General features: G+C 35.1%; 7 protein-coding genes across 12 annotated transcripts; 3 read left to right on the top strand and 4 right to left on the bottom strand.

Moving 5' to 3' along the window:
* The first annotated feature begins 465 nt into the window (after nt 1-465).
* LOC144432055 (uncharacterized) lies at nt 466-1011 on the top strand. The gene has a single exon (XM_078120077.1). The coding sequence runs from the start codon at nt 466-468 to the stop codon at nt 1009-1011; it is 546 nt and encodes a 181-aa protein (XP_077976203.1).
* A 931-nt stretch (nt 1012-1942) lies between these two features.
* On the top strand, nt 1943-2746 carry LOC144432054 (uncharacterized). Its single transcript, XM_078120076.1, has one exon. It carries the CDS (start codon nt 1943-1945, stop codon nt 2744-2746), a length of 804 nt encoding a protein of 267 aa, XP_077976202.1.
* Nucleotides 2747-5817: 3071 nt separating this feature from the next.
* On the bottom strand, nt 5818-11917 carry LOC120341261 (secreted frizzled-related protein 2-like). The gene is made up of 5 exons (XM_039409741.2): nt 9170-11917; nt 8845-8990; nt 8358-8546; nt 6950-7027; nt 5818-6812 (listed from the first exon to the last, which is right to left on the bottom strand). Exons 1-5 carry the CDS (start codon nt 9499-9501, stop codon nt 6460-6462), a joined length of 1098 nt encoding a protein of 365 aa, XP_039265675.1. The 5' UTR covers nt 9502-11917; the 3' UTR covers nt 5818-6459.
* Nucleotides 11918-23580: 11663 nt separating this feature from the next.
* Nucleotides 23581-25166, top strand: LOC120340899 (acyl-coenzyme A thioesterase 9, mitochondrial-like). The gene has a single exon (XM_039409293.2). It carries the CDS (start codon nt 23707-23709, stop codon nt 24976-24978), a length of 1272 nt encoding a protein of 423 aa, XP_039265227.2. The 5' UTR covers nt 23581-23706; the 3' UTR covers nt 24979-25166.
* A 52-nt stretch (nt 25167-25218) lies between these two features.
* LOC120340900 (tetraspanin-18-like) lies at nt 25219-27015 on the bottom strand. The gene has a single exon (XM_078119681.1). The coding sequence runs from the start codon at nt 26959-26961 to the stop codon at nt 26062-26064; it is 900 nt and encodes a 299-aa protein (XP_077975807.1). The 5' UTR covers nt 26962-27015; the 3' UTR covers nt 25219-26061.
* Nucleotides 27016-31121: 4106 nt separating this feature from the next.
* On the bottom strand, nt 31122-36605 carry LOC120330648 (uncharacterized). Of its 6 annotated transcripts, none has more exons than XM_078119685.1 (7): nt 36376-36511; nt 34145-34210; nt 33451-34067; nt 33243-33363; nt 33063-33174; nt 32933-32985; nt 31122-32225 (listed from the first exon to the last, which is right to left on the bottom strand). In XM_078119685.1, the coding sequence occupies exons 4-7, from the start codon at nt 33336-33338 to the stop codon at nt 32100-32102; spliced, it is 387 nt and encodes a 128-aa protein (XP_077975811.1). In that variant the 5' UTR covers nt 33339-33363; nt 33451-34067; nt 34145-34210; nt 36376-36511; the 3' UTR covers nt 31122-32099. The 6 variants fall into 6 exon arrangements, 5 of the variants coding, with proteins under 5 accessions (XP_077975811.1, XP_077975812.1, XP_077975809.1 ...); XM_078119686.1 differs by having other exon boundaries at nt 34005-34067; XR_013480272.1 differs by lacking the exon at nt 32933-32985 and adding an exon at nt 34716-34859 and having other exon boundaries at nt 32087-32225; nt 34005-34067; nt 36376-36605.
* Nucleotides 36606-40459: 3854 nt separating this feature from the next.
* Nucleotides 40460-50000, bottom strand: LOC120341393 (phosphopentomutase-like). Its single transcript, XM_078120091.1, has 16 exons — nt 49937-50000; nt 49525-49615; nt 49272-49371; nt 48672-48739; nt 48453-48544; nt 48184-48268; nt 47483-47612; nt 46703-46853; nt 46352-46541; nt 45916-46048; nt 45453-45601; nt 44338-44431; nt 43644-43773; nt 42568-42787; nt 41955-42094; nt 40460-41515 (listed from the first exon to the last, which is right to left on the bottom strand). Exons 2-16 carry the CDS (start codon nt 49582-49584, stop codon nt 41413-41415), a joined length of 1845 nt encoding a protein of 614 aa, XP_077976217.1. The 5' UTR covers nt 49585-49615; nt 49937-50000; the 3' UTR covers nt 40460-41412.
* Nucleotides 50001-72089: the final 22089 nt, after the last annotated feature.

Raw genomic sequence — 72089 nt, 5'->3', positions numbered from 1 at the left:
TTGTCACAGGATCCATCAGAATATTTTATGGTCAGGCACATATTTGGTAGCGTCTCATCTCCATTTTGTGCTAATTGGAGTCTGAAAAAGACAGCTCAAGATCATTAAGATGAATTTGACGAAAAAGTTGTCAAAGGAGTGGAGCGAAATTTTTATGTTGGTGATTACCTGAATCTACTGTAGACCAGGGAATTCATATTGTTCGAGAAACGAACAAATTGCTGGAGAAAAAAGGATTTCATTTAGCAAAGTGGAAAAGTTCCAATCCTGAAGTTCTGTCTGAGATTCCTGCTAAAGACAGAGCAGACTGCGTTAAGTGTAAATTTAGAACCTGAAAAGATCGATCGAGTACTCGGAATAAAGTGGAATATCCAATAAGATTGTTTTGGATTTAATGTTAATGTGAAATCAATACCCGCAACAAAACGGGGGGTTTTGTCTGTACTCAGTTCGATATTTGACCCGATGGGAATAGTGGCACCTGTAATACTTAAAGCAAGGATTCTGATGCAGCAGCTATGTCGAAATAATTATGGATGGGACGATGAAATATCGGATGGTGAAAAATTATTGTGGAACAGATGGCTCGAAGATATTCTTGAACTTGAGAATATATTCATGCAAAGATGTTTTGCGCCTTCTGGTTTTGGCAATATTGTGACTCGTCAAATACACCATTTTGCAGATGGCTCTGCAGTTGCTTATGGAACTGTATCATATTTGCGACTGATAAATGAAACTAGGAAGATTCATGTTGCCTTTCTCTTAGGAAAAGCTCGACTTGCACCCATCAAAACTGTTTCAATACCACGACTGGAGTTGACAGCTGCAGCTCTTGCAGTTAAATTAGATTTATTCCTGAGACGTGAATTGGACTTTGAAGAGATAGAGTCACTGTTTTGGACAGACTCAACTTCCGTGCTTTTAGGTATTATTAATACATCACGAAGATTTCCAACATTTGTGGCAAATCGACTTGCAAAGATTGAAGAAGGATCGAATGCTTTGTAGTGGAGATATGTACCTACAGATTTGAATCCGGCAGATGATACATCCAGAGGGTTGTCGGTACAGTCATTGATGGATGAACGATGGCTAAAAGGACCATCATTTCTCCAAGAGCAAGAGGAACATTGGCCTGAACCGCCAGTGCAGTTACCTGAGCTTCCTGATGAATTTGTAAGATGCAAGCCACGAGTTGTTGCGAATTATGTTACTGATTTTGCTTTGAAGCCATGGATAAATTCATTTCATATTTCTCAACATGGTATAAGTTGAAAAAGGCAAGTGCATGAATGATTCGATTCAAAGACTACTTTCATGAGAAGAAGAAGAATTTTAAGTGCAATGAGCAACTTGGAGTTGAAGAATTGCAAGTTGCTGGTGATGATATTTTGAAAAATATACAAAGGCAAGAATTTGGCGAAGTCCTTGATGCCTTACTGAAAGGCAATCATAGAAGTACATCTGGAAAACAAGTACTGAAGAGATTGAAGATTTTAAATTTCCTGCATAAACTCAATCCGATTGTGAAAGATGGCTTCATCAGAGTTGGTGGGAAATTGAGAAATGCACCGGTTGATTTTGATGTTAAACATCCGATTATACTCCCTCACAAACATCATGTAACTTAGATGATTATAAGAGAACATCATGTATCTACCTACACATCATTTTGGTATGGGAAGTACATGGACTTCTCTGCGACAACGATTTTGGATTTTTGAAGGAGGCGCTATGGTGAAATCTGTTATCAGAAAATGCATGGTTTGTCGAAGAAGAAGTTCACCTGTGAGTAAACAGATTATGGCAGATCTTCCAAAAGAAAGAGTCACACCAGGTGCAAGCCCATTTGCATATGTTGGAGTGGACTACTTTGGACATTTTCCTGTGAAAACCAGGACGAAGCACTGTTAAGAGGTGGGGCTGTATATTTACATGCATGACAACTCGTGCCGTACACTTGGAAGTTGCATACTCGATGGATGCAGATTCATTCATAAATGCGTTAAGATTTATTGCACGTAGAAGTAGACCATTCAAGTTCATCTGTGACAACGGTAGTAACTTCGTTGCCGAAAATAAAATCCTACGTAAAGAAATAAAAGTTTGGAATTCAAGCAAAGGTGGACAATTTTTGCGTCAGGAGAATATTAAATTCCAATTCAATCCACCTACTGCTTCTAATTTTGGAGGATGTTACGAAAGATTAATTCGATCAGTTCGAAAGATTTTGATTACTCTCTCACACGATCAGTTGGTGTCAGATGAAGCTTTGGCTACTATTTTTTGTGAAGTGAAATCACAGTTGAATTCTAGACCCATCAATCCAATACGTTTTGATCCGAAGGATGATGAGCCACTCACTCCAAATCTATTGCTATTACTGAATCCTGCAAGTAATTTACCTCCCGGCATATTCGACAAAAAGGATTGTTACACTCGACGAAGATGGCAACAAATTCAGTATTTAGCTGATCAGTTTTGGATCAGATGGACCAAAGAATACTTACCCACACTTCAGACACGACATAAATGGACCTCTAAAGAACGTAATATGGAAGTTGGCGATATTGTGCTACTTGTGGACAATACTATACCCAGAGGGAAGTGGCAGACTGGACGTGTTATGGAAACTACACCTGATAAACTTGGAGCTGTGCGTCAAGTTACTGTGAAGACATGCAAGGGTTTACTGAGAAGGCCAATTGCTAAGTTGTGCTTGATTCATGGAGTTAATGAGTAAAATGTTTTCAAGTGTGTGATATTCTCGATGTAAGAAATTTGTGTGTAAGATGTTTTCACTGGGTTCCAACATCTGGCTGGGGGAATGTTACATCGAGAATTGCATTCACTTGATTTTTCTATTGACTCAAACATTGCGTCCGTTTAACTTAACTTGTGTAGTGATTTATTTGTTATTGTTGACGCCGTAATTTCACTTGATTGACAGTGTGCTTCCACACACTTTGTTACGAAACAATTGAGAGAGTCTTCGGGGGCAATTGCTTGCCCAGACATGTCTCGCTTAGACAAGGATAGTTTCGGTAATTTGCTTTAGATAGCGCTTTACTTTTGCAGAGAATGGCGCACGTTTCGGTGTAATTTGTAAATGAGTTAAAATTGTTCAGCGACCTTGACTTTCTGTTTTGACAGTAGGACGATTAAATATTGTAGAATATGGCGGTTCCACATAGGCCTAGTTTAGGGATGTTTATATGAACATTAGATTGCCTTTGTGGTTGTTTTTACAGGTATAGTTTATTTAATTGATTTGTTCGGATTTCATTGACGAATGATTTCATGTTCAACTTATGATAATTTAAGCCTGGAATAGCAGACAAATTCGGTATGTTATAATTTGTAACTCTTTCTGATTTGAAGGCTGCAAGTTATTTAATAGTAATTTGGTTAGACTTGTTAATTAACTATGTTTGATAAATGTGTTCATAAAGTTGAGAAGGCCGAATTGTGTACGATTATTTATTTATTGCAAGTATTTTGTATTGATTTGTTTTTACGTTTGTATTAAAATAACCGTGTCAACTGTATACTTCGAGTTGTGTGATTTTCTGGATTGAAGATACAAACTTGGGGCTTGAAAGACCGCGTTATCGAACTGTTAATAAATATCTAGTGTGCAGTCGGTGTCGTCCAGGTCACAAAGAACGGCTGTTACACTACTGCCTATCTCGCTCAGCCTTACTATCTTCGACCCACTGACCGTCAGCCTTTCTGCCCTCAAAACAATTCTCCCACAGCCTTCCTATCCTCACCCACTGCGCAATCGTCCACAGCCCTCCTATTCTTGACCAGTCGCCTTACCTCCCTCAGCCTTCCTATCCTCGATCCACTGCCCCTTCTCCCTCAGCCTTCCTACCCTCGACCCACAGCCTTATCTCCCTCATCCTCCCTATCTCGTCCCACTGAGTTGGATCATTTGTAATTGCAATTGATGTAATTAATTACAGGTTTTCATGTAATTGAGGAATTTTCAGTCTGTGCAAATGTAATTGTAATTTGCTAAAATTTGGCTCAAATACACTTTCAATTACACGAGGGGTCACCAAACTACAGCGTTCTTTCATCTGGCCCGCAATAACACGAGGTGAAATTTTTTTCCAAGAGGCTTTTTCCGAGAATCGCCTTCCTTTTTCATTTCGTAACATTAGCCAGTCAGCAAGATGCGAAAAAGTGACGTAACCTTATGCTTTTTCACATCTGTTAAGACAGTCAGACAAATTTTCAGTCGTGGTTGTAAACTTTACCTCATTTTGCGTTTTTGAATGCTATATTCTTTAGTTTTTAGTTATGTTTCGGAAATTTAGGTATGGATCAAATAAGTCAATCATCATTTACCTCCTTATGAATTGTAGTTTTAAAAGTTACAATGAAAAATTAGTCTGGAAATAGCTGTGAAAAATAGGCTAAATCCATGGGAACACTGGCTGTCTGGTTTGATTCTGTAAATTCTTGCCACGCGAAACTCGGGAATTTTTTTGAGGGTAGCAGTAGCGTCAAAGGGCTGTTTCGCTCTGCTCTGTTGTGAATGTAATTTGTTATTTTTTGCACGGAGTAATTGTAATGTAATTGAAATATGTAAGGAAGTAATTGTAATTGAACTGAATTACTGTAATTGATCCAACTCTGCTGCCTATCTCCCTACCCTCGATCCACTCCCAACTGCCGATCTCCCTCAGTCTTCCTACTTTTGACCCACTGCCCTACCTCGCTCATCCCCCGCATCCCTTATCTACTCGACCTATTGTCCAATCTCCCGCAGCCATCTTACACTCGAATCACGGCCCTAACTTCCTATTCTTGACCCACCCACTGTTTTCACCCTCCTTATATATACCGCCTTGCTAATCTCGGATCTTTTTCCAGGTTTTGTGCGGTTCAATTGTGCCAATTAAATTATTGAAGCATACCACGGGGAGGCATGTCAATAAGGTTGTTTGTATTTAACGTAGGCTTATTGTCTGGATTTGCCATTACTGGTAGCCAAAAATGTGCTACTTTTAACTTGATATATTGCTAGAAATTCATCTACTATCTGTGCATTTTTGAAAGTTACACAAGATATAGTCGAGTGGTAGATAAAGGTTGAATTTGGTGGTCGGGGCGTGGGTAAAGTCGAAAATAACGAAGCTGTATATAGCGAGTGTGGAAGCGGTGGGGTCAAGTACGGTGGTCTGAGGACGCGTGAGGGAGACAGCGCAGTGTATCGAGGAGGGGAAGAATAGGGCAGTGGGTCGAAGGTAAGAAAGCTGATTGAGATAGGCAGTGGGTCAATGTTGAACTTATTTCCAAATCAAACAGCACACTTTAATTAACAGATATCCTCTGTAACATGGGACACACGGCCTAGAAAATGTGGAGATGTCACAAAGAGTTGTTGAATATAGATGAAGAAATCACCGAAAGTAACGTGACTAATTGCTTCTAGGTAATTAGTTACTTACGTATGATGCGTTGGTATTCTTTTGCAATTTGCAGATTAGTAGTAACACACCGGTCGCAAATTTTATATTTGACGGGTGCCAATTGTGCCCACCGATCATCGAGTTGCATGCTAGCTAAGCTGTCGTTGCTAATTATATATATCGAATTGGCCTTGGCCGCGTCAGAAACTTTCAAACCAACTGTTGTCGTGGTTGCGTATGAAACCTTCCCCACGTAATAATTTAAACAGTGACATAGCGTCCATTTGTTACATACCAACAACTTTTGATTATTTGTCTTAGTTCATTGGATTGGTCATGAACATCGAATGTGATTGCTGTTTACTGTTTTATTTTCGGTATGCTCTTCCGCTTGATGAGAAGGAATTTATTAAATTTACATAAAGTTTAATGATAAAATACGAAAGAAAATAAAAAAGTGCAAAAACATTACAATAAATATAAAGAATACAAAAGTTTGTTTGTTCGCAGTAATCATAAATATCACACGATAAACTTGGTGAAAATGGAAATTTAAAATATAAATTGAAATAATATTTATTTCCTTCAAAATATAAAAATAGGGAGGACAATATTTTGTTGCGTTTGAGGGAATCACAATTAGCAATAGAAATTGGTTGAGAGGGTGATATTGTTTCACAATTGAAAGAAAAGATTTATCCTAAACCATTGTTTATAGTCCAGCTTCTTTAACATATTAGCCGGATGAAAGATTGTGAAAATGCTTGATATTATGCATACTTAGAGCGAATATGAAAGATTGTACATACACAAATTCTTTGTATATCCTGCTCAAGTTTAATTACAACTACACCGCCGCATGTCTGGGTATTTCCAAGTACATCATCTATAATTGTGGGACGAAAAGTCGAGGATAAATCTTCCAGAATCCAGTCTTGCTAATATTGTCATCGCTTCCTGCTCTCATCTTTTCTTCCATTCCTTTGGAAGAAGTGCCTTTGTATAGAACGTGGTGATGCTCTTATATTTTAGTTCAATGTCCTCCACTCCTCTTATTCTTGGCGTAATTCATGCCACAATTTTTTCGTTTCAGTAGCTTGCTAATTCTTTTATTTGATCTTCGCCACTTAGTGATGCTATGGAGCTTCAATTTACTGCCTTGCTGCCATCCTGCGATAAGGTAGTCGCTGTGTACACCATCCAAGACATCACAAGTGCAGTTCAAACCATCTTTCATCCAAATCGTACTCTTTTTAGCCATTTTCCGACCTGCTGATTTTGAGTCTACTTGATCAAGCCACTTGAAGACCGAACGAGATTTCTTTTCCAGTAAAATTTTTGTACTGCCTTTGTGATATGAGACAAGCTTTACCCGTGCTTTCATGACTACGAATATAAAACAAAAAAATTATAAATAAAATACCAAGACAGTCGTTTATCGCGCTGAAAAACTGAAGCAGCGTTATGTACCAAACGAACGATGAATAATTGAATGAAAATATTAATAAGGTATCTCTACTCACCAAAATCAAAAGAACATAGCTTTTTCTTGAAACTTGAAGTTATTTTCTTTTGACGGCAAGGCGCACATGTCTTAGTAGCTGTAAATAAGAACAAAATATAGAATAAATATTGTGCAGTGTACATTCTCAGCACAAAAATCAGAAAATTCATAGGTTGGAATCTCTGTATAAGAACACTGTCTATTTGGTAATTTCATTGGTTTACAGACAGTAGGAGATTTAAAATCGCAAATGAATAGAACTGCGAACCGTATGTTGTCATACTGGACATTTCTAAACGAGACAAAAAAAACTTGTCACTTGTGTCAAAATAACGACAGCTATCGTTCCGCTAGTATAGGACGTCCTGTAATAATAACAACCCAATTTATTTATTTGAAACCTCTTCCGTATCGGCGGTCCATTCTAATTCGAACATAAAATATCACATAGGAAATGAAATGTCGTGTCGGAATTTAAAGATCGTTTAGCGTACGCCCTGCTTCATTTCGTTTCAAAGCGATATCGGAGTAAAACCGAATGGCGACGAATGACAAGCGCTAGACAATGTTTTATGATACGATGACGGCGTGTGTTCTTTGAAACTCAATTAAGTGGAAACAACGAAATAACTTGCGCCTCCCGTTTGCCGTGCGTGCTTCCGAAACCATCAATAGCCGTGCTGTAATATGCGAAAAGGTGTGATAGACACTTTTTGGAGATTTTCCACCTTGCCTATCAGAACAGTACAAAATCAATAAATGACTCTGCCAAAATAACCCGGAAATGTTTTGTTACGCTCAACACAATGCATAAGTGAATTGTGCCATCAAAAATCGCTGAAGCGCAGCCAAATTTGCACTTGGTTTCGCTTATTTACTTCTCGCGGACAGATGGTTTAGTTTTCACAGGTGTGATGCAAGTCATCCACTCAAAAAGAATACTAAATCTATGACAGAAGTTTACAAGCTTTTATTGGTGGTGATTGCTGAGTTGTTGGCCTACAATTTTCTTTTATTCAAAAACAAAGCTTTTCGGGCATTAAGAAGTTTATTTTTTTGCGACTTGAAGAGTGACATTGAGTACAGCATATTATGTAAAACAACTTTTTCTCCGGGAAAGCCTATAGGCCCTATAAGGTAGGCCTATATAAGTATATCTTTCCTTTATTTCCGCGAAACATCAATCACACTTACTTATCAACAATTCCTCATGAATGGTCAGAAAAAAGTTGAATGCTTTTCGCATCTCAAAAATCTCGTATTCTTCATTTTTATTGAACAGTATCATCCTGAACGTGTTTTTATAATCCAATCGTATTAGTGGATTTTCACCAAATCCAATTTGCGTGGGTGGTTCGCACAACGTGACATTTTGTTTACAAAAAAAGTAATCCCTACCAAATAAACAAAAACAATAAACTACATACCAGAAGGGGTCATATTGGGCGTTGATATCTTCGGCGTCTCTGAAGGAATGCATAGGGTATCGTCAGCAGGGAATTGAGAACAATCTAGCATGTGTGGCCAAGGGTAAGCGAACCGCGCCATTGCAGGAGAACAACCGTCACGTACTGCTTCGCAAAGTGATCGGCATGGTGGGATGGGTTTGCTGAAATCTGTAAGAAAAATATTATATTAAGAGTTACATGCATTCACCATGACCCAACAAAAACAGGAGTGACGTAAATATAAGTTGTGTGGTCTTTATGCGCAATGAAATTTGAAAAATAATGACAGCAATCTGAACTTATAAATTTAAAGTCGACGTGCAAAATAAACACGTTTACATTTTATAATATGTTAAAGCTATGAATATATATAAAACGAGAATACCCTGAGAATAAACTTAACAGTTCTATTTTGGTGCATGACAGAAGGAGATTCACGAAATTTTCCAGACGAATTGACACTTACCTTCAACGCAAACCGGTGCGAATACAGAGCATAGAAACTTTCGCGCTTCGGGATGACATCTGGTGGCCAGTAAAGGAGTCCATTCATTGGATTGTTTTTGAAGTTCGTCCATGGAATCATGTCCACGGAGGTTTGGCAAGTGCATTCTAGAAGTGAGAAGAAAAATATAGTTCATAATACAGAAAACCGTGCGCGCATAACAAATAAAAAATTAGCCTCAAGACCGTCTCAAGTTAAATTGTTACCAACCAACCATCTGGCACTTTTTAGCTCATGATCTCCATATGACCAGAAAACTATTGTAAAAGTAATGTTATTTACTCACTTTTTATACCCAATGTCATAACAAAGGGCAAACTGCGGTGGAATTTCTTTACACTGAGTCTGTCTGTATTCCGTTACGGGTGGGTGAAATATATCGGTGAAAGCTTCCACGACTGGCGAAGCCACAGAAACCGGCGGGGGCAATCTCGAAACCCCCTTCTTTTTGTTTCTGTTTTTCCTGCGCTGACGTTTTTCGACTACTACATTGGAAGAGTCTAATATCCTTCGAGTAGGCCGCTTCTTATGGGACTTCGCTGCTGTTTCTTGAGCGGCATCAACACATAAAATCAAAGTAATCAACAAAACTGTTGCCAGTATTATAAAAAATTTCATATTCGTTTTTCCTTATAAGCCAATCAATATACCTGACAAATGAAAACATGTCGATCAGTAAGTACTAAAGCTAGGATAACCGTACGGGGCTTGCCATCGTTAAAATGTCTACGATATTTATCGAACGACGGTTGTGTCTACCCATCAGGAGCACCGCCGTATATTGAGATCCCACGATTTTGGCATAGTTTTGATATATTAGAATACATATGCGTAACATGAATGACAATAGGGTTTCTGAAGTACGATCCACTTCGCAAAACCAAGCCGGTCCAACAGTTACGAGAGAATGAGGTCTTGTTCGTCTCTCAAAAGCTTTTATATTGAGTGCAAAAGTGATTTCAGCTACGCAGAGACGAAAAAGCGCGCGTGTCGGTTTGTGCCGTTTGAACGCCACCGCAATTTCACCACCGTTTGGGTCTCATCCTGGAGTAGGCTGCAATATTTTGTCGCGTTTGAGATGAAGGTTTCTATTTGTTTTGCTTTCAAATAGTCTGAATACATCTCAGAAATCAGTAATGTTTATTTACCACTGGTACTTCTTCTAACTGAAATCTAAAGTAGGCTAACTTTTGCAGGTACAATAAATGAAATCGGTGTTATTTGTCTAATTTATACCGATTCCTTGGTTGTGGCTTTTAAAGCACTTCAGAGTTAAAAGAGTCAAGTAGAGGTTGTATAGGACCATGCGATTTCCCAGCAAAGCGTATTCTTTTATGACGGCTATGTATGTGCCACTACGAATGAAGCTGCCAGCTAAGCAAAACCTTCACAAAACAACTATTATACCTCTGCCATCAACGAAATGCTTTTATATCGCCATCTTCACCCTTTATTTTTCAAAGGTATGGTAATCCTTTAAAAGCTAGGATTAGACGAAGTAATATAATCGACATATTACATACGTAAACTATATTCTCATGTTTGCTTTTGAACGGGAGGGGGTATTTACTGATAACTGCTGAATTGTTTTGGTTAAACGGCTTCATCCTACTGATCATCTTATGAATACCTTATGGTCAAAAACAAACAACAGCACGCGAGTAATTTCCGTGCATTGTATTTCTAAACGCGTGCCTTATCGGAAGTTTCCGTATTTATCTACATTGTTAATTATTTCGTCTATTTTTATCGTATGTTTACACGACTTAGTTTGCTATTTAAATTTTGTATCTTGATTGAATAACATTTATAATTGATAGGATGGAAATTCAAGTTGATTTTTCTAAATTGTTTATATTTTTTTTTAAAGAAGACTAAATATATCTATATATATTTTATAAGATGGAGACACCCTGAGTGTTAATTTTATAACTGTAAAATTATGCATTAACTATTGAAAAAATACGAAATGACTACATTAGTCCTGACGTACATCACGGCAATTCTGAGAACTTTATCAAACCAAAATCCCGAAATACTAAATTATTGTACTAGCTAGCACAATAACTTTGCCCAAACTGCTAGCCCTTTACCCTTTTTGTTTCCGTATGATTTTCATAACAAGAGAGCATTGCTCAAATATATGGAGCCAAAGGCCCAAACAAAGTAGTACTAAATCACTGAGATGTTGCCACAGAACCATGACACGCAATTTTTAATTTTGATAACGTCAATACACATAACTTTGAAGTGAAAATCGAATCCTATAGAGCTCACATATGCTGTTATAGTTTTGAAATAAATAAAAGTGATATCCTTCAATCGACAACAACAAGCTTCAACCACTGAACATTTCAAAGCAATTGGTCCAGCAATTGAAGAGAAAAGCAACATAAAAACAAAACGACCCAAAGGTTCACTCCATGTCCAATAAACTTTTTAAACATTGTTTGGTACTTACTTTCTGGTAGTGTATCATAAGTCACGTACATCTGTCACCAATCAAAGTTATTTTGGACGAATAACTATAACAACAATATTAAGAGTACCGGTATATTTTTAGAAAATATATGTTCACCTACAAAGGTTATGAAGATGTAAGCAGTGTGCTAGCCCGATTAGACATCTTGATTTATTGGTTGGCAAGGCTGACTTGAAAACATAAACAAACGTGACTAATGATAATGTTTGGCGGGAAAGTAACTTCTCCTCTTCGGAACCAGATGCGGGGCCAAGTGGTCGAAGGCACTTCCACGCCAAGTCATGCTCGTAAATTCTTTTAAGCAATTATGACGAATGAAAAAGTAAATTACGTTTAGGGTAAGGTAAAATTAATATTTCAATGACGAAAAGTATTTGAGAACGCAGAGGACAAAAAAAATTTTGGGGAAAAGTCAATAAACAATTTTTTCTTATTTTTTTTGACAAATACATATACCGTACATATACATAAATGATATCATTGTCATATATATGTAATCAAACGTACATCTTGACTGCAAAGTCGAAAAGTTTGTTCTTGATTTTTAACCAAATTTATAAAGTAGTAGTAGTATTTTATTTCGTCAACAATGTCAAAATCAAAATACAACATACAACATTCCAAAATTAATTTCCAAGGCATTGTGAGTCTCACTCATAACAATCCTGGAAATATGTCATCATTTACTTTCGCACGAGAATCAGTTACTAGTTTGCCTTCTGCACTTATTGCAACAATCTTTTGATCAGTGGTTTTAAAATTGATGTGGTAAACTATAAATTGTTGAATTTAAAGAATGCTAATTATTTTCACCATGACAGCTTTACAAGACACTTTTTGATATTTTTGCTCTTTGCTACACATGGCTTCGAAATATTTTAGCTCAATTCATTTTTGGTATTCTTGCGTTTTCTATCTTTTTATGTGATATATACCCATATAAAGCTATTGTATAGGTAGTCCGACAGCCCTTATATTATAATTGTCCAAAACTACTCAGTGAATCTCTTTACGAGAAAGGTGGTGTTCTGTCATATAAAGGCTGAAATTTGGTATTCTTCGCAACGGAAAAGGTATACTTAAACGATTTTTAAACATTTTTTGAAGGACTGATTGTTCAATCATAATTTCTTAAAATATTTAATGCGGTAAACTGGTAAGAGTTTTTATTTCACAAAATGATAAGCATTCAAAAAGGATCCGAAATCTGAAGTGAACTCACAGATGCAAACTAACATAAACCGCGGCAGCTAATAAAACAACACGCTTATTAAACTCGCCTCAAATTTTGTCAAAAACTTGCATTTTCCTTACTTCTTAAGTTCCTACTTTACAAAATAATATCCTGTGCTAGCACATTTATATGCGGCTTTTGCAATTCTTGCCAATAAGGTCAAAATGCTACCGTCCAATTTTGCGTTAATTGGGGGAGTCACGCCCCATCAAAAACACCGTTTACTAAATCCAATTTTTGTCACGGTTGCTTAAAATGCTAAATGAGCGCACCGACTTATTTGCGGCTCTTTCACGTATATATCAGTAGCCGGGCCGCAATCACAAAACCAAAAATCGTTGTTGTATAGTGATCTTCATAGATGAGGTCAAGCACCAAAACAAAACAACTCAAGATTAAAAACGGACCTACTTTTTGCAATACGCACAGAATTGCAGGCCTCCACAAATCTCCCCGCGATTGATCTTACGATTGTTAGCTTTTAAGCGGTGAAACCTGTGTTTGCGAAGGCTTATCCTTTCCCAATAATAGAACCCAGGACTGTACTTAGGCAAATTCCATGTAAGCGGATTCTCGTAGCAAAAACAGTGCTTATTATATACAAATGATGATCCTTGACGGGAGCCATAAATCGGAATGAAATTGTATAATTTATTGTATTTATTCTGCTTTCTTTCCCACAGAAGTTGTTTAAGATAAGTTGACGGAATAGGGTGTGGGAATAGTTCTCATGTTCATACCTAGTATGGGTCATTACGTTAATGGAACATAGAGGATATGCAACACGAAACACACATACACGGGCAATCCACTTGAGTAACACCGAGAAAACTGTTCTTATAAAACATGAAGTTGTTTACCTTCAGATTAAGAGGGTCAGGAATGTAACAAGTGCGAATGACGCAATATACCCAGCAGTATTTGAGTACTTTTTCTAGAAAAATAATATTTTGTGTTCTTTCAAGTCAATCACGTTTGTCAAATGTCTCAAACCGTACGTCAACCATGGATATTTTACATAAGTTTAAAATTTACAAATCCTGCTTTATTAGTCACAAGCAAGATCTAATGAGGGTAAGGCTAAATGAGAAATATTACATAATATTGAAACACTAGGTATAATATTGAAACACTTACGTATTCAGTTAACAATTTTAACTTTAAATATATTCTTATCTCTTGCGAGAAAAAAACATTTGAACCTCTAATTCAATCTACTACTCTTCTCTGTTTAGATTTGAAAAAAGTTCGAATTACGGTGATTGTTCAATTTGTTCACAAAAAGTGTGACACTCTTAGTATAGAATAAATCAAATTCTCGAGACTAAAACCTCAGCAAAAAACATCACAACCATGCCACCAGGTGCACTTTGCCTTCTGTATTTTATGGGAATAAGCTAAAATTGAGGCGAGGTTAAAATGCTTGCTCCACAAATCAAATAATCTATCCTCGGTCTGTTTAATATTCTATATTTTTTACGAAATTTATTGGTAACAAGGCACGAAATGGAAGCCACCCTCGATGTTGCTACTTAATTGATGAAATTATTTGAATAATAAAGGTAATTAAACAGCTGTGCAATATTGCAAAACATGACGATATATATTGACTTTTGATTATTTGAATCTAGCTGATCGACGTCATATAGACCTTCTTCCCCCATACGACGCGTTTTAAACAATCTTCTTGAAAATTGGTCTCATGACAGATTGTAGCACAGTAAGCCCGTAAGGTATGATTCGTGTCCAGGTATACGCCAGTTTTTTGCTTTTCCAAAATATGTCAAATATGAATCCTGAATTTTGGGTGTCGCTGCCAGCTTTGGATTTAAGACTTCCCTTCCCCATCAATTATGTCACATGTGGCAGATAAATTTGGTCCAACATCAATTTTTCAATCTAATAATTTTTAGCAATGCAAACATAAATTGTTGATTCTGAAAAAACGATTGTTTACATAAACTTTATTCAACAAGATGACGCCCAATTAAAATAAATGTCACGAGTTAACAATAAAAAATAGATATAGATGTACAAAGTTTGCAACATTATGACGATACAAACACAAAAATATTGTATTGATGACATTTTATTTTTGTTACGTTAACCACAAAATAGATCCATTTCACGCCTTTCACCCCTGAAGTACAAATATAAATGACGTGACGTATTTTTGTCCGTTTTCATTGTGGCGCACAATTGACGGCGACGTTTTTTTAGATAAACCGCCATTTGACACAAAGGGAGGGCGTGTTTTGCACATAATCAGAATCCAAAATAGCAATCTGAAAATGTTTCGTAAACATGACAAACGGTTTGACTCTGTGAAAAAATGCCTATTTATCGTGACTACAGCAAATTAGGATTAATAAACTCAGAAATATTAACTCCTGTACAGAGAACATGAACTTGATTTGTTTTCAATCCAGCATCAATCGGTACTGACACCTGCCTTTTAGCAATAGATATATAAATGGCGTTTTGCATGTAAGTGGTGATTTGCGACTTTTTTATATGTAATATTTCCACCTTAATTGCAGGCTCTCGTGCAAACGTTTGTAGCATTATCATGGTATACCGTATAATATGCTCCTTGAAACAGATTCCAAACAGTTATAATTATTTTTCGGAGAAAAAATCAATAGATATTTAAACCAGTTAGATTATATCAAATTTCTGAATTCACTTTTGACTTGTACTTATTTTCAATCGGTAGCAGCATGACTCGAATCTACGTGTACGACAGAAATATTTAATATACTGTGATGTAAGCAAAATCGTAGTCAGATTCTAAAATAATAAATATTTCTCGCACTGACTGTGTCAAAATATTTTCTTACTGTATTTTACTTTTCAATGAGATACAAGAAAATTGATTAAAAAATATCGTACCTGTTTATGAACAAACACCGCAATTTTTTATATGAAAAAGTTATGATAGATTTTACTATTATATAATAAAATTGCACCCTGATATATTTTTGTGGATGTGACCTTTTAAATATATTGTTACTACGTTAATCGGAACAGAATACTCTTATACAATAGTAAGGTAAACCGAGAAGTATTTCTCAAGACTCGATGTCGAATGCCAATTTTTACAGAAAATTGATTTGTTTTCGGGTTCCTCACGGTTCACATAGTTACAATCTGTTGAAAGTATAAACTTAGGAGAGTGACATTTACGTACAAGTTGCAAGTTATTGATAGCTTAGAATCTATTTTTGCTTAAATTATTTACAAACGCTGAAGTGTTGGTTTGAACAACTATAATTTTATGTTTACGTCCAAAAGCGAAAACGTTTCGACGGAAGTGGACCTTGGTCCGAAATTGACGTGATCCGTTATGTGTACAATAGCGGCTCGAATTGCTCACGGATCGAAAAAATTGTAAGAAGATGGCTTATTTATCGAATTATTTGCCACAAAATTACTATAACAAATCCAATGGTTGTTTTCTTCAAAGATTGAAAACTGTGCACCGACTTGGTGTATCCTTGACTGACGTTTCGGACGAATTGTTTCGATCTTCGAATGATGCCAATTTCATCCTTTACTTTAAAAAAAGCTTAGCAGACTTACCCACATCATGCTAACATGCAAATTTATTAGCACAATAACGTCACCTGCATATGAATGTAAACGAAGTTTTAAAATTTTTGATTAAAAACAGTCGATAGCACTAATCTCAGTCCTAAAATTATATTCAAAGTCGGGAGAAACGACTCACAGTATGAGTTTTAATTCAGTATCAATTGTGTTACGTGAATGAAAGAAAAGTTATGAAAAAACATGTCTTTGCGAAGTGGCGGGATTTGGACGTGGAATTTGCTATTTTAATCAGAACCGCTTGGGAGTCAAATCGCTAATATGCAGGGCTACTATGTTTTATTTATTTGCACAAGAGACGATGGCCGTTCATTGAATTCCGGCAAACTGATTGCCCCGATTAGATATGTGGGCGTAACTTTCAAGAACACCTTTGCAAGTGGAACTGGTTCTGCACCTAAGTCACAATTAGATGTTTTAATGTTGTTTCGAACGACGAGAAATCGTTGCGGCATATCGTAAGTGGTGATTGAGATTTAGCGCCGTCTCTATTCTTGGTTTTGAGATGGGATCCCTGCTCACATGTTCTCATTTCTTCAAATTAAACAAATTGCTTTTACATGCTTTACGTTTTTGTTAGCAAAACCAGGCAACGAAAATCGAATCCTACGCCCGTTTTCTTTGGTTAAGTAGGTATAGTTAAACATGTAAAAACTTTGAAATTCTTCTGCTCAGTCGTGACTTCGACAAGACCCCTTCCAGCTTTGAACATTGTTAACGTGATTATTATACTGTAATTAACCCAATCGAGAGAATCTGGCGACGAATGTAAAACATTTGATGCCTTCGTTCCGCCATGCAATGATAGGGTCTCTCGTTTACGGCAGAGCCCCGTCTCACGCCATGTTTCTTTCGTTTCAATTAACAATTTGATATGTCTATAGTCACGCAACCCCTTACTTTGTTAGCTGAAAGCACTAATTATACATCACTTATATATATTGTTCTCGAGTAATTTTTTTCCTTTTTTCTCGAAATAGTATAGATCAATCTACGAAGCTTTTTTTTTTATCTCACAATATCCGATGCCCTCAAACATGTTAAATAATGAAGCTCTCTTGAAAAAAATTAATATGTACCCTTACAACAATGAAAATAATAATACAGCATTGGTTGTTATAAACTTATGTCCCTTGCCGAGGTGACTCCAAGTTTATGGCGTGACATGTATAACAATTGTTAGTGATGGAGCTAGGTGATGTAACAGCCATTGGGTGATGCGTGAAGATTGTTTAACGGTATTGTAAAAATGAAGGGCCCCACCTCCATTCATCGTCATCATAATTAAATGAATGGGACAAATGCGCGAATGCCGATTCAATCAAATCACTCGGAAACATGCGCCCCAGTCTTGGAGAAGTGTTTTGCACGCACATCCGAGTGACGGATTGTTATTCGCTGATTATATTTTTATAAGTTATGAAAATCGATCTTGTTACACGCGAATGTTACTTTCACACGCAATCACCTTCGTGTTTATGCCACTGATGCTTTATATTATATCACGCCAGCCAATATATGAACCGTCACGAAAACAAGTCTGATGTTTCCTATTTGAATACAGTACATGGCTCCTGACTCATTTTATTTTTTCTCTATCACATTGGTGAAAAGGCTATCAAAGTGAAGAATTTTTATACAATTTATTGTCGCTTGTGATTTTTTGATAAACCTGTTGATTAATCCCATCCGTTTTAAAATAAATTGCCTTTGCGTGGTTTGTGAGTTACGAAGTCACACAGAACAAAAGAATATTAAATGTTTGAGTCACTTGTCCATGTGTTATTATATTGCCAGCATTCGTAGATGTTTTTGGAGTCCGTCTCCTAGAATATACTATATCGTACATTTGACTACATGTTTGGCCGAGTTCAAATGTGACTGGCCCAAGTTTACGAACTTATTCTCGACGCTTCCTTTCTTTTTATTGGTTCATGCCAGCGTTTCAAAACCAGGGAGGATTTTCTCCCCTGGGAAGAATTTTGATGTTTTAGTTGGAAGAGGGAAGAGGTCGCTAATATATATATATATATTTGTGTCGAGCCCTTCAGGACTGATATTTAACCAAAGCTTTTCTGTTTTTATTCATTTATGGAAAAGTTCTCCAGACGCCGTGTGCGCGCGTCACGTGGCATGATACAAGTTTCACGCAATTTTTATAAGTTAGTATTTATTTTATGCTTTCATATAGACGTACTTTTTTCTTTGACTGACCAAACCTTCCATGAACAAGAATGCAGTAATAATTTAAAGAGAGAAGTAATATCATGTAATTTGTATGTTTGCTTTATTCCCGTCAACGTTTTTAACCTAAGTGAAGCTTTTATCGAAACACAATTTCATTTGACTCGAATGTGTGTTTCCGGGTAATTATTGATAAAATCGTTGAGTAAAATCAGGTGTTCATTTCTCTTATTGAATTTATGATATCGGATGTTCCGAAGTGGTTGCTCTCTACCTTATATATATATATATAAGATTTGCGGACCTGTTTGAAAAGTTACATTCCGAGGTATTCGAGTTATTTAATGACGGACAAACAAGTATGAAGAAAACGCGCAAGAACACTTGTATTATAATTACGTCACACTCACATATAGTCATCGTATTTGAACTCACTATTGTGTTTTTTTGTGCATTTCAGTAGCTATCCCAACATGCCAAGCCGAAAAATGGACCCTAATATAATTTGCCCGTAAATATTTCAGGCATGTCTAACTCCACAGACATTGCGGTATATTTTAATGAAAGTTATCTCGTAAAACAACGGTTCATTGTTTTCAGCTCAATTGAATGGCGCTACTTGGGTCATCAATGGGTTGAACATCACAAAATTGAATAGGTATTCCACGCCATCTAAGCATCGCTTTGAACTGAACCCAAACACAACATATCTTGGCTGCGAAACTGTAATTGTAAAGTTCGCAGCTGGGTATAGGTTAGGCAATAATGAGGTTACATCCACTTTCTAGTGGATCGAAATTGCACTGTCTAAAATAACATCAAGATCAAAAGTTATCGCAAACAATTTTCAAGTAGAAGATACATAAGTAGTCTATGCTGATTTATTTTTAATTTTTTTTAGAAATACTAATGAAGGCAACCAAATCACTACTTTTATTAACGGATAAGGCATTTACATATAAAGAGTTGTTGACGAACTTTATTATTAAGAAAATACATTTTGTTTGCACGTTTGTTTGCAAGTTCATAGTGAATTCTACTACTGTTTTAATCCAATTACGAAAGCCCAAATATTACATTCTTTTTCATCACTGTGTATTTTTAGACTTTCAATATTTTTTTCAATTTCAAATTTTGTAATTGCTAAAGAAATTACTAATTGCTATTCCCGGAGTGAATTTTTTTCTTGATGTTTTTTTTTAAAGAATTAATTCCACGTCCACATTATTATATAGATAAGAGTATATAATAATCTTTAGTAAAAACTATCCTTTCAGTCGTGTGATTTATTCTGATACGTCTTTTAAAATATTTTGTTTAAACGTATTCAAGATTTAAAAAAAAGAACAACAAATAACGTTCCTGCTAGGAGAGATTTTCCTTCAGATATGAATGCTTTGGCTGAAATAAAGTAAGCAACCTGTTCTTATTTTAAATAAATCAGTTTTCATAAATAGCAGGATTAAATTGTTTACTTCACGTAACTTTGTCTGTGTAAACACTTATAGAACACAGGCGATATACGCTAGTGTGTGGTCAGCGCGTTTGCTTTGTCACGGTCCACCAAACGTATGAAGTAAGTCAGTTCATCACCTTTTGAATAGGGGTTCACGCAAGACAAGCGCTGATCTTACACAGAGAGATCCGACGCATTCTCAATTATTTTGAACAAGAATAATAATTTGTGATGTGAAAATTCTGTTGGGTATATTCAGTATTAAATTGAATGCAAAATATTTGGTTTTGGACTTCCTCCAGCCAAAGTTTTTATACAACGGACAGCGTGAAATGAATCGTGATTACGCCTTCGGGACAGTGCGTGAGTATTATCGTCCACGCTTTAGGATCAGGGAAGTCGAGTTAGGAAAAGCGTATTAGGAAAATTGATGTCACATAACTAGGGCTGGGAATTTCAGGGAAAACACTTTAACAGCGTGACGTTTGACGTAATAATTTATAATTTTAGCTTGTTACGTCTCAATGATTACAAAGCAATTTAGGGTGATCTTATCCCGCTATCGCTCAAAATTATTCGCTCTGCTAGAAGAAATATGCAGCGTGATTCGTACATGTGAAAGTATTGTAATAAAACCTGAATCCGTTATTGTATGTCATTTATGTGACAAACTTTCAGTGTTCGACTTGCAAATTCTACGCTGGGATATATATCATAAAGAAAAACAGTATCAACTGCGCACTTGTTGGATGACATTGAATATACGATTTTGCAATAAAATTGTGAACAAAATATTTTTACCGAAAACTGAATTTATCATTGTCAAATTTTCATAATCAGCATCTTGGTACTTCAATTATTGTTCACATTTATTGGGAATTAAATGCCACAGGAGATGAATTTGCGATGACGTAATCATTTTTGAAAAAATTGTACATTATAAAGATGATTTATACCTAAGATGTCAGTTAACGGTTAAAATAAATCGTAACCGTTAACCATCTAAAATCGGTTAACCGATTAACGGGTTAACTATCCCCAGCCCTACACATAACATATTTCATTTTTGAACTTCGTCATGGTCCAAAAAATGACAACATAAGTTTAGCTTATTTAACTCGAATCATTGCGGATAGCAACATCACATTACCTTGCAAAGGCTAAGCTTGCTTTTTTACCTTCCAAGCAATACATTTTAGCTTTAACCAATTTTTGTTCAAATGTTATAATCATTCATTCATCATTGTACTGTGTAGGCAAAACAAACAATGACAACCATTGTCGGGCATGCATACTGGCCAAACAATTCAATGCTAACCAATCGAGCAATTGCTACCTGAAGAATTCAATAAACTAAATTTTCAGTCGTTTTGTAAATTCAGATTTGTTGATTTGTCAGATATGGTGATGACCATTTTAAAATTTATATAATTATTCGCGAGCACGACAACCAAATTACAACTACGGCTACATAGCGCCTCGAGTGGTGCATACATTCGATAATAGTATGTATTCAGAAGTCCACAGAAATGTAGGGCCACAACTGATACTTTCCCGAGTCTTTACTCCAAACAAAATTTTTCCACGCTACTCCATTGCAAAGTTTTTATTGCTTATTTCAGGGGTATATTTGCGAGGCGCGTGCTGAAAGTTTATTTTCGAAGCTTAGTACCGTGTTTCCCAGAAAATAAGACCTAGCCCAAATTTAAAAAATTATTTCAATACAAGCCCTCTTCTTAAAATAAGACCTAGTCAATACCGCGAACTTTTTTTACTTAGTCGATAACAAGAAATCTCTCCTACACGTTTTAAATGATTGATAATCTATGTTTTGCAGTTATTTTGACTAAAAATGTGCCATGGGTATCGCTTTTCATATTTTGTATGATTGAAAATCTCGTAATTCTCTAATTTATAATTTTGTTTTTGATAAATGAAAATAAGAGACATCCCCGAAAATAAGCCCTAGTGTTGTTTTTCAGAAGAAAATTGAAATAAGAACCAGTCTTATTTTCGGGGCCGTTTTCAATAATTGGAACTAAACTAGAAGACTTCCGAGAAAGAAATGACTCCTGAAATAAACCTAAACTTTGAAAATATAACGAAAAACAAACATTTAAAATAACAAAATGAGTAAATGTTTATAAGGTAGCTTAAAAAACCTGGGTAAAAGGTGTCCGATCGATTGCTTCAAATTTCAATTATTACGCAACAGTTCTTTCTGATATTTACCATCAAATAACATTATTTTTCCTAAAATTTGTTTGATCTCCATGCTTGCGAGTCATATCCTGTGGTGGAATAAAAATAAAAAAACGGTTCTCTTTTTGTATCGATTCCACAAACAACATGTCGCCTACGTAGTCAAAAGTTTACAGTGATACTCGATTTTGAATACCTGTCAAAAATAAAAAACCTAGATAAAAGTATAATGCACTGAATATATTTGCTGACCGTAATGAGACACTCACTGAGCGCACGAGACTCTCGGCCTAATGGGACATGCGCAGATCATTTTTGTCAAGCACCGATACCGATATTTGAAATTCTCGATATTCTAATAATATGTAATCAATATCAATGTATATACGATGTTTTTTAATTACACGCTACCAAAGAGTATTTACAGAGAACATTATTTCGATCAGATATCCCAAACACGAGAACGCACAACTTTAAATCTGCATTTGTGATTAAAATTCATAAATGATGTGTCACTATAAACTCACTACGTTAGTATATTTGTCACCTATCCTGGCTCACATCCCTCATAACCAATATATTTCAATACCTACCTCAGTATCAATACCCTAATTTCATTCTATTTTACTTAAACTGTAATCAGTAGCATTTAATAATTGATGTTATCTACTAGACTACAATTTGGTAATATTTTGGCTCTTCATTGGGGAATGAAGCGGTTTAGCCTACCTCTTCATGCACCCAACTATAATACCCTTAACGAAATATTTTTTTATGTCTTATATTAGATACTGTTCACCCTTATTTACAAAATCTGTATTCAATTTGGAAACTTTCATAAAATTATCAAAATGGTCAAGCTTATTTTTTATTTTAATTCTTATTTTTTATTTTAATTCTTTTTATTTTTTGTGTACAATATAATTTATCTAAAGCTTCTCTATTTTTTCTAACTTTGTTATATCCCTGTGGTTGTGAGTGTGTGTGAACACGTACCACTTCTTTTTGACAAAAACCTTCCATCTTATATTCTGTACGTTTTAAACCTCATCCAAGGTTTCGTTTTCTCTTCTGCTTTCATAATCAGTTTTTATTTTATTTGTTTTTATCAATCATTAAATCTCCTTTTATGCTGATTATGGAATCGAAATAAACTTATCTTATCTTACTTATTTGATTGATACGCAAATTATAGCAGACGTTAGGTTTTGCCTTGGCGCTAGTAATTGGTGCACAACTAGAAAACTCATAGTAAGCCGATTACTATACATGGAAAAATACATATACTGTATTTAATATATTCATTTATTTTAAGGACACACTATACAAACTGTGGAGAGCCTTTAAATCCTTCCACGGCAAAAAATAATTCCAGTCGCAGATACCCGTATTCTAGATAAGATCAGAGAGATGTTTACTTCGGAAATATTCGATAAATTCTAGACTAGATACCACACCGGGTTTCCCCGAAAATAAGAAAGTGTCTTATTTTAAATTTATTTTCAAGAATAACACACATTGACCCCATTCTGCCCCTTTGTTACCCTATTTCGCCTTTGGACACTCATAGAATATTATAGGGGTGTCTGATTACGAATTTTGAAATTTTGTTAGAAGTTAGATATTGCACTAGCCACTAGCATATTAGCGTAATAGATGGAAGTCCGACGACTGATTGCTATAATTACCAAGTCAGTACTTAGGACAAGCTATAGGAAAGTCTCGTCATCCAGTAAAAAATGTGCAGCAATACCAACAATTCAAGAGATTAGGACACAGTTGCAGCAAACGCTCGGCGCAAGCTCAGCATGGATTAAAAGTGAAGAATATAGGGAAAAACTTGCAGCTTCTCTGCCACAGACTCAGAGTGATTTGATGCCCCGTCGGATGCAAGATAGCTATTATGAAGCTATTGTACCCTTGTCAGATCCTGTCATACGGGAAAAATACAAAGGATTATATGATAATGTAAGACTTGGACAGTTGTTGGAAAATTTGGATACGTTTGCAGTACACATCAGTTATCTACATAATAATCCTTACTCATCAAAGACAGGGGAAAGTCCTTTGTCAATTGTTACAGCAATGGTTGATGAAATAAAAATTCACAATCATTGCTTGGAATCTCAGGCAGATATATTACTTAAAGGTCATGTGACATGGACAGGGAAAAGCTCCATGGAAATCAAGATGTGGTTGACTCAATTGGCAAAACCTATCATTGATGCAACATTCGTTATGGTAGCACGAGATCCGTTAAATCGTTCTGCGATAGTTTACCCTCTGTTAATGGAAGATCCCAAAGACAAAGCTTTATTTCAGGAAGGGGAAAAACATAAAATTGAACGGTTGGAAGAGGCGAAGTATTCACTTTTGAAATATCCCCCAAAAGAAGAAGAAAGACAAGTTGTACATGACTTATTTTTACAAACATTAGACACAAAGACTATGTCTTTTCGAGGAAGACAGCTGCCAGAAGATTGTGTGTGGATGGAAGATACAAAACTGAAAAATTCAATTATTTGTTTTCCTGAAAAGCGCAACATTCACAATAAAATTTTTGGTGGTTTCCTTATGCGCACAGGTTTCGAACTTGCATGGGCGAATGCTTGTATATTTTCTAAAACAAGACCTCATGTCACAGCTGTGGATGATATTTTATTTCGTTGCCCGGTGCAAATTGGATCACTTTTGCTTATATCATCCCAAGTATGCTTTTCTCAGGGTAAGGATTTTCACATCCGAGCACATGCTGAAGTTATGGACCCACATACAGGTGTCAGTACTACTTGCAACACTTTTAACTTTTCTTTTACATGTGATAATGAAAACCTTCCCACAGTTATGCCAAGAACATATGGTGAATCCATGCTATATTTGGATGGAAGAAGGCATTACAATACCCTCAAAGGTATATCTGGCGTCTGATAAAATTATTTTCTCCAATGTAAGAAATGGTATGGCAGAATTCCTTTTCACAACCTGCAATATATTTTTTTGCTAGGTAATTTCCAGGCTGTTCTTGTTTTTCTAACTTTCATTCCATGTATCTTCTATTGTGATATCTTTAACACTTCTATTCAAGACTGATAACAATACACACAAATTAGCATTGAGTTGTTTTTCTTCTATCACCAGAGTAGAAAAAAGCACAGACAATGAGACAAATTGGTCAATCAAAGTTTATTGCATATTTTCAAAATGATCAAGATTGTTTGATTGTATAAAATAGAGATTGCACAGAGAATATAAGTAAGAATATATACAAATTATGCATCACTGCATGGCAAGGTTTACATATGCATAGGTCAAATTTTACTATAAAATGTAGTTTCTATGCTGAATCAACAATTTTTTTTAGAATCCGATGGTCTTACTCGGCGGCTCCTCCAAGCCTGAGAGGAAATACACAAACATTACTTTGTAGTCGGTGTAGCTTGTTTAATATTTTATGATTATGCTAAAAATAATTTGAATTAATCAAATTGTTGCTTGTTGGAGACAATGAAATGAAAAACAAATAAAACTGTGGACAATAAGCTTCAGGTTACTGGGTTCATTATCGAGCAGTGCAAATATCTTAAATTCTAGTAACATGATTGACTATTTCGAAGATGCATATTGCTAATATAAGCAAACTGTTGTCGGCATTGATTAAGTTATTATTAAAGCAGGGGTGTGCAACATTTTTCGTCGGTAGGCCACAAAATTTCCAAGTTCGAAACGAATTACAGTAATAAAGGCGCCTGGCAAAACTGAAAAAAAAGGTTTAATGCACTGACTAGCGCTGAAAATTTTTTTTAACCATGTGAGCGCCGTTTACATAAACTGTCTGTATAGGATTTTATGCTTGATGGGGAAAAATCTTGAGTGTTGGTTGATAAGCGCCTCACTAAGGTCGAGGCGAGGCCAGGGGGTTGCCTGTTGCACACTCCTGTTTTGTAGCATGAAAAAATTTCTTGTGAGGTCTAAATATAGAGTAAACGGTTAATGTAGTTCGTTGACTCACAGTTAGTCAATGACGTTACCAAATTTGTCATATCCTCCATTACAAGCGACTGGCACCACGTTATTAAGGAGTTGGACTTGGTTGGCAATCAAATCTTTGTATAGTCTGATGGCCAATATTCCAGCAAAGAATTCTAACAGCACTAGAAGAGAAGTAATACCAATCATCTGTAAAATGTGACTTTGTAAAAAGCCTTCAACACCGCTTGCACAGCCCACTTCATTAAGATACGTTTTTCTTTCTACGGAGCATACTTGATTACCATGTGTTCCATCTTTTTTTGCCACTTCACAGCAGCTGTCAGGCCATGGATGAATCGTTTTATTTTCATTGTTCCTGTACCATAGAGAACCAGTTAGATTTCCATATTCAATGTTTGTGTGGTTCCTAAAACCTTCCAGAGTGTTTATTCCGCAGCAAGAAAATGACATTTGCGTCTCTCTCCAGGCAGATGACTCTTGATTAAAACCATAATCTCCCACATAATTCAAGGCAAGTGTTTCAGTCATTCGATCAACAATTCCAATATTTATTACCCCCAAATACACAATACCGAATCCAACTATCACAAGCTCAGTAACAAAGAGAAGACAGTCCATTGAAAACACTGTGATTAGAATACATCTGCTTTGTGCAAAAGCACCACAACAACTTATAAATGCGCATAGACAAGAACCGACACCAACGCCTATGACAAGCACTAAGGCATTTCTGAATTCCTGCTGATTTTTTTCATCCATGACAATTGCAGTTAAGTTTTCATTCGCAGGTACTGCGTAAAACCATGTACCAAGAAGAGCTAATAAAATCCCAGCCAAGAAGAAAGCACTATTGAGAATGATGAATCCATATCTCATACATTCAACGCAACCACCTCTTTCTTTGTCTGTGTCGGAAGCCATTACTTATGTTTATGAGCTGTCAATATCATCTATAAAACAATGATAAAATATGAAATATACTTTTAGATATAAGCCTAAGTTTTTGATGAAGGTATGTTGATTCAATTTGAAGGGCCTTGGTAATTACCATAAAAAAAAAAACGAAAAGACAAATTAAACCCAATCCTAGGTCTAACCAATCCTTACAATGATGAAGCAAACGTGAGAAAGTACGGAAAACAGGCACGACTGTTAGTTTTGGAATGGTGTAAATATAGATATTACAGGTGCATATTAATTGTCATACTAGGTACATTAAATTTGAATGTACCAATACTGGCTGAAGATAGACAGACAGTTTATTTTGAAAACTCCATAATAAAGGAGAATGATTTACATATTTATCCCGGGGAAGAGGAAAGTCGATAAGACGGCTTAACCATATGGCGAAGCTCGGCCTCTCGACCGGTTACCATTCCATGTCGAGTATGGGATTAGTTAGTTATTTGGTTTCGGGAGCATGGACTTGATGGTGGAGGAAGCCGTAACCGACCAGCGGTTATGTGAATCACCCTAAGGCGGCGAGGAGTCGAGCAATCCTCTCGCACATACCCATCCCGCATGGGATTCGAACCTGCAAACCCACGCAGAGTAATTAGAGGTGCAGTGGCGAGCATATTCCTGACACTCAGCACGATGAGCCACCCTGCTGCGCCTACATACATTCAAAATGGAGAATTTTGAAGAGCAAGCAAAACCTTAGGAAAAGTTTAAAACATAAGAAGTATCATGTGCCAGCTCACCCGTACCTACACAAAAAATTGGGCAAAAATAAAATTTGTCAAACAAGATTTGAGACAGAAATAAAAAAAAAAAATAGGTGAATGTGTTGAACTTTTGGTCTGTTGTACTTTTATAACACTTCAGCTAATAATAAGTTATTCAATCTGATACAACAATGGAGGGAGGAAAAAAAGTGGTTGTAATGTTCCTAATTCTGTAATGATGATGAGCTGACAACACTCCACTCTGAGGCTGAAAACAGAAACGATTGGCTGAAAGTTTCTTGCAATGCAAGTTGGGGTAGTAGAAGTCACTAAAAATTGGACGACAAAATTTGAAAACTAAACTGAAGAATTGAATGATATATATTCTGCAGGAATGTGGCAGAATTCACTTGAGGTTTGAAAATTTAAAAGGAGAAGTGGGGTACGTAAAAACTGAAAAATCTAGAAGCGACAAGAATTTCTTCCACTAAAAATACTGAGTACGGTACGGTACCGACATCATGTCCTCCAAGTAGTAGTAGTATTTTATTTCGTCAACATGTCAAATAGTTTACATGCAACATTTCAAAATTAATTTCAAGGTATTGTGACGAGGCTGTAACGAAGCGACCGTTAGGTCATCGAGTCAGCCTTTAAAAAAATATAAAATCACCATTTTGTCAACGAAATTGAGCTAAAGTAACACACACTAAAAATAAATTAACACAGAAGAGAAAAAACAAACAAACAAAACACAATTGAATATGTTAGAGACACAGTACCGGTACCGGTATCTTCGCCAAGAACAGCGGCGGTGTGGCTCAACGGGCTAAGCGTTAGGAATACGCTCGCCACCGCACCTCTAATTACTCTGCGTGGGTTCGCAGGTTCGAATCCCATGCAGGGATGGTTATGTGCGAGAGGATTGCTGGACTCCTCGCCGTCGTTGGGTGGTTCACGTAACCGCTGGTCGGTTACGCTACAGGGGTGGTGACTCTTCTACGGCCCATGGGCCGGGGCCACGGCCCATCTAATAGGGCCGCGGCCCATTTGTTATGGGCCATGGCCCATGGGCCGCGGCCCTCCAAGACATGGGCCGCGGCCCTTCAAGACATGGGCCGGGGCCCTTCAATCAATGGGCCGCGGCCCATTAAGTAATGCGCCGCGGCCCATCAAGTTATGGGTTGCGGCCCATTAAGTAAGAGAGAGGTTCCGGTACTTATATTAGCCGTATCCCAATACAGAAATAGGTGCCGGTGTATATGTGTACAGATTTTTTCTATATTGGTGGTAGCATGAAAAAGTATTTATTATTGGGGTTGGCGGAATAGTATATTTTTTTGCTGAGCTTTGTGTCATTATGTTTTGGGCAGAGGAGCAAAAGTAAACTGGTATTGGTTGTTTTTCTATCTATCTATGTTAGTATATTTTACTGACATCTTTCGATTCTGAGATACCGGTACCGACAATACTGCAATACTTTACTTTAACAGGTTTAGCTTTTCAGCAACTGTCAGACTGTTGTACCGGTTTCTTTACCATATTTTGATTACTTTACAGAAAATCTTTGATTGAGAAATGTTTTAAAATTCGATTGAAAATTTTGGTGATGACCATTATGTGCAGATCCCAAGGGAAAAGATTCATTGGAAGCATTAACATATAAAAAATACGGCCTCTTTTCCTCAACGGCAAGTTACGTTTATATGCATTTTATGTCTTACGCGTTGCATTCCGGTGGTTCGTATATATTTTTTGAGTCAATCTGTATAAATACTCATTTGAGTCGTACATACTTCAACAGAATCAACATAATGTTTATTGGACACGTAGTGGACATAGCGATCGTTTCAATATTATGTTGTTGTTGTTCTTGTCGATGTTCTTGTTCTTTGACACGTTTTTGGGAAGTCGCTTCTCTCTTCAAATACTGGGCCAATTGCTTTGAAATTTTCTGTGGTTGAAGATAAAATTTTTCTCCAGAAGGCTATCACTTTTTTTTCTTCGCTATGAAGTCATCAAAATTGTTGTCACTGGGTGGCATTACGTGTCCATATATTTGAGCATAGTTCTCTTATAATATTAATTATGCAATGAAATATTAACTGCCTTCGATATAATCAGATCTTTTTTCTGTTTCCAGAGCGTGTTTAAAATATGAAGCAATGATCTGCAGTTAAATTCCAGAACCAGGAATCATGGAGGAAAGTTTTCTTAATGAAGCATAAAAATATGGAATGGAAAGACTCGCTAGCATGCTGATGTGCTTAGATAGGAATTGCTGAATATGTTGAATGAGATGTATTTGTTTGCTGCCATGTTTCTCAAACAAGATGACATAAGTTGCTGGTGTAGTTGTCACTTGTTCAAATCTATTTTAATTTTTTATGCACACACACTGATTTTTCGCAATTCTGTCCGTAAATATATGTTATACTCTGTATCCAAAGTATTGCTTTAATGTGTTTTTGGACTATTACATTTCTGAACTTCAACATTAGCAAAAATAAGGACTTTCCAACTGTTACGTGAAGTGATGGTGACTTCCATTCTATTATTCAAATGAAAAAGATCATTTCACCCATTCTTCGCAGTAGCAATGTTTGATTTTTTATCCACCGATGGGGCAATTACAAAATAAAGTGTTACAGAAATGTATTTCATTTTATATGACATTCTGGGACCAACACCAAAGAAACTATCTAAGTTAAGTTTTAATATAGCCTCGCATCGTTCACTAACATCTCGCTGGTAAAAGGTGAATGTGGCGCTACGCAGTCTTGGTCAGAATAGAGTAGATAATTAATCATCCCAGTCGTACATGATCTTCTCTATAACGATGGGGAATCCTCTTCTAACACAACCACATGTCAGATCTAACTGAGTGCTGGCAAACATGAAATAATTGCTACTCACAAGTCTATAATGCTGCTTGCTTTTATTAGTCATGTTCAGGTAAAGAAATTATGATTTGAACAATTATGAAAGTAATAAATAGCTTGATGATATGGTGAAAATGGAAAAACAAAAATTTTAAACAGCTTGATACATGATGGTATTATTATAAATTAGAAATAGGGACAAGCTAAAAAAAATAATAAAGTGCTTAATCCTACATAAACAACCAATATTTTCATAGAATATATTTGAGTTTTGACAACTTATAAACTGTTGTAAATATTAAAAACTGTGAATTAATATTAAGCATTTTCAATGTCAAATTGTACACAAGAAATATCAAACTTAATAAATCAGAAAGATCTTAACCATGAAATATACTGGTTTTGGATATTTAGTTTATATTCACCCAAGTTAATTCAAACACTGACCGATCAATCTACTTTTTGCACAGCAATATCGAAATTGCAACAGTTGAAGATAATTTCAAGATTAATGGTATTTTTGGAAAGATGATAGTATTTACATGTAAAGCAACAGCGAATGGAAAATTATCAGATCAAATAACATTTTTATTAGCCTATAACTTGAACAATGTAACAGAAATAAGTTAGTACTAAAGTTATTCAATATTTCATCATATCTGGCAAGCCCAAATTGCGACTGTTGTGTGTCATCTAGCCATGGATTTATAATTCAAAAGTTTAAACCAATGGAAATTATATGTCGAATATTGACTTACCGGTAATATAACCTCCATTAAAACAAAAATCGGACCATGATTGTAACGAACCATTTATGGTTCCGACTGAAAATTTTACTATTCAGGCAAAAGTTTTACACCTGATTTTTTTGTGGTTTTATAACTGAATTATATTACCTATTGACATGGCAAAAAGTAGTCAGTTGGTCCTAATATCTTGAGATTGGGAGCATCACAAAGTTGGATGGACAAAAGGACAAAATATGTGTCCTTTTTCTGTAACACAAGTAACGGTGTTTTGTGAATGAACTCCATAGTATTGCCATCTCTATGGTGTCTGAGTCACAGCCCCAATGCCATCTACAACCAGTAACAATGCGACTTGAATACTTATAAAAAGCATTAGGTTAAGTCAGTTTGAAATTTAAAAATTTGCTCAGATGTAATGAAAGAAATGAAAATAATGATGGAATTGCCCGTTTTTGAAAATACATGGAACAAAAAAGGATGAATAATGAAGAAATATTAGGCTTTATTTAAGGTGACTGTTTCATAAAAAAATCGGTGCTCCAGAAGTGTGAGCACGAAGATGTCACACAACATGAATTCTAACCGGTACATGCATACCATGTTCAGGTTGTGCGCCATCTTGGTGCGCATACTTCTGGAGGTCCAAAAACTCTGCTTCACACTCCCAACCTATGCACTCTGAAATATCACAAATACAGCACCCATCCGAGCATATGCTCACATCAAGACTTACTCTTTGTTATACTGCAAAAACTTTCCTTTTATTTGGTGGACAGGCTTGTGCATAGCAGGCAACTCCAACATTTTTTGATTATTTCATTTGCTTTCTTTCTTGAGTATCCCAAACAGTCTGAATGATACCACCGGTTGCATTCATCACAACCCAGCTGTCAAAGAAAAGTGAGAGTGTTCAAACTATTTCAAGTTCACTTACTTTAATTATTATTAAAGAATGGGATTTTACCATTCTAATCAGCCTAATATTATGTTGCATGGGTGCGTTTTTACGGAAGATAAATAGGGTGTCCATAAAGTCATAAAATATTTTGAAATCGAAAGGGAATTTATCGATACCATATATTGTTTTGGCCCTCATAGTATTTAAATGAAGTACTTGAATTGAAAAATACTTGAACAATTAACTTATTGGAAGATAACAAACAAGCCTGGTTAAGATATATTGAGAAATGACTTCACATTTCACACCGTGGTATTTTACCCAACTCTTCTTTTGTTTTGTAATGTAGCTACAAATTATATACGTTCATGGCAGATATTACTTGCACACCAAAATGTAGTATGTGTACCAGGTTAGGCCATAATTTCAGGTACAAATGATACTACAGGACTTGGCTAGTCATCGAACCCAAAATAGAACTAAAATAAGAAAAATTAGAATAAAATTACATCCTAACCCACTACACATACTGCATTCCTGTGTCCGCCATCGTTGCTTGCATACTACGGGGATGCCAAAATTATTTAGACAAAGGAACAAAATGTCAACCAACCAGAAGTAAGTAGGTAACATTAGTACAATAAATATTCATGATGTATAATTTTCAGAGCCTAAAAAATAAATGTGAAAACAAACCCAAGTTCCATGAGATATTGCGCTGCCACATATGCTGCATACATCTTTCATATCTAAAACATTCAAGACAAATATACATATAGACTAAGAATAAATACACTACATACACTATCAATTGAATAACACATACCAGAAAATTCCAAGATCTTTTCCGCTATATCGTGTCTGTACTGAGCTAAATCGTTTAATGTAGATCGAAAACTAATGTTACCAAATCCATTATTTAATACACTTTCTGCAATCTGAATAAAAAACATTCAGTATTATGATATGCTTATTGAAAATGGCTCAAAATTCCCTATAACCTTACCTTCATCACAAACAGCCCACAGCTGAAACCGTCAGACTGTTTGGGATGTTCAATTATCCCACTTTTGAACTGTAGATCTGTCTCCAAAACTCCCATTCTCTCTCTTAACTTCAGATATTCACTTGAAATATGAAAAACAGGGTAAATAATGACAAACAGATATTATTGTAAACAAATCTGCCATATTGTATGAAAAGTGGAATTATACCTAACACTTATTTCGGCTTGTTTGCTCTCATCCAAGTTACTTCCAATAGGATCCAATAAATAACGAACGAAAAAGTTGAATTTCTCATCTAATCCGCCACCAGTCTGCGCTTGACTATCGCGTGACTTATGATATCCCGGACTCGGGTAAAATCATCAAAGGCTCGAGCCGAATCCAAGTATCAAATTACCAGAGATTCGGCCACGAATCCAAATCTTGTCGCATCCCTACTACTGGGCCAGATATGCATATTTTCAGTAGCATGCAGACATTCACTCACATGAAGATAATAAGAAATGTATGATCCACTATCGGTGTACTTAGTGAAGTCAGTCAGTAGTTTATTTTATCAAATTCCGAAAGTACACATTGGACAAACATAATTAGGAGAAATAAAAATTGCTTTTCTGTGTGAAGATGACGCGATAAACTAGTGATGGTTATCGAGCAGCATCACCTATGAGGAAGTGAGTCCAACTTTACATAATACTGATGGAAAAAAGTCAAACATGTGATCAGACTTAATGAAATAAACAATTTAATTGTACACATACCATGCGTATACTCTCTTTCAAGATTGTTTTCATGCCGGTTTTTTTCATCATTGATATGTTTACCTGCAACAATAACTGATGTAAACAAGCTTTCTACTGAAGTAGACAAAAATCTATAACAATGTATTTTCAAAACAGACCTTTCGAATCAACATTTTGTGACTTCGCACTCCAAGACTGCCTACCTTTGACTTCACCACATTTTCCTGTGAACAAAAAATATAGCTAAATTCAGCTAGTACAAAAAAATAAGGTAGACTAAACAAAAAAAGGGGTACTCTCGTAATATGTGAACCAAGTTAGGGTTAGGCCATTATTTCAGGTAGAAATACTATGGGATGTACTTGACTAGTTCCCGAACTCGTAATAGAACTAAAATAAGAAAAATTGGAATAAAATTATGGCCTAACCCTAACACATATTATGCTCCGGTGTCCATCATCTTGGTTCACATGTTACGGGAGCGCTAAAAATGTATGTTCAAAACAAATATTACAAACTTGCCGTCACCTCAAATAAGTAAACATTTAACCGACATATCAAACAACAACTTAGATATATACGAGTGCCAAAAAGAATAAAAATGCAACCCCAATACCACACTGACCACATTTTAATTCCTGGAAACTAAAATATAAATGTAAACTAAAAAGATAGCACAACAGGGTGTAACGATATGTAATCTAAAACATGGCTAAAACTTATACAAACCATTTAATCTGTTCAGATGCCGCAGCATATGTGCTTTTCTTCCGTAAACGTTAAAACAGAAAGGACAGTGGAAATGGCTTCGATATGATTCTTGTTTGCTCCTTCTGCTATAGCATTCTTCTTTTCGACAGGGAAGAATCAGAACTGAAATACAAAACTTTCATATAAATGATAGTTGAATGACATTTTACAAAATCATGGAAGTTGTATGATAAATTTGTTGACTGCATAGCATTCAAATAAGGGTAGTTATAAAACGACTATGTTCTGCTGTCCCTACTAAAATGGCTATGACCCTTCAATAATCACGATCCCAATATATCCCTACTAAAATGACTATGTTTATCTAAAATCGTGATCCCGATGTTTTCCTACTAAAATGACTATGTCCGCATGTCCCAACTAAAATGAATATGTCCATTCTAAAATAGCGATACCGATGAGTCCTTGCTAAAATGGGACATAGCGCGCATCGCCTTTTTAGTAGGGACATTTCGGTAACGCTTTTTCAGATTGGACGCACAGAAATAGTCAATGCAGTAGGAACATAGCGGACATCACCTTTTCAGTAGTAGGGGCATAGTATCAGTATCAGTAGTTTATTTTTACACATGCCGAAAATACACATTATACGAATAGGATTAAGTAAAAAAAGAAAAAAATGCATTTTAGTGTGAAGGAAGACGCGATAAACCAGTAATGGTTATCGAGCAGCGTCACCTACAAGGAAGTCTAACATCAAATTTTATAAAGGAATAAAAAGACGAACATTAAATACTAAGAGAATACGGAAATAGAATATATTCAGGCGACCCGAATATCCGAGTCTCGTTCATAACGAAGGAAGCAAGCGACTCCAGTCACAACAGGCGGGGTAACCATGTCAACCGCGTTTTATTAGATATCAGAGTGATAAACCATAGCATTATGAGGTAACTATGGATGAACGGGCTAAGAAACCTCGCTTGTCAGCTGCAGTAAGGGCCATTGTTTTGGGGGTAGTACCTCATTCGGAAGACATTAATAACAAACAATATTATTGGAATCAGGTTCCGAAAGGGGTTTTTAAATCTATACGGTACCGTACTCATGGAATTCTACAGTGGCCTGATGACTGGGTGCTGGTGGCAAATTCATACATGAACAGAAAAAGAGATCAACTTAAAAAGGTAAACAAAATTCTGGTAAATACTAGATTATCGTTGAACCAAACATAAGTTAGATCTAGCAGAAATCCACAAACAGACTGCACAGATATTATTAAAATAGGCTACTGAAGGCAATTACAATGCAATAAGAGTATAATGGTACATAGTCATTTTAGTAGTGACATAGCGGACATACCGGTACCAAGTCCATGCTTCCGAAAACAAACAATATAACTAATCCCATACCCGACTTGGAATGGTAACCGGACGAGAGGCCGTGGTTCGCCATATGGATAAGCAGTCACTTTCCTCTCCCCCGGGATAAATATGTAAATCCTATCCTACCGGTAGCCATTTTATAACAACCCTTCAAATAACCCCATGCTTACCGGTACCGTACCCTGGGCATTCAAATAAAACAGAAAAACCCTAACATTCATTAAACAAAGAACTGTACGAATGCATAGTTAGACATGAAACAGTGAAATGTATATAAACATACGGTTACTCACCGTTGAGAAATGAAACTGCATTGTCTATATGACAATGCTTCAAATGATTTTTTATGAAGGAATCTTCTCCTTTAACACCAGTACAAAATGGACAAATACCGGTACCAACATAGCAATTCACTAACTCTTCCATAAGCTCAACCTTCGATTGACCTTTGAAACATGTCTCAGTCATGATAATTTTAAAAACGATAGACCAATACCAGAATATATTTTTAACCAATGCTTTTCTGTAAAACAATCACGGAATCAAAAGATGCTAATGACAGATTGAATAGGTACAAAATACCGGTACTGAAATACAGTACCGGTACCGTACCGATACGGTACCGGTACCGGTAAGTTACAGCTATAACAGTATAACGTTAAACCTGATACGGTACCGGTACCGCACCAGCCTGCTCAAAAGCTAAATCTGTTACCGGTACCTCAGAATTTAAACATCTCAGTCTGCTGGTCTGTCAGTACACTGGACTGATACAGAAAAACAGCACATTTAATACCGGTACGGTGCGGTACCGACAGACCGATAGTCTACTGGCTCATTCAGTCTTAATAATCTGCCGCGAAACTAATGGGCCGCGACCCATTACCGTACCTGATGGGCCGCGGCCCATTACCGGTACCTGATGGGCCGCGGCCCATTACCTGATGGGCCGCGGCGTATTACCTGATGGGCCGCGGCCCATGGGCCATGGCCCATTGATAATGGGCCGCGGCCCATTTAGGTGGGCCGTGGCCCCGGCCCATGGGCCGTAGAAAAGTCACCACTTCCACTCCGGTTACGGCTTCCTCCACCACCAAGTCCATGCTTCCGAAAACAAATAATACAGTAAAACTAATCCCATACCCGACTTGGAATGGTAACCGGACGAGAGGCCGTGGTTCGCCATATGGATAAGCCGTCTTATCGGCTTTCCTCTCCCCCGGGATAAATATGTAAATCCTATCCTCCTATCCTATCCTAACAGAAGACAGGGACGGGCTAAAAGTAGGCACTTGCAAATTAGGCACTTTTTTAGGCACTTTGGGAAAAAAGTGAAAAGGGCGTAATACCTTTTAAAAACATAATTAATTAGTTAAAAATGGTCAAATTAATGTTGAAAACGCAAATTGCAACGGGCAAACTCAATAACGATTTTAAAAACGTAGTATTAAAGGGAGACGCACGCGCTCTGTCACCACGTATGCTAGGCACATATTTGGGCACTTCGAAAAAAGAAGAAAATGGCAATTATCACTAATAAAAGACAGAGAAATAAAAATATTACCCACACTGATTAGCCTGGGTAAATATCCAATAGATGCACTTGAGTCTAGTACTGGAATTTAGAAATAATAAATTGTTACCGGTAGGCACTTTTTTAGGCACTTATTTAGGCACATCGAAAAAAAGGTGAAATGGGCGTAATAACTTTTAAAATGATAATGAATTAGTTGAAAATTGTCAAATTAAATATTGAACACGCAAATTGCAATATGTGAACCGAATAACAATATTTAAAACGTAGTATTAAAAGGAGTCACACGCGCTCGGTCACCACATATTTGGGCACTTCGAAAAAAGAAGAAAATCGGAATTATCACCAATAGAAGACAGAGAAATAAAAATATTACCCTCACTGATTAGCCTGGGCAAATATCCAATAGATGCACTTGAGTCTAGTACTGGAATTTAGAAATAATAAATTGTTACCGGTAGGCACTTTTTTAGGCACTTATTTAGGCACATCGAAAAAAAGGTGAAATGGACGTAGTAACTCCCAGAAAGATAATGAATTAGTTCAAAATATTTAAATTAAATGTTGAACGCGAAAATTGCAACAGTTGAACCCAATAATGATTTTTAAAACGTAGTACTAAAGGGAGACGCACGCGCTCTGTCACCACATATGCTAGGCACATATTTAGGCACATCGAAAAAAAATGGGAATAATCACCAATAAAAAAAAGAAAATAAAAATATTAGTCAAAATGATTAGCCTGGGACTGGGTGAATATCCAATAGATGCACCTGAGTCTAGTAGTGGTATTTGAGAATAATAAATTGTTACCGGTAGACACCTTTTACCGTGTTTCCCCGAAATTAAGACAGTGTCTTATTTCAAATTTCTTCCTAAAATTACCACTAGGGCTTTTTTTTCGGGGGATGTCTTATATTTTAATTTATCAAAAACAAAATTACAAAGTAAAGAATTAAGATATTTTCAAATATGCAAAATATAAAAACCGATATCATTGGGTTTACTTGTTGCAATTTGCATATTAATTTTTTAATTTAAATATTTTAAACTAATTCATTATCTATTTAAAAGTTATTACGCCCATTTTACGCATTTTTAGAAGTGTCTAAATAAGTGACTAAAAAGTGCCTACCGGTAACAATTTATTATTCTCAAATATCACTACTAGACTCAAGTGCATTCATCGGATATTCAGATAGGCTAATTATTTTGACTAATATTTTCATTTTCTGTATTTTTATTCATGATAATTACCATTTTTTTTATATTTCGAAGTGTCTAAATATGTGCCTAGCATATGTGGTGACAGAGCGCGTGCGTCTCCCTTTAATACTATGTTTTAAAAATCGTTATTAGGTTTACCTGTTGCAATTTCCGCGTTCAACATTCAATTTAAATATTTTGAACTAATTCATTATCTTTTTAGGAGTTACTACGTCCATTTCACCTTTATTTCGAAGTGCCCACCGGTAACAATTTATTATTCCTAAATTCCAGTACGAGACTCAAGTGCATCTATTGGATATTTGTCCAGGCTAATCAGTGTGGGTAATATGTTTATTTCTCTGTCTTTTATTAGTGATAATTGCTATTTTCTTTATTTTTCGAAGTGCCTAAATATGTGCCTAGCATACGTGGTGACAGAGCGCGTGCGTCTCCCTTCAATACTACGTTTTAAAAATCGTTATTGGGTTTAACTGTTGCAATTTTCGCGTTCAACATTTAATTTAAATATATTGTGAACTAATTCATTATCTTTCTAGGAGTTACTACGTCCATTTTACCTTTTTTTTCGGAGTGCCTAAATAAGTGCCTACCGGTATCAATTTATTATTTCTAAATTCCAGTACTAGACTCAACTGCATCTATTGGATATTTACCCAGGCTTATCAGTGTGGGTAATATTTTTATTTCCCTGTCTTTTATTAGTGATATTTGCCATTTTTTTTTATTTTTCCAAGTGCCTAAATATGTGCCTAGCATATGTGGTGACAGAGCGCGTGCGTCTCCCTTTAGTACTACGTTTTAAAAATCATTACAGTATTGGGATTTAACTGTTGCAATTTTTGCGTTCAACTTTTAATTTAAATATTTTAAACTAATTCATTATCTTTCTAGGAGTTACTACGTCCATTTCACCTTTTTTTCGATGTGCCTAAATAAGTGCCTACCGGTAACAATTTATTATTTCTAAATTCCAGTACTAGACTCAAGTGCATCTCTTAGATATTTACTCAGGCTAATCAGTGTGGGTAATATATTTATTTCTGTCTTTTATTAGTGAATATGCCATTTTATTTATTTTTCGAAGTGCCTAAATATGTGCCTAGCATATGTGGTGACCAAGCGCGTGCGACTGCCTTTAATACTGCGTTTTAAATATTGCTATTGAGTTTGCCCGTTGCAATTTGCGTTTTCAACATTTAATTTGACCATTTTTAACTAATTAATTATGTTTTTAAAAGGTATTACGCCCTTTTTACTTTTTTTCCAAAGTGCCTAAATAAGTGCCTAAAAAAGTGCCTAATTTTAGTCCGTCCCCCAGAAGACAGTGGGTAAAATTTTTCTCAGCAGACGTAACGGTACTATTTTTATGGTTCCACAAGGTGGGATCTCAAATAATACTATTTTCAACTCATTTGTGGTATGAATCTCTAGCGGTAGACTACCATAAAAATTTCACACGAATGCTACCACCACTATAGGCCCAACCTACGTACCTGCAGTTGACTAGCCCGATAAACAAAACCTTGGGCGAACGCAATGCGCCATCTGGCGAGTTTCCTCAGCGACCATTTCCCCCCTACCCATATCATCATTTTCTTCAGCAAAGGCGATCGCCGGATACCAGTGCCGTATTTAATATTATTGAGAAACACATCAATAATTTTACTCAATCAGAAACAAATCGAAACTATCAAAGAAACGGTTTAGCTGAAGTAATCGAAGTTTTTTTCTGAAAATGCGACAAGATTGTGAAGCTGAAATCTGTAGAAACCGTACCAAACACTTTCAAACGAACTATGCAAAAATAGATGACAAATTATTACTCTTCACCTAGTACGGTATGAAAACAGTTAGCAATTGTTCAAGATGTACTTTATGGGTGACAGGCAAATTCGTTATGGCTAGATTTCTACACCAACCCAGAAGAGAAGGGCCATATCACATGGGGAACCAAGGGTTCTTGTCAAGGGCTTTCCAAAGCAGCAGTTTAAAGAGCTGCCCTAGGACAATAACACAGTTACGCGTAAAAAGAAACACTAACACAAAAAGTGAACGGTGTCATGGAACTTTATTAGAAACTTGGGCACGAGAAAAAAGAAACATACAGTTTGAAAGGTACTCCTGAAGTATGCGCACCAAGATGTCGCACAACCTGAATCCTGACCTGGTACACAACCAGAGTTCAGGTTGTGCGCCATCTTGGTGCGCATACTTCAGGAGGTCCGTTTGGAAATATAACATTCCAAATAGTAATTGTGGCTTGAACACCAAGGATGTCAACATTAATATTGTAAAGGAAAATAATCTATGTCCATGACATATAAAATTGATTAAATAAACACATAATGTTCCCTTAGAAAGGGGGAATGGCACATATGAACAAAACAATCACCTCATTTAATATCCAAGAATGTAAGCTACCATATATTTTGCAGTTCCGTGTAATTAGAATTACCGTAAATACAATCAATTTTATAATCAAATAGAGAGAGTAAAATGTTGTGTGACAATTGTATAATAATAAATGTGTATGTTAGGTATAATAAATAATATTATGCACGATTATTCATGAACTTTTTGACTGAAAATTATTTTTCTCTGGTTGATAAAATTCTTTACACATTGCTGTTATCAGGTCATCAAGTTCTTCAACATTCGCCTCTCTGTTGCTGAAAAAGAATGAAAATGTAAGTATTTGATTATGGCAATATGCTAAGGGTGTAAAACAGCGGTTCCCAATTGGGGACCACAATGTTGGGCGCACAACTGATTTTACTTTTCCCTTTACAAAAAAACTCCTTTCTTCCTAGTTTCATTGCTTGATAAGGTTATTTCACAGGGTGTTTTCACTTTGTTGATCATGAATTGTTTGAACATAATGGGATTTGGAATCTATCAATCAAAATACCACTATAAATACCATCGGAATTTTAAACAAGGGGGCCATGAGTGCTAAAAGCTTCCGGAAAGGGGAAACGAGCCCACCTGTTTGCATGCATAATTTTAACTGCAGAAAGCATTACCGGTACATTATTTAGCGAAATAATGGATTCTATGATTGTGAACTTTTGAGAAGTTATGTCAAGAATACAAAACAATGTGTGGTACCTGATGTGCTCTCCAATGGCAGCAGCAATTTCAGAATAATATTTAATTTTGGGTTCAGTTCCACTTGTACGTAAAGTGAGTACAACACCATTTCGGAAATAAAACGTCAACATTTCACTTGATTTGCTTGTTGGAAGAGTCTGTAATGACAATTGAGTGAATGCATCAATTACAATTGGCTAGGTGACAAAACAAATGAAAGACATAATGTGGCTTGAACTCTAACATAGGTTAAACAACTCAAATTAACTTAATTTTTGAGGATGAATTAGCACGAGTATTTCTTTGCAAACATTTTATATGCATGTGCTGCAAGTTAATTACTAGTGGTGCATGGATATACTGATCAGTTTCGGGTGTTCACCACAAAAATATTAGATGTGGCAAGAAACCATGCAGTGACAGCAATCATTGCAGAGTGGCAGCACTCATTATTCATATAGCTGGGTTAATAAACTCTTGAGATTTGAGTACCGATAAGTATGGACTGTTTGATGGTCAGTACATAGCAAACATAGTATCAATATTTGAATAATTGCCAAGTAACATGTTTACAACATGTAAACATGAAATTTATTGAAAACACAATTTCAACTGAATCTCTGACACTAACCGCTGTTTTATCCTCTTGTCGACTATCGAATCCAGTAGTTAAGTCGCGGATGTCTGTAATTTCGAACCTATCCAACATTTTAGGATATCTCCCTCCTCTTTTTTCATCAATGATTACATTCTCACTATCAGGATAATTTCTTAATCTATGAAACATTCCAGCAATCTTTTGCTGATCATAGCTGATATAATAGGAGTTGTTGCTTGTGTGAAAACCATACCTAAATAAAGAATAAAACTAACTCTGTTATCAAGCGTCTAAAGTTATTCTAGCTATATGTCGCTGAGCGAGCAATACAAAATAATTTTTTCGTTATAAGACTTTCGTTATTCGTTATAAGACTAAATAAAAAATTTTTAAAACACATTTCATAATCACAACATCAACAAAAATCAATTAATTAAAAGAATTCATAGTAAAGATGGATCATGAAGTTTTCTGAACTATTTCACCAATGCTAATAAAAGTGTCCAGAAAAATATATCTATTATCGCTCGTAAAACAATAAGAAATATACACAAAGTAACAAAAATGTTGGTAACTATTGTAACAAGCTATTTTAAGCCCCACAACACAAACATACCTCATTGATATATTGATATTTTCTAAACCAATGCCACCAGCCAAAAGGTACTACAGAACTATTACGCATTAAAGCATTGCACAATACCGAAAAAAATCCAAAAGGATTATAATCAATCTACCTGCATATGTTATATTTACCCCTCCATTCCATCACAGCAAAGCGCTAATTCAATAAACTACAAACGAGAATATCGGTCGGGGACCGAAGACTTATCGATCGAAAACTGCGGTTTCGATCCATGACTCTATAGTGACACCACGTGTCCCATCACTAATTAATTAATAACTCGCTAATTATACGACATAATTCATCCAAAATCAATAGGCTTCTGGTCCGAGATATGATGAATGCACATGCAAAATTTGGAGCAGATTCAACCACGCCTTCGTGAGATATCGCGTGTGTTTAACAGACAAACACCTATCAACATACTTACCGATCTAAAGGTCGATAAGTAATAACACTGTATAATAAATATCTTTAAACATACTTTGAATATATTTCGTCCAACTGTTTTGTAAACGTCATATTTTTTGATCGTAAATAAATACCAGCTTCAGCGATGATTGACAATGCACTTATCCCATCTTTATCCAAAACATTTGTTCCAAACATATAACCTATAATATAATATATGCAGTGAATCACCTTTAAGCAGGGACAATTAAATTTACCAAAGATATTGAAAGTCAATGAACTGCTTTCAAAAAACAAGTATACAATACACATACAAGTAGTATTGGGTTTCATAAAATCCGGAATGTCAATGACCGATAATAGGGTACTCCCGACGTATGTGAACCAAGATGGCGGACACCGGAACGTAGTACGTGCACCAGGTTAGGGTTGGGCCATAATTTTATTGCAATTTTCTTTATTTTAGTTCTATTATGAGTTCGGGGACTAGCGAAGTGACTCCCGTAGTATTTGCACCTGAATCATGGCCTAGCCCTACCTGGTAAACCCACTACGTTCCAATGTCCACCATCTTGGTTCACATACTTCGGGAGTACCGATAATAGAATATTATGTCACAACCTTTGTGGGTTTAAAAATAGCTTGTCAAATCAACAACTTCCCCAGTTATATAATCGCAGCCATTGATAGAAAAGTAATGGATGTAAATTCAGAAGATCAAGTTACTGAAGTATGGAAATAGACAAGTCAAGTAGCATAACACACACCAATTGCTTCTTCAAATGCAAATAGAACAGTTTTTCCTTGTTTCATTAATTCATCAGTACGGTTACCCATCCACTTGAATCCAGTCAAAGTGTCCTTGAAATAAGTTAGAATTGTTCATAGTGCAATAAACTGCATAAGGTAATAGCCTCACTCAATATTTCCAAGTGCCAAGAAATACTTTTAATTAAATTCATAGTGGAAAATACAAGCATTACAGTGATGATCAATTTATGCATGGGGTAATGCAGTACCACTGGTTGGATATGTCTTCCCCCATCTACAACAGGGGGCTCCATACCAGGCTTGAGACTGTAGTACTGACATGGGTAAACCCGACGCCGACCCGTTGGGTAATTCAATCTGGCCCAGCAGATGCTGCCACAACCAAACTAAAACCAAATTCTGATAAGAGAGAGAGAGAGATTTATTGATTCGTCAACCAAAACAAATATAAATATGAGAGCATAAATACAAATAAATGGTGAAGACTGGAGGGAGCGATACGACCATACGGTCATCCAAGTCAGCTCCCCCCATATTCACTGTTATGCATAAGATTCACAGGTATTGGATAGAGTAGATTGGATTAGATATAATAGAGTATCATACACTTAAATAATTGTAAAAAGTACAATTACAAGGGGCTAATGATTGAAGTTAGTTATTACGCTCATATGATCATTGATCCATGCATATTAAGAAAATGTTTTAGCTAAAAAATAGCTTAAGGAATGTTAGATTGTGATAAAATTTTTGCTTTTTGTAACACTGTAATTACTGTTCATAGAATGTAACTTTTTACGTCGCACCTACATGGCCCGCCCGTCTGGGTAGGCCAAATTTTTGGCCCCTGGTCAAAAAGCCTTGCCCACCCCTGCTATGGCACATCACATTATTAACCTGACAAGATCTCTCATATTTGAGATAAATTGCATAAGTTAGTCTGTCACATTTGCGGTAATTAAATCTCAAATAAATAACCAAGTCATATTTGAAACGATGCAAAATCATAAAACTCTTAATATATAATGATTATCATTTTAGAGAACAGATAGAGAACATGTATCATGTATGTCATATATTGTAATTACCATAACTAAAAATTGCAATATACCTCGAAATTAAATCCTTCAACTTTAGCCATGCTCTTCAATATATTTGATGACACCGTGCTGCTTATCATATAAACATTTTTGACATCGGAACGATCATTGTTTTTCTTTATAAGATAGCGATGCCATGCCCACCACCCAAACAAAGCACCTAAAATCAAATAAATTTTGTTCACTAAATTGGTAAATTAAAAACAAAGTATAATATCAACTATGATTAGATAGCCTACATAATACATGCTTAAACTGTGATAATGATATAACAATTGGCGGTATTTAGGACGAAAGAGGTAAAAACAAAGTATTAAACTATTTCACTAAGTTTGTCTGGCCATATTAAATCGTTACATGTGCCGTAAATGGCCCGTGGGCTGTGGTTTGATAACATATTCTATTTATATGACACTAAAATGAAACTAAAAAAACTTTTTGACAAATTTTCAGTAAAAAAAAAATTTACTTTACCGAGTTCATTCCCCGTAAATATTTTCCATGATTTATCTTCTTGCTTTTCAGCAATAGCAAGTCTATCTGCATCAGGATCATTTGCAAGAATAACATCACAATTATTTGAGTCAGCAGTTTCCATCGCTAGAGTCTGAAATCATCAATAATACGGATAACAACACCTAAGAACGTCTAAAAGTTCATAGCAAATTTTTCTTATAAAGTAAGAGTATGCAAACGAAATTGCCTTATAATTAATTTTGCTCGAGCATTGTGGCCCCCTTGGGGTCCATGAGCCCCCAGTTGGAAAACTCTGAAAAATGAATTTTTTTTATAAGATATAATTTATCAATTTCACACGAAATACAGTAATCATTTACAATGACTTTTGATTATTTCAAATTAACTATTCAATTCAATTGTCTTTATAAGACAATAACACAAAGCATTTTACCAGAACTCCTTTCCCTTCTTCTGGGTTTGGGTATTTGACAGTTGAAAATTCAGGATCTGGATCCTTTTGTTTCTCCACGGCAAAAAATGGTTTATGTTGGAAAGTTTTGAATGATTCTTCAGCGAATTTCAAGCCAACGCCGTGTACTGGTGTGTACGTGAAACGAAGTGCTGATGTTTCATTCATTTCACTGATATTAGAAAGAGTTATTGCATTATGGTGTACCGGTGTAATAAAATATAGAGCTATATATTATAGTGTTCATGAGTTATGATTTATGTCAAGCCTACAAATGCATTTTGTGAAGAAATACTAGTTGCAAAGCTTTGTTTTGGAAGGGAAATAACTTACGAGTAGATAGAATATGATTTCAAATCCTTGAAATAGGATTCCATAACTTCATCCAATGGATCGATATGTAGTTGATGGTTTTTATATAATTGATCATTCCAAACATCATCACACCAAGGCACAAGATTAGCCATAATTGACTCTGCGATTCCTTAAATAAATTCAAATTCAACCATCACACGCTTCAGTATGAAAAACTAACAACAGCAATAGTAGAATAGCATGAAATGTTACCTTTTTGAAGAGTCACTTGGGTTATAAACATGGTTGAGGGGGTTATTGAGGGCTATATTGGCGGCAAGCAAGCGAAATGATGGGTGTTATTTAACAATGTTGCATATCAGCAAAATGCAATTTTAATGACTTCATCAGAACTCTTCATACTGTGGGTTATTTAACAATGTTGCATATCAGCAAAATGCAATTTTAATGACTTCATCAGAACTCTTCATACTGTGGGTCCCCACCCCCATGGGGATGTCGCAGAAGGGCTCGGCAGGCGTCAATCGTCAATTTTTCAAATTTTCGCTGTTTCATTAAATTTTTCTTCAATTTTATTTTAATTCCTGAAGGTACAATTTCGCCGTGCCAAGTGGGTTGTCATAAAAAAATGTAACATTTATAAAAATCCCGGTTGCACCCCTTGAACATCACATTAATTATTTTTATTAATTCGCTCAACTAGACCTAAACAAGGCAGACAAAGACAACGAGAGCTAACTTATAAAATCTTGAGTATATCAATGGAACTGTAACAAGTCATACGTCTCTAATAAATACCTGAATCATGTGGACTTATTATTTGAGCACCGTTATCCCAGTAAACTTTGTAACCATTATCTTGTTTGGGATTATGTGAAGCAGTCACCATGATGCCAGCACATGTTTTGTATTTTCGAACACCATATGGCTAAACATGAAAAATTTAAATGTGAAATTTGAGAACGTAAAGTGTGCTGTACAGTTACACTCAATAGTAAAATTTTCACCAATGTGTTATAACTACACAACAGAATTTAATAAAATTATCAATGTCCCATAATCCATTTTTCTCAGCCTTCATAATTGCCACGACTCTACAATTCCAAGTCTGCATCTAGATTTAGTTAAATATTAGCTATTTCAAAACCAAATCCCGTAGGTCTTTTATCGACATATGACTAAGCCCCTCTTATCAAGATATTCGAATAAAATAGATGCAACACATGTAGAAATGCTGAATTAGATAGCGTGGGAAGACATTCCATGTCTGAAAATATTTTCAAATTTGTTCCCATGGCACAGTATTCCAGTCTGATAAGGTTAGAAATATTTATGCTTTATCAAAATAGGTATTCTTTGATATATATTTCCTAGAACAAAATGGCTCGATTAAACGACCATAGGAGTGCTGGGTTCATAAAATATTCGATAAGTTTACACTTGTATGTCAATGATGTATTAATAAAAAATAATTTTCAAGTCCTAAATCAAAATCTCACCACAAATGGTGTAGGCACGATGCCACGATAAAGATAGCATTTGATTCCACTGTGAATAAATACTGCAGCAGCGAGTCTTGCAAACCTTTGAATTTGAAATACAATATTATGAATAAACCTCTTTTATGCTTTTGTGTAAGTAACAACCAAAAAAAAAAAATTCCATCAACCACATAAAAACTGCAAATGCAAGAAATCACAAATATTGTCACAAATTTCACATACACATACATGTATATATATAAATAATATGATTAAAATATGCAGACCTTTCACTGTTGTGCCTTGCATCATAACCAATAACTACTCCTCTTTGATTAAGGTCGGATGGAAACTTTTGCTGTAGATATTTGGCAAATCCCTGTGTAAAATAAGTTAGAACAATTCAATCTCAATTTTGATTCACATACATAATAAAAATCAAGTAAATAAAATTGTCCTTCGGGAAAACTCATGGAAAGTATTCAAGAGTTCAGAAAATAAGGTACCTGGGTTGTTTGTATAATTGTGAGATCATTCATTCTTGAGAATCCAGCTCCCATCGCAGCACGCAACCCTTAAAAAATTTGGCATACCAAATTTAGGTTTTAATTATAGAAACCGTATTAAATAGGTTGATTGGAGAGCTGACCATATTGTAGTTTATACATGCAGTGAATAGTTATATATATATATATACTCTGGTGTCTAAATATTCTACTACTTTTCGACTAATAATAAGAGCAATTTGATAACTTATCATCAAATCACAACACCTGCAGTCAAAAAATCAAATTAGATACCTATAAGTGTTATAATACCCTGGCTATTATTAAATATATATTTTAAACAAATAAAACACTATTCTCAATCAATGTATTCTATAGAATAATTCAAAAACTTGATTTCCCCAGGATTCAAAATTATTTTGCCTTTTTAGTCAAAATCCATGAATACATGAATATATGAGAAATATTTCATCAAACTTATTATCTGAAACACCAAATTTTGTAATAACATTTTGTTGGATGTAAATCAAAATGACTATTTCATATAATGTCTGAATGTTAAGATGATTTTAATGCCTTGAAACTGTTTAAGATTTTCACCTGCAGTTCCAAACTCCATTCTTTTTCCCGAACATTTTTGTAATTCATTAACATCATTCTTTTGCATTAATTCTGATATAATCTTTCTTGTGAGTTCGTTCTAAAATGCAAGAAAGAGCAAATCATGCAAAAAAAAGCAAAGTATTGTTTCTATGTTTACAATGCACTCATCAAGACCAATTCTGCCACTAATCATAAAACCACATATTCCTATAGACAAATAGCTGGATGTCCATGCTACTTCAGTACTTACCCTGTCCCATTCCAACCACTGAGAGCATGCCTTGTCAAGATTTTCATTTCCTGTGCCCATGTTTTCTATATCATATTCTATGTATATTTTTCTAAAACATAAATGTAATATTTGGTTTCAATACAGAACACGCAAACAAATATACAAAGCCTTACAGGACAATATACAGATATCCCGATACCGTGCTGGCTGCCCAATACCGGGGAATGTAACACTGGATCAGGCAAATTGAAGCGAAAATTTGTAAGTCTGTCCATACACAAACAACAAGTACCGTACGGTAGGTTTTCTGTTTTGTCACCATCTAGTACTACGTTTATATTAATGTCAGAAATTCCTGGTCTATTCACTGCAATACAGAATGCATCGCTACCGGTATCAGGCTAGTCTACAGATTGTTGTTATTATTCACCTGACGTGGAAACAGCAACGCGTCGAACGAGACGTCTGTGACAACGCGAATACCAGCAGTACCGGTACCGGTACCAACCACCTAGCCTAATGTTAAACAAGTTCATGGACGCCATATTGTGCACCAAAGTTACCCCAGCCCACACTCGCTCAGCCCACACTCAGCCTGACGTCAACGGGTTAACCAACTATTTTACTAATATTATAAACGTTATCACATAAAAACTTGGTGGCTTTGACAATATAGAGACCATATCTGATATACGCAACGCAAATGCAATACTAAACACGGCCCAGTTACTCCTAATATGGCCTAACAAAAACGAGTGTGGGCTAGCGTCACACGAGTGTGGGCTGGCATCCCACGAATGTAATAACACATATCCATGTTTATCTCAGCACCAGAATCTCTCAAGAGTCCGGCAATTGATGACACAAAAATGGCCACAATTGCCGGGAAAATGAATCAAAATCAACTGAACATAATATGTATATACAGTGTTGCCAGATATGATGGTAAACAAGCATGAAATTCGCCGTCGCGAGAACAAAAAAATTAAAATCTAAGCTAAATATCACAACTGTTCTTTTTATGAATAAAAAGTAGTTGTAAATAGACCATACTTGATTTGCACAAATACATCATGTAAAATGAATATAAACATGATACATACATTGTGGAAATTCAGGGATATACCATAAAAAAAACTAGACTTGATAGAGAAAAAGTAACATCATTTCTGGAATCAGCGCCCTCAAATTTGTTAAAAACGATTAAAACATCTTAGGTATCATAAAAAAAAATTTTTGTCGGCCAGTGTTATTTTTCATGATTTTGTGCAAAAACTCTGCTGCTCCAGCCAGCCTCGATGATTTTTCTATTTTCTTTCACATTTCTCCTACTGTTTCCGTTGAGGCCTCGCTGAAATTATATTTTCACTCACTTCTATTTCTTTTACTAATAGGGCTGGTTTTATTTTCCATTTTTAACTTCTTGCAACTTGGCTGCTGTTTTTATTTTCAGTGATTTCTGCTTCAGTCAGTCCACGTGGTTTTTCCATTTCATTCCATCTCTATTTTATATACCCTTGACTTTCGTTTTCTATTCTCATTGAATCCTAATTTTGCTTTTGGCCTCCATTTTATTTCATTTTGCTTATTTCATTAGTTCCTTTATTCTTAGGCCCCTCGCCGAATTTTTATTATTTAGTTCCTCGAATTTTTACTCACCCTTACTAATTGCGTTTATTCTTCATTTTTAATTTCGCTCCTTTTGTATCTTTTTAATTTTTCATTGCTGCCCCAACCAGCTACAACTCAGGCCAGTCCTGATCCTCATACCCTACAATTTCACTCCCACTTTTCTTTTTTGAAATCTTTTTGCATTATATTGTCCCGTCCTTTCCTTAGGGCTTTTTTGGCTTCTTTCTTTCTCATAGAATTTTTTTTGGGCCTTTTTACATTTGTAATTTTCACTCTCGCTCGTTATCTTTTCTTTTTCATTTTGCGTTTTCATTCCTTTACTACTGAATAACTAACTACTTTTTAGTGATGTAACTTTTTATTGCTCCCTACCTAACAAATCACAACACAGGCCAGTGTGGTTTGCATTATTCATTTCTTATTAGCTATTTTCGGCTTCTTCAATATCTGATCGCTGATTTTTCTTGGCCTAACCTAACAATTTTTTCATTTTCTCGATTTTTTTCCACTATATCTCCGCTTTTTCGTTGGCTCTCTTTTTTTGGTGGATTTTCCCTTATATTCGTTCTTTTAACATTCGTAATTTTCACTCCCGCCCCGATCACTGGGATCCTCATCCCCTGTCAGGGTAGTGTGGTTTGTTCGAATTATTCTCCCACATTTCTTTTTAACAATTTAACAACAAAAATTTAATGTGGTAATTACCCTTTTAATTTTTTGTTTCAGTTTAGTTTAGTTTTTAATGAAAATGCTAAGATAATTCAAATTAGTGAATGTGCAAACCAAATTTCTGACTGTCAAAGGAGAAATACTAATTTAATTCTTTCTGTCTCTCGTGCTAACTGGCCGTCGTATTTCTTGTTTACTTTTCTGAATTTATAAAACATCTCAGATCAAAATTGGAGCGACGTTATGCCTAGTTATAGATTGAAATGATATCATACACATTAAAAAAATAAAAAAAAACACCTTAAATTTTGTCTGAAGAGCAGTGGAGTGCCTAGAAGGGGTGGAAGGGGCAACCGCCCCGGGCAGAGCGTTGTAGGGGACAGCAAAACCATGCGGTAGAGTAGTCGCTGTTATACATGTTTTTCCCGACTTGTATCAAATCAAAAGCTGACATTATGAGTGACCGATTGTGATGATGGAGAGTCAACGATGGATGTTTTCTCGACCACTGACTCTAGAAAAATTCTTCTTTTCCTATTTTACAATTGCAACATTTTGGGAGCACATTTTTGGGTGGTTTCGCGATTAAGCGCCTCATACTAGTTTATATGTTTTGAACAATCATTTTGATTCAAAATATTCAACCCTATTATTTAAAAGTACCGGTAAATTATTTTAGCCTCGTCACAGCTATTGTTGTACTAATTTATGATTGATGCAATTAAAATATATGAGAACACAGTATAATCATTGGGTTTCATTATCTTTGCACCATTTACATTTGCACCCAGGACAATTGCATTTGCATACTTTTGTACCGACGGAGATTTGCATCCACAGCTCTTAACACCAAATACAGCCTGTATGTCTGCATCCATGAACATTTGAATCCATAAATATTTAGACCCATGTACATTTGCACCAACGCTGCACGTACATTTGCACCAAACATTTACACTCATTTATACCATTCTTTATTAAAGAAGTTATATTGCTATTTGTGCCAAAATAGGGACCTCCTAATGTTATACTTAGTAATGAAAACGAACTCACCGCACATCCGAACGTACATGGGTGCAAATGTCTGGGGGTGCAAATATACGCGCGTGCAAATTTCCGTGGGTGCGAATGTTCGTGTGTGTAAACCGCAAATGTAGGCTACATGGGTGAAAACGTTCATGGGTGCATATGTCCCATATTGTTTATTACTCACAATCGTCTACTCAATTGCTAGTTGCGAACGATCTTTCTCAGAGTTAAAACAGATAGAAAATATTCGAGGTTTTCGATGTCGAATTAGCATCTGTCAAGTTTATCTTTGATTAGCATCGAAAAGAAATTCCTGAAGAGCGGGGTGAAGAAGGCTGTCGTTCAGACATTTGTTACCAGAAAATTAGCGATTGGACATAGAAATAAGTGACTTGCTTTTTGTTAATGAATGAGTTTGAACTTATACATGTGAGTTTGTTGTCTAGTTTGAATACTTATTCAATAAAACAAAACGTTTCTATCTTACTTGACTTTTAATTCATTTAATATTTTTGAAGTTAGGTATAAGGGGCATCATTATCAAAAACTCGCCTCGGGCAGCAGAAATGTTTGGCACGCCCCTGCTGAAGAGCCCCGCGACAGGTAAAACGTGCTACCCCATGCACTAAAGATGAAATGTAGTAAACTGCGCGTGCTATGTATCTTTCTATTCATCCGAATCTGATGAAATATCAGCTCATCAATGTGAAGGCTATAGTCAATTAGTCTTCCATTCTATTATAAATGCATTCATTGCGGTTCGTATATGGAAATTTCTGTGGTGCCCCATTATCCTTGGTTCCTTAGGCACGTGCTTATTTCGCCTAATGGACAATCCAGCTCATCACAAGTAACAATGTGTTGTTACTTGTGTTTTGCTTGTTTACAATGTTTTGCTTGTTTTATTTTTGAAATTTAATGTGGGATCCGTGAATAATAATCAACCTCTTCAACGGTTCCGTAACACCAAAAGAGAACCCCTGTCCTATATGACAAAATTCCTCATACAAACTATCAGCCCCGAAAAACAAAGCATTTATATTATTAAAGGATTTGGCATAAAAAATACAAGAAAAACTGCTGATTTAAAATTAGCAGTCAGCAAATTTAAAAAGTGCAATAGTAAATATGTGGTATATCATACAATTAGGGTTGTTCGGAACACAAATTTGCATTATTGTGCAATCCGTTACTGGGAAATCCCAACTTGGTCAAAATCGACATAGGCAAAAGAACGCGAAATTATGCAATTCTTAAACCACAACAGCTTGTCTATTCAATTAGGAGGGACGAAATTTTATTCATTATTTAAAATTATTTCAGTTTAAACAATCTACATCCCACAATTTGAGTTAAGTAAAAATGTTTGCATTCATGTGTAATCCGTTACCGAAAATTCCCATTTGGTCAAAATCAAAATATGCGAAAAACATGAAATTTCAATAATTTCACATTTTCTTTGCATGAATCTGATCAACCTATGCTACTTGGTTGATGCCAAATTCGGGTCTCAGAATAGACAACTTGTAAATTCGAAAATTTCAAAATTTTCCCCAAATCAATAATCTAATATTTGTAACAATTCTAAATTTATATGATAAAAACTCATTCGATTCATCAATTTGATTTATTCTATCTCTTGTGCAAACTGATCGTGTTATCTCTGGTTCACAGTTTCTAAATTTATAAAACACTTAGTGCACCAAAAAGTCCACCTCGATTCGTTCGTGGACAATAGCTAAAGACTGGGCTGGTCAATAGAACGTTTCTCCGACCTTTGACCCTAGACAAATTCTTCCTATACTTTACTATTGCAAAAAAATTTATACTTATTTTGAGAATGTTTTGATGTATTGGCGCTTATGAGCTTATTTACGTGTTTAAAACCCTCACTTTCATTAAAATTAATCAATCATGTGACGCTTACAGGCACTAATAGCTTAGTTTAGACTAGTCTATCGCAGCATTTGTGAGACTCATTTTTTATTACAGCAACTAAAATAATCAAGATATTTAATTCACAACTATTTTTTCGAAACACAACTGAAAACTAACAAATAATCCGCTAAACTACAAAAACGAGACAATGTTTACTTTACAACCATACTTGAATATCTGTCTGAGGGACAGAAGTGTTTGAGCGACTGCAGAAATTGCAATTGTTACATCAATGTTGACCCTTTGTTGATTGGTTATGGTTATGGAAATAAACAAGGAAATTGATGCCCGGGAAAAGATGCATAAAGGCCGCACAGCGAATACATACAGCATGGAAGATAAAGCGTTGTCGGCATATTTTAGAAAGTTTAATTGTTGCAATAATTCAAAACTGCTCGCGTACCACCTGAACATTTTCCGCTGCTCTACGCCAATACTGAGCAAATCAATGTTAAGTGGGTCGTCTACAGAAATTTCTGTGGTTACCCCCTTTCTTTGATACACCGAGCGCGTCCTATTTCGCTCAATGCTCAATCCAGCACTCTTCAATATAGCTGTCTAATACGGACAGTTCAACTTGGGAAGGAAAACGTAATTTAACGATAACCCGAATTGATCTGTCATCTCGATATAGATACTGTCAAATTCGAAAATAGAAAACAAAACCATTTTTTTATGAAAAAATATTTATTTATTTTCACACACAAAAAAAATAGACAACATTGCATATTTCAACAATCAAAACTAATTTGTATAGAAAATAATTTTCCTATAAAATTTGTCTTAATATTCTACCGAGCTTCCAAGTGGACCCAGGAGGTGTCGGTTGACCCACTCGTTAGGACTTGTAGATGGGGTCCTATCGCGATCCAGAAAACTCTGAAACGCCCTATGCCCATTCTTTAGTGTCAAATGAATACAACTATTTTAGGGAATTTGGCAAGCAGGAATCTGGCAGTAAGAGCAGTCTGGATAATCGAAAAGTTTGATTGCCAACAAAAAGAGGCTAGTCAAACACACCCTACAAATTTTGGTAATATTTCAATTTGTACACGAAAAGACTGTTCTCATGAATATAACAATTCGGATAGGAGATCGCAACAACATTTAATAATCAGTATTGAAATTAAAACTATGAAAATACATTGTGATGAGATATTTTAGAAAATTAGATATCAAATAAAAATCAAGACGAATTTTGGTCATGTTAGTAAGTACAAAATGCAACGTGAAGCAAAATTTCTATAATGACATCACTAGTCACTATCCAAGGTGATTTTTCATTCATGAAGAATGAGATCGCCTAATGGGGACAGCATATTATTGAAAATGGTTTCATTTAGAAAGCCAAACAAATGTTTCTATATTAGGCAATTTGAAATTTAGGACCGCAGCACTAGTGCTACCAACATGGAGAATCAAAAAGTTTAACAACCAACAAATAGTGGTTTGTCAAACAAAATTTCTATAATTACATCACTAGTCAGTATCCAAAAAGAAATTTGGAATTTGTAAGTACAAAGTGCAACGTGAAGCAAAATTTCTATAATGACATTACTAGTCACCGTTGAAAGTGATTTATCATTCATCAAGAATATGATAAATAATAAAGCCAAATGGAAACAGCATAATATAGAAAATTGTTTTATTTTGAGTGCCAAACAAATTTTTCTATTTTAGGAATTTTGATATTTAGGACCGCAGCATTAGGGCTACCAACACGGAGAGTCAAACTGTTTAACAACCAACAAATAGTGGTTTGTCAAACACACCCTACAAATTTAGGTATATTTGAATTTGTACACAAGGAGACAAATCTATGAGGTATGGCGAGGGGGTATTAACAACATTTTCACAATCAGTAATGAAAATATAAACTCTGTGCATATATTTGGATAGGATTAGGCTGAAAATAGTAATTAAATTATAATGAAGACGAATTTTGGTCATGTAGATACAAAGCGCACCGTGTAGCCAAATTTCTATAATGACACCACTAGTCAGTATCCAAGGTTATTGATCATTCATCATGAATATGACGAATAGGATAGTCAAATGGAGACAGCATATTAAAGAAAATGGTTTCATTTTGAGAGCCAAACGAATGTTTCTATATTAAGCAATTTGGAATTTAGGTCCGCAGCACTAGTGCTACCAACACAGAGAGTCAAAAAGGTTTTCAACCAACAAATAGTGGTTTGTCAAACACACCCTACAAATTTAGGAATATTTGCATACGAAAAGAGACTACTGTGGGAGATATAACACACCGGAAAGGGTGATTTAACATCAATTCACAATCAGAAATATAAATTTTGTGCATATACTTGAAGAGGATTCGCCAGAATAAGAGTAATTGAATCAAAATCAAGACGAACTTTGGTCACGTAAGTACGAAACGCAACGAGTAGCAAAATTTCTATAATGACATAATGACAAGAATATGATGAATAATATAGCCAAATGGATAAAGCATAATATAAAAAATTGTTTTATTTTGAGTGCCAAACGAATTTTTCTATTTTAGGAAATTTGAAATTTAGGACCGCAGCATTAGGGCTACCAACATGGAGAGTCAAAATGTTTAACAACCAACAAATAGTGGTTTGTCAAACACACCCTACAAATTTAGGAATATTTGAATTTGTACACAAAGAGACTAATCTCGGAGGTATGGCGAGGGGGTATTAACAACATTTTCACAATCAATAATAGAAAAATTTACTCTATGCATATATTTGGATAGGATTCGGCTGAAAAATAGTAATTAAATTATAATCAAGACGAATTTTGGTCATGTAAGAACAAAGCGCAATGTGTAGCAAAATTTCTATAATGACATCACTAGTCAGTATCCAAGGTTATTAATCATTCATCATGAAAATGACGACGAATAGGATAGCCAAACGGAGACAGCATATTAATATTAAAGAAAATGGTTTCATTTTGAAAGCCAAACGAATTTTTCTATCTTAAGCAATTTGGAATTGAAGACCGCAGCACTTGTGCTACCAACACGGAGAGTCAAAAAGGTTTTCAACCAACAAATAGTAGTTTATCAAACACACCCTAAAATTTAGGTATATTTGAATTTGCATACGAAAAGAGACTATTGTGAGAGATATAACACATCGGAAAGGGGGATTTAACATGAATTCACAATCAGAAATAAAAACTTTATGCATATACTTGGAGAGAATTTTGAGTGCCAAACGAATATTTCTATCTTAAGCAATTTGGAATTTAAGACCGCAGCACTAGTGCTACCAACACGGAGAGTCAAAAAGATTTTCAACCAACAAATAGTGGTTGTCAAACACACCCTAAAGTTTAGGTATATTTGAATTTGCATACGAAAAGAGACTACTGTGGGAGATATAACACATCGAAAAGGGTGATTTAACATCAATTCACAATCAGAAATAAAAATTTTATGCATATACTTAGAGAGGATTCGCCAGAATAATGGTAATTGAATTTAAATCAAGACGAATTTTGGTCATGTAAGTACAAAACGCAATGTGGAGCAAAATTTCTATAATGACATTACTAGTCACCGACCACGGTGATTTATCATTCATCGAGAATATGACGAATGAGATAGCCAAAACTAGACAGTATGTTATAGAAAATCGATCATTTTGAGTGCCAAACGAATGTTTCTATATTAGGAAATTCGGAATTTAGGACCACAGCATTAGGGCTGCCAACATGGAAACAAAATGTTTAACAACCAACAAATAGTGGTTTGTCAAACACACCCTACAAATTTGGTATATTTGAATTTGTACACAAAAAGACTACTCTGGTAGATATAACACATTGGTAAAAGATGTTTGACACAATTTCACAATCAGCAATAAAAATATAAACTTTGTGCATCTATTCGGATAGGATTCGTCGGAAAATTGTTAATTAAATTAAAATCAAGACAAATTTTGGTCATGTAAGTACAAAGTGCAACGTGAAGCAAAATTTCCAAATTGACATCACTAGTCACTATCCAAGGTTATTTTTCATTCATCATGAATATGAAGAATGAGATCGGACAGCATATTATTGAAAAATGTCTCATTTTGAAACCTAGGCAATTTGGAATTTAGGACCGCAGCACTTGTGCTACCAACATGGAGAATCAAAAAGTTTAACAACCAAAAAATAGTGGTTTGTCAAACACACCCTAAAAATTTAGGTATATTGGAGTTTGCATACGAAAAGAGACTACTCTAGGAGGTATAACACATCGGAAAGGGTGATTTAACATCAATTCACAATCAGAAATATAAACTTTGTACACATACTTAGAGAGGATTCGCCAGAATAAGAATAATTGAATTAAAATCAAGACGAATTTTGGTCATGTAAGTACAAAACGCAACGTGGAGCAAAATTTCAATAATGACATTACAATAATTAGGGCTACCAACATGGAGAGTCAAAATGTTTAACAACCAACAAATAGTGGTTTGTCAAACACACCCTACAAATTTAGGTATATTTGAATTTGTACACAAAGAGACTAATCTGGGAGGTATGGCGAGGGGGTATTAACAACATTTTCACAATCAGTAATAGAAAAATTTACTCTGTGCATATATTTGGATAGGATTCGGCTGAAAAATAGTAATTAAATTATAATCAAGACGAATTTTGGTCATGTAAGAACAAAGCGCAATGTGTAGCAAAATTTCTATAATGACAGCACTAGTCAGTATCCAAGGTTATTAATCATTCATCATGAATATGACGACGAATAGGATAGCCAAACGGAGACAGCATATTAATATTAAAGAAAATGGTTTCATTTTGAAAGCCAAACGAATATTTCTATCTTAAGCAATTTGGAATTGATGACCGCAGCACTAGTGCTACCAACACGGAGAGTCAAAAAGGTTTTCAACCAACAAATATTGGTTTGTCAAACACACCCTAAAATTTAAGTATATTTGAATTTGCATACGAAAAGAGACTACTGTGGGAGATATAACACATCGGAAAGGGTGATTTAACATGAATTCACAATCAGAAATAAAAACTTTATGCATATACTTGGAGAGGATTTCGCCAGAATAATGGTAATTGAATTAAAATCAAGACGAATTTTGGTCATGTAAGTTCAAAACGCAATGTGGAGCAAAAATTCTATAATGACATTACTAGTCACCGTCCACGGTGATTTATCATTCATCAAGAATATGACGAATGGATAGCCAAAAATAGACAGTATGTTATAGAAAATTGTATCATTTTGAGAGCCAAACGAATATTTCTATATTAGGAAATTCGGAATTTAGGACCACAACATTAGGGCTGCCAACATGGAAACAAAAAGATTAACAACCAACAAATAGTGGTTTGTCAAACACGCCCTAAAAATTTAGGTATATTTTCTATACGAAAAGAGACTACTGTGGGAGATATAACACATCGGAAAGAGTGATTTAACATCAATTCACAATCAGAAATATAAACTTTGTACATATACCTGGAGAGGATTCGCCAGAATAATGGTAATTGAATTAAAATCAAGACGAATTTTGGTCAATGTAAGCATAAAGTGCAACGTGAAGCAAAATTTTTATAATGACATCACTAGTCACTATTCAAGGTGATTTGTCATTCATCATGAATAGGAAGAATGAGATCGCCTAATAGGGACAGAATATTATTGAAAATGGTTTCATTTTGAAAGCCAAACGAAAGTTTCTATATTAGGCAATTTGGAATTTAGGACCGCAGCACTAGTGCTACCAACATGGAGAATCAAAAAGTTTAACAACCAACAAATAGTGGTTTGTCAAACACACCCTAAAAATTTAGGTATATTGGAATTTGCATACGAAAAAAGACTATTCTGGGAGGTATAACACATCGGAAAGGGTGATTTAACATCAATTCACAATCAGAAATATAAACTTTGTACATATACTTGAAGAGGATTCGCCACAATAAGAGTAATTGAATCAAAATCAAGACGAATTTTGGTCACGTAAGTACGAAACGCAACGAGTAACAAAATTTCTATAATGACATTTCTAGTCACCGTCAAAAGTGATTTATCATTCATCAAGAATATGATGAATAATATAGCCAAATGGATAAAGCATAATATAAAAAATTGTTTTATTTTGAGTGCCAAACGAATTTTTTTATGTTAGGAAATTTGAAATTTAGGACCGCAGCATTAGGGCTACCAACATGGAGAGTCAAAATGTTTAACAACCAACAAATAGTGGTTTTTCAAACACATCCTACAAATTTAGGAATATTTGAATTTGTACACAAAGAGACTAATCTGGGAGGTATGGCGAGGGGGTATTAACAACATTTTCACAATCAGTAATAGAAAAATTTACTCTGTGCATATATTTGGATAGGATTCGGCTGAAAAATAGTAATTAAATTATAATCAAGACGAATTTTGGTCATGTAAGAACAAAGCGCAATGTGTAGCAAAATTTCTATAATGACATCACTAGTCAGTATCCAAGGTTATTAATCATTCATCATGAATATGACGACGAATAGGATAGCCAAACGGAGACAGCATATTAATATTAAAGAAAATGGTTTCATTTTGAAAGCCAAACGAATATTTCTATCTTAAGCAATTTGGAATTGAAGACCGCAGCACTAGGGCTACCAACACGGAGAGTCAAAAAGGTTTTCAACCAACAAATAGTGGTTTGTCAAACACACCCTAAAAATTTAGGTATATTTGAATTTGCATACTAAAAGAGACTATTGTGGGAGATATAACACATTGGAAAGGGTGATTTAACATCAATTCACAATCAGAAATAAAAACTTTGTGCATATACTTGGAGAGAATTCACCAGAATAATGGTAATTGAATTAAAATTAAGACGAATTTTGGTCATGTAAGTACAAAACGCAACGTGGAGCAAAATTTCTATAATGACATTACTAGTCACCGTCCAATGTGATTTATCATTCATCAAGAATATGACGAATGAGATAGCCAAATGTAGACAGTATGTTATAGAAAATCGATCATTTTGAGTGCCAAACGAATGTTTCTATATTAGGAAATTCGGAATTTAGGACCACAGCATTAGGGCTGCCAACATGGAAACAAAATGTTTAACAACCAACAAATAGTGGTTTATCAAACACACCCTAAAAATTTAGGTATATTGGAGTTTGCATTCGAAAAGAGACTACTCTGGGAGGTATAACACATCGGAAAGGGTGATTTAACATCAATTCACAATCAGAAATATAAACTTTGTACACATACTTAATGAGGATTCGCCAGAATAACAATAATTGAATTAAAATCAAGACGAATTTTGGTCATGTAAGTACAAAACGCAACGTGGAGCAAAATTTCAATAATGACATTACAATAATTAGGTCTACCAACATGGAGAGTCAAAATGTTTGACAACCAACAAATAGTGGTTTGTCAAACACACCCTAAAAATTTAGGTATATTTGAATTTGTACACAAAGAGACTAATCTGGGATGTATGGCGAGGGGGTATTAACAACATTTTCACAATCAGTAATAAAAAAATTTACTCTGTGCATATATTTGGATAGGATTCGGCTGAAAAATAGTAATTAAATTATAATCAAGACGAATTTAGGTCATGTAAGAACAAAGCGCAATGTGTAGCAAAATTTCTATAATGACATCACTAGTCACTATTCAAGGTGATTTGTCATTCATCATGAATAGGAAGAATGAGATCGCCTAATAGGGACAGAATATTATTGAAAATGGTTTCATTTTGAAAGCCAAACGAATGTTTCTATATTAGGCAATTTGGAATTTAGGACCGCAGCACTAGTGCTACCAACATGGAGAATCAAAAAGTTTAACAACCAACAAATAGTGGTTTGTCAAACACACCCTAAAAATTTAGGTATATTGGAATTTGCATACGAAAAAAGACTATTCTGGGAGGTATAACACATCGGAAAGGGTGATTTAACATCAATTCACAATCAGAAATATAAACTTTGTGCATATACTTGAAGAGGATTCGCCACAATAAGAGTAATTGAATCAAAATCAAGACGAATTTTGATCACGTAAGTACGAAACGCAACGAGTAGCAAAATTTCTATAATGACATTTCTAGTCACCGTCAAAAGTGATTTATCATTCATCAAGAATATGATGAATAATATAGCCAAATGGATAAAGCATAATATAAAAATTTGTTTTATTTTAAGTGCCAAACGAATTTTTTTATTTTAGGAAATTTGAAATTTAGGACCGCAGCATTAGGGCTACCAACATGGAGAGTCAAAATGTTTAACAACCAACAAATAGTGGTTTTTCAAACACATCCTACAAATTTAGGAATATTTGAATTTGTACACAAAGAGACTAATCTGGGAGGTATGGCGAGGGGGTATTAACAACATTTTCACAATCAGTAATAGAAAAATTTACTCTGTGCATATATTTGGATAGGATTCGGCTGAAAAATAGTAATTAAATTATAATCAAGAAAAATTTTGGTCATGTAAGAACAAAGCGCAATGTGTAGCAAAATTTCTATAATGACATCACTAGTCAGTATCCAAGGTTATTAATCATTCATCATGAATATGACGACGAATAGGATAGCCAAACGGAGACAGCATATTAATATTAAAGAAAATGGTTTCATTTTGAAAGCCAAACGAATATTTCTATCTTAAGCAATTTGGAATTGAAGACCGCAGCACTAGGGCTACCAACACGGAGAGTCAAAAAGGTTTTCAACCAACAAATAGTGGTTTGTCAAACACACCCTAAAAATTTAGGTATATTTGAATTTGCATACTAAAAGAGACTATTGTGGGAGATATAACACATTGGAAAGGGTGATTTAACATCAATTCACAATCAGAAATAAAAACTTTGTGCATATACTTGGAGAGAATTCACCAGAATAATGGTAATTGAATTAAAATTAAGACGAATTTTGGTCATGTAAGTACAAAACGCAACGTGGAGCAAAATTTCTATAATGACATTACTAGTCACCGTCCAATGTGATTTATCATTCATCAAGAATATGACGAATGAGATAGCCAAATGTAGACAGTATGTTATAGAAAATCGATCATTTTGAGTGCCAAACGAATGTTTCTATATTAGGAAATTCGGAATTTAGGACCACAGCATTAGGGCTGCCAACATGGAAACAAAATGTTTAACAACCAACAAATAGTGGTTTATCAAACACACCCTAAAAATTTAGGTATATTGGAGTTTGCATTCGAAAAGAGACTACTCTGGGAGGTATAACACATCGGAAAGGGTGATTTAACATCAATTCACAATCAGAAATATAAACTTTGTACACATACTTAATGAGGATTCGCCAGAATAACAATAATTGAATTAAAATCAAAACGAATTTTGGACATGTAAGTACAAAACGCAACGTGGAGCAAAATTTCAATAATGACATTACAATAATTAGGTCTACCAACATGGAGAGTCAAAATGTTTGACAACCAACAAATAGTGGTTTGTCAAACACACCCTAAAAATTTAGGTATATTTGAATTTGTACACAAAGAGACTAATCTGGGATGTATGGCGAGGGGGTATTAACAACATTTTCACAATCAGTAATAAAAAAATTTACTCTATGCATATATTTGGATAGGATTCGGCTGAAAAATAGTAATTAAATTATAATCAAGACGAATTTAGGTCATGTAAGAACAAAGCGCAATGTGTAGCAAAATTTCTATAATGACAGCACTAGTCAGTATCCAAGGTTATTAATCATTCATCATGAATATGACGACGAATAGGATAGCCAAACGGAGACAGCATATTAATATTAAAGAAAATGGTTTCATTTTGAAAGCCAAACGAATATTTCTATCTTAATCAATTTGGAATTGATGACCGCAACACTAGTGCTACCAACACGGAGATTCAAAAAGGTTTTCAACCAACAAATATTGGTTTGTCAAACACACCCTAAAATTTAAGTATATTTGAATTTGCATACGAAAAGAGACTACTGTGGGAGATATAACACATCGGAAAGGGTGATTTAACATCAATTCACAATCAGAAATAAAAACTTTATGCATATACTTGGAGAGAATTTTGAGTGCCAAACAAATATTTCTATCTTAAGCAATTTGGAATTTAAGACCGCAGCATTAGTGCTACCAACACGGAGAGTCAAAAAGGTTTTCAACCAACAAATAGTGGTTGTCAAACACACCCTAAAATTTAGGTATATTTGAATTTGCATACGAAAAGAGACTACTGTGGGAGATATAACACATCGAAAAGGGTGATTTAACATCAATTCACAATCAGAAATAAAAACTTCATGCATATACTTGGAGAGGATTCGCCAGAATAATGGTAATTGAATTAAAATCAAGACGAATTTTGGTCATGTAAGTACAAAACGCAATGTGGAGCAAAATTTCTATAATGACATTACTAGTCACCGACCACGGTGATTTATCATTCATCGAGAATATGACGAATGAGATAGCCAAAAATAGACAGTATGTTATAGAAAATCGATCATTTTGAGTGCCAAACGAATGTTTCTATATTAGGAAATTCGGAATTTAGGACCACAGCATTAGGGCTGCCAACATGGAAACAAAATGTTTAACAACCAACAAATAGTGGTTTGTCAAACACACCCTACAAATTTGGTATATTTGAATTTGTACACAAAAAGACTACTCTGGTAGATATAACACATTGGTAAAAGATGTTTGACACAATTTCACAATCAGCAATAAAAATATAAACTTTGTGCATCTATTCGGATAGGATTCGTCGGAAAATTGTTAATTAAATAAAAATCAAGACAAATTTTGGTCATGTAAGTACAAAGTGCAACGTGAAGCAAAATTTCCAAATTGACATCACTAGTCACTATCCAAGGTTATTTTTCATTCATCATGAATATGAAGAATGAGATCGGACAGCATATTATTGAAAAATGTCTCATTTTGAAACCTAGGCAATTTGGAATTTAGGACCGCAGCACTAATGCTACCAACATGGAGAATCAAAAAGTTTAACAACCAAAAAATAGTGGTTTGTCCAACACATCCTAACAATTTAGGTATATTGGAGTTTGCATACGGAAAGAGACTACTCTAGGAGGTATAACACATCGGAAAGGGTGATTTAACATCAATTCACAATCAGAAATATAAACTTTGTACACATACTTAGAGAGGATTCGCCAGAATAAGAATAATTGAATTAAAATCAAGACGAATTTTGGTCATGTAAGTACAAAACGCAACGTGGAGCAAAATTTCAATAATGACATTACAATAATTAGGGCTACCAACATGGAGAGTCAAAATGTTTAACAACCAACAAATAGTGGTTTGTCAAACACACCCTACAAATTTAGGTATATTTGAATTTGTACACAAAGAGACTAATCTGGGAGGTATGGCGAGGGGGTATTAACAACATTTTCACAATCAGTAATAGAAAAATTTACTCTGTACATATATTTGGATAGGATTCGGCTGAAAAATAGTAATTAAATTATAATCAAGACGAATTTTGGTCATGTAAGAACAAAGCGCAATGTGTAGCAAAATTTCTATAATGACATCACTAGTCAGTATCCAAGGTTATTAATCATTCATCATGAATATGACGACGAATAGGATAGCCAAACGGAGACAGCATATTAATATTAAAGAAAATGGTTTCATTTTGAAAGCCAAACGAATATTTCTATCTTAAGCAATTTGGAATTGATGACCGCAGCACTAGTGCTACCAACACGGAGAGTCAAAAAGGTTTTCAACCAACAAATATTGGTTTGTCAAACACACCCTAAAATTTAAGTATATTTGAATTTGCATACGAAAAGAGACTACTGTGGGAGATATAACACATCGGAAAGGGTGATTTAACATCAATTCACAATCAGAAATAAAAACTTTATGCATATACTTGGAGAGGATTCGCCAGAATAATGGTAATTGAATTAAAATCAAGACGAATTTTGGTCAATGTAAGTTCAAAACGCAATGTGGAGCAAAAATTCTATAATGACATTACTAGTCACCGTCCACGGTGATTTATCATTCATCAAGAATATGACGAATGGATAGCCAAAAATAGACAGTATGTTATAGAAAATTGTATCATTTTGAGTGTCAAACGAATATTTCTATATTAGGAAATTCGGAATTTAGGACCACAACATTAGGGCTGCCAACATGGAAACAAAAAGATTAACAACCAACAAATAGTGGTTTGTCAAACACGCCCTAAAAATTTAGGTATATTTTCTATACGAAAAGAGACTACTGTGGGAGATATAACACACCGGAAAGAGTGATTTAACATCAATTCACAATCAGAAATATAAACTTTGTACATATACATGGAGAGGATTCGCCAGAATAATGGTAATTGAATTAAAATCAAGACGAATTTTGGTCAATGTAAGTATAAAGTGCAACGTGAAGCAAAATTTTTATAATGACATCACTAGTCACTATTCAAGGTGATTTGTCATTCATCATGAATAGGAAGAATGAGATCGCCTAATAGGGACAGAATATTATTGAAAATGGTTTCATTTTGAAAGCCAAACGAATGTTTCTATATTAGGCAATTTGGAATTTAGGACCGCAGCACTAGTGCTACCAACATGGAGAATCAAAAAGTTTAGCAACCAACAAATAGTGGTTTGTCAAACACACCCTAAAAATTTAGGTATATTGGAATTTGCATACGAAAAAAGACTATTCTGGGAGGTATAACACATCGGAAAGGGTGATTTAACATCAATTCACAATCAGAAATATAAACTTTGTACATATACTTGAAGAGGATTTGCCACAATAAGAGTAATTGAATCAAAATCAAGACGAATTTTGGTCACGTAAGTACGAAACGCAACGAGTAGCAAAATTTCTATAATGACATTTCTAGTCACCGTCCAAAGTGATTTATCATTCATCAAGAATATGATGTCAAACACACCCTACAAATTTAGGAATATTTGAATTTGTACACAAAGAGACTAATCTATGAGGTATGGCGAGGGGGTATTAACAACATTTTCACAATCAGTAATAGAAAAATTTACTCTGTGCATATATTTGGATAGGATTCGGCTGAAAAATAGTAATTAAATTATAATCAAGACAAATTTTGGTCATGTAGATACAAAGCACACCGTGTAGCCAAATTTCTATAATGACATCACTAGTCAGTATCCAAGGTTATATTCATTCATCACGAATATGACGAATAGGATAGCCAAATGGAGACAGCATATTAAAGAAAATGGTTTCATTTTGAAAGCCGAACGAATGTCTCTATATTAAGCAATTTGGAATTTAGGACCGAAGCATTAGTGCTACCAACACGGAGAGTCAAAACTGTTTTCAACCAACAAATAGTGGTTTGTCAAACACACCCTAAAAATTTAGGTATATTTGAATTTTCATACGAAAAGAGACTACTGTGGGAGATATAACACATCGGAAAGGGTGATTTAACATCAATTCACAATAAGAAATATAAATTTGTACATATACTTGGAGAGGATTCGCCAGAATAAGAGTAATTGAATTAAAATCAAGACGAATTTTGGTCATGTAAGTACAAAGTGCAACGTGAAGCAAAATTTTTATAATGACATCACTAGCTACCATCCAAAGTGATTTGTCATTCATCATGAATAGGAAGAATGAGATTGCCTAATGGGGACAGAATATTTTTGGAAATGGTTTCATTTTGAAAGCTAAACGAATGTTTCTATATTAGGCAATTTGGAATTTAGGACCGAAGCATTAGTGCTACCAACACGGAGAATCAAAAAGTTTAAAAAACAACAAATAGTGGTTTGTCAAACACACCCTAAAAATTTAGGTATATTGGAATTTGCATACGAAAAGAGACTACTCTGGGAGGTACAACACATCGGAAAGGGTAATTTAACATCATTTCACAATCAGAAATATAAACTTTGTGCATATACTTGGAGAGGATTCGCCAGAATAATGGTAATTGAATTAAAATCAAGATGAATTTTGGTCATGCAAGTACAAAACGCAACGTGGAGCAAAATTTCTATAATGACATTACTAGTCACCGTCCAAAGTGATTTATCATTCATCAAAAATATGATGAATAATATAGCCAAATGAAAACAGCATAATATAGAAAATTGTTTTATTTTGAGTGCTAAACGAATTTTTCTATTTTAGGAAATTTGAAATTTAGGACCGCAGCATTAGGGCTACCAACATGGAGAGTCAAAATGTTTAACAACCAACAAATAGTGGTTTGTCAAACACACCCTACAAATTTGGTATATTTGAATTTATACACAAAAAGACTACTCTGGGAGATATAACACATTGGTAAGAGAGATTTGACATAATTTCACAATCAGTAATAAAAATATAAACTTTGTGCATATATTCGGATAGGATTCGTCGGAAAATTGGTAATTAAATTAGAATCAAGACAAATTTTGGTCATGTAAGTACAAAGTGCAATATGCAAAATTTCTATATTGACATTACTATTCACCGTCCAAGGTGATTAACCATTCATCATGAATATGACAAATGAGATAGCCAGATGGAGACAGCATATTATTGATAATGGTTTCATTTTAAAATACAAACGAATGTTTCTATATTGGGTATTGGACAGCATATTATAGAAAAATATTTTTTGTTTCAGTGCCCGACGAATGTTTCATTTTCAGGTATTTTTGAATATTGGACCGTAGAAGTAATGCTACCATCATGGAATTTTATGGCTTGGTGAACACACCCTACAAATTTTGGTATATTCGAATTTATACACGAAAAAAGATTAATCAGGGAGATAACAAATCGGTAAAGGAAAATTTAACTTCATTTCACAATCAGTAATAAAAATAAAAAACTATGTTCATATAAATTATAAAAATAGTCATCAAATAAAAATGGGACTGAACTTCATGGAATGGTCATGGAAAGCACACTTTTGTTTTTTTACTGACAATATATATATATATATATATCTTATTTATAGGTATTATGGGATATTTGGCAGCAGAATGAGTGTTTGGAAATGATTACCGCCACCAAACAGAGGCTTGTCAAACAATGAGGCTCGTAGGGTTTACTATACTTAATTAGTAAAACGCTTTGTTTGTTATACTATTTCTGATTGCAGAAAGAAAGCACCGTCTTTCAACAGTAATTTATTTCAAAAGTTGCAAAAATTACTTCAAATATATCGGATTCTGCCAATAGTTTCATGTTATCCCGTCACGGGTTTTATTTTAGCATAGGCCAAACAAATATCGCCTGTTAATGATATCGATGCTGTGTTCTCCCTCCCAGGGCCCAACCCCTTCCCAGAACCCCCTTCCCCCCTCCCAACCCCTGTGTATGTGAGTGTATTGTATTTGTTTTTTGTTTTTTGAAGGAGAGTCATCGACAGAATATACAAACCATGCCGGCCTGGTTTGTCTCCTGAAGATGATTTCCAAACAAAAACCGGCAGTGTTGATGAAGTATTAGAGTATATTTGTGTTTTGGTAGCATCGACAATCATAATAGACTTTATTTAGTTTGTACTAGATACAGGTCAAATCACACATCAGTTGTTTATCGACAGAATCCGTAATTTAGCAAACAGATAGTTCCAAAAAAGATTTTTTATGTATTATATATATTTGTAATGCCAATTTGGCATTAATTAGGACAGTAACTGTATAATTAAGCTATATGACATATATGTCGAATGACGCCGTCTCCATCATGCCAGATTATGATAATCTAACGGAAATAGATGTTTAATTTAAACTTGAATGGAGGGATGGGAGAAAATTAAAATACAATAAAATATAAACAATACTTTTATGAACATAATTTGTTGATATGAAAACAAATAATAATCAGATATGCGTCTTAATCATTCATTCCCATTCATTAAAAATAACATAGAAAATTACATAATAAATTGTTACTAAGTCATGCCAGATTATTTTAATATTACAGAGATATTTGTTTACAAATGGAATGTAGGGATGCAAAATATCAAATTACATGGAAATTGTTTCTAATTCATGCCAGATTATCTTAATATTACAGAGATATATGTTTATAAATGAAATGGAGGGATGCAAAAAAATAAAAATATATTATAGACATATGTACTACAAAGTTTGGTAGATATATATAAAAACAAATAGCAATGATCATTTATGCGGTTTCATATAAAAATTACAAAACAATGATTTGTTTAAATAGTCTTGATTTGTAGAAGCGTTTGAATACAATTTGTGTTACATTCAGTCTTTTATATTGAAGCCTTGGATCGCACACGTGCGGCTGCAATGCGTTTGTCTGTGAGCACATCTTAGTTATCTTCACCGTTACATGCTCATATTTGATTAACTGGTGTGACCAAGTTTAATGATTGAGAAAATCTGTAAGTATAAAAAATTAGTCATGAAGCCGGTGGTATGTTATTATCTTCGGATTTCATATAATAGAATAATATAGATGAACGATAAACAAATAATTTATGCCATTAGCGCCAAACCAGCGACGTTGCTGTCCACCCGAATTCAGCAAGATACTCATCTGCTTAGCAGTAGGGTTACCATATTTTTTTGACTTTAAAGCGGAACGCCTCCAAAGACAAGACCCTTTGGCTGTGATCCTGTAACTTTACTGTTGCCGATTTTACTACGTTGGCCTACATTTAAAGCCATCCCGGCTGTCTTCATTGACCATATTGTCATCGAGAGTTCATGTGCATATTCTCTGTCTAAATATCGGGTTCATTTCAAAAAATAGAAAGGAATAGACGCTAGCGATACAAGTTATCCGAATTTAGATTTTCTTATGTACAGCAAATAGAATAACGAATAATGAAACAGTCTGCCGTTTTCAAGCATTTAAAATTTACTTATTTGCCCAAGCATGCTTTTCTGTAGATAACACCTTCAAAAAGACGTTGTTCAATGTTACATTCACGTGAACGTCCAAACAAGACCAATTAGAATTGATTTTACATGTTATACGTTCGTTAACAATGTTAGCGGGAAACAAGGAAACAAACAAAATAACGCTTTTACCTTCAGTAAGTAGGCTAGTGTTGCGCTACACAGCAACAACAGTAACGAGAATATGTTCGTGTATTGTGCTGGATGGCTGAACGCCAAAGCGGGACCTTTGGCTGACTTGTTGGGCCGGCGGGACAAGACGCTAAAAAGCGGGACTGTCCCGCCTTAAGCGGGACGTATTGGAAGCCTACTTAGCAGCCTACATCAGGTTCAGTTTACAACATGTAGGGGCGT

This window comes from Styela clava, chromosome 14 (genome assembly GCF_964204865.1).
Source record: "Styela clava chromosome 14, kaStyClav1.hap1.2, whole genome shotgun sequence".
Taxonomy (NCBI): domain Eukaryota; kingdom Metazoa; phylum Chordata; class Ascidiacea; order Stolidobranchia; family Styelidae; genus Styela; species Styela clava.
The sequence above is the reverse complement of the archived record's forward strand: the minus strand, read 5'-3'. Positions and strand labels throughout refer to the sequence as shown.

Bases quoted from the DNA above. Each gene is read 5' to 3' on its own strand.
- LOC120341393 (XM_078120091.1), bottom strand. From the start codon at position 49,584: ATGGGCACAGGAAATGAAAATCTTGACAAGGCATGCTCTCAGTGGTTG. The intron at 46,542-46,702 runs GTAAGTTATTTC...TTCTAATATCAG, and splicing joins AAATCATATTCTATCTACTC to TGAAATGAATGAAACATCAG. The intron at 45,602-45,915 runs GTAAAGTAAATT...ATTTGATTTTAG, and splicing joins ATTTACGGGGAATGAACTCG to GTGCTTTGTTTGGGTGGTGG.
- LOC120340900 (XM_078119681.1), bottom strand. From the start codon at position 26,961: ATGGCTTCCGACACAGACAAAGAAAGAGGTGGTTGCGTTGAATGTATG.
- LOC120330648 (XM_078119682.1), bottom strand. From the start codon at position 36,550: ATGACTGAGACATGTTTCAAAGGTCAATCGAAGGTTGAGCTTATGGAA. The intron at 34,860-36,375 runs GTGAGTAACCGT...TTTGTATTTCAG, and splicing joins TGCAGTTTCATTTCTCAACG to TTCTGATTCTTCCCTGTCGA. The intron at 34,068-34,144 runs GTCTGTTTTGAA...TTATTGTTGCAG, and splicing joins ACAAAATGTTGATTCGAAAG to GTAAACATATCAATGATGAA.
- LOC120341261 (XM_039409741.2), bottom strand. From the start codon at position 9,501: ATGAAATTTTTTATAATACTGGCAACAGTTTTGTTGATTACTTTGATT. The intron at 8,547-8,844 runs GTAAGTGTCAAT...TTTTTCTTACAG, and splicing joins CGCACCGGTTTGCGTTGAAG to ATTTCAGCAAACCCATCCCA. The intron at 7,028-8,357 runs GTATGTAGTTTA...TCTTATTTACAG, and splicing joins GCCCAATATGACCCCTTCTG to CTACTAAGACATGTGCGCCT.
- LOC120340899 (XM_039409293.2), top strand. From the start codon at position 23,707: ATGGAAGTCCGACGACTGATTGCTATAATTACCAAGTCAGTACTTAGG.
- LOC144432055 (XM_078120077.1), top strand. From the start codon at position 466: ATGGGAATAGTGGCACCTGTAATACTTAAAGCAAGGATTCTGATGCAG.
- LOC144432054 (XM_078120076.1), top strand. From the start codon at position 1,943: ATGACAACTCGTGCCGTACACTTGGAAGTTGCATACTCGATGGATGCA.